General features: G+C 46.9%; 1 protein-coding gene across 1 annotated transcript; it reads right to left on the bottom strand.

Annotated features, from left to right (window-relative positions):
• Positions 1-8,674: 8,674 nt before the first annotated feature.
• LOC309342750 (tumor protein 63-like) lies at positions 8,675-51,142 on the bottom strand (the record flags this gene model as incomplete). The annotated part of the gene is made up of 4 exons (XM_081863576.1): positions 50,882-51,142; positions 25,681-25,812; positions 25,107-25,239; positions 8,675-8,791 (listed from the first exon to the last, which is right to left on the bottom strand). The coding sequence occupies exons 1-4, from the start codon at positions 50,941-50,943 to the stop codon at positions 8,675-8,677; spliced, it is 444 nt and encodes a 147-aa protein (XP_081719702.1). The 5' UTR covers positions 50,944-51,142.
• Positions 51,143-68,736: the final 17,594 nt, after the last annotated feature.

The following is a 68,736-nucleotide window of genomic DNA, read 5'->3' as shown; positions in this document are numbered from 1 at the left end:
TTAGATTTGCAAGTCATATACAGTGATACCTTGGGTTACAGGCGCTTCAGGTTGTGGGTTTTTTGGGGGGTTATAGACCGCTGAAACGCGGAAGTACCAGAAAAGGTTACTTCCGGGTTTTGGCGGTCGCACATGCGCAGAAGCATTAAATTGTGCTTTGCGCATGAGCAGAATCGCAGAATCGCAGAATCGCAACCCGCACGTGCACAGATGCACTACTGCAGGTTGAGAATGCTGCGGGTTGTGAACGTGCCTCCCACATGGATCACATTTGCAACCCTAGTGACCACTGTATAGCCTTTCTTTTTAAGAAAGAAAAGAAAAGAGAAGAGAAGAGAAGAGAAGAAAAAAGAGAAAAAAAGAAAAGAGAAAAAAAGAAAAGAAAAGATTTTTCTTTCACACGGCCCATGCACACCAAATGTCTGCAAACCATCAAGGTATCTCTATATTTAAAACAAGAAGTTCCACCCATAATAACTATCAGCACCCCTGACTCCAGGATCACAAGCAATGCTGAAATTCACCCCAGGGCTGAAGCATACCCAGAGGAATACATTTCCAAGACCAAAAAAATGCAGCAGCAAACTCTCTCTCTCTAATCTCAAATAGACGGGCAATGCTGGCTTCCCAGTGCAGGAAAGGCACTCTGCACGTGCTCTAAGACACACCATAAGATCCCTGCTGCTGGGGCTGCCCAGTATAGCTTCCTTTCTCGCGGTGGCCAGCCAGAGGGAAGAATGCAAGCAAAAGGTCCGCAGCACCTGGTGGTCCTTGTCTCAGCAGCCGAAGGTTTAGCCCCAGAACTGAATAGCAAGCTTTGGCTGCAAGGACTAATAACCCCCCGGGGCAAGAAGATCTGCCTTCCTTTCATGTCTACAGAGAAGTCACTCAACCTGAGCCCTTGGGGTAGGTCAGGATACCATAAAGCCAAACCACACAGTGTAGGAAGGTTACAGGAAGGAGCTTCTGCTAGGGATTGATTTTTCAAAACAACAAAGAAAATATTTTTTTTTCCATCAGGAAGAGCAGCTTTGGGCAGCATCCATTCTCCTTGTGGCCGCACAATTGGATAACGCCTCTCTCTCTCTTTCAGAAGTTGGGGGAACCAGAAACAGTCACAGGGAGGGAACATAACCCACTGGAACATAAAGCAACGGGGGCCTTTCATTTTCTTTTCTTTTCTTTTCATTTTTATGCAGTGATTTCATGTTGTCCACGTCTGGGACTGCACGCTCCGAAATATAATTACAGCATTAATAATTGCAGCATTAGCAATTTAGGGATCGGCAGGTTTCCTTGCCTCTCTGAGCACATGCTGAACCCAGGAGTCCAGAGCAGGAACAGAAAGGCAAGTCTAAAACCTGTGCCTTCCTCTAGCAGGAGACTGCAAAACGTTTACAAGAGGGAGGCAAGGAAAAATACCCCTTGGCATTGCATACACCTGAAAATGATGCAATTAATTGGTACAGGATGTGGCTCTGTCGGCTTTCAAGGGGGACTGGACAAAAATTAGCACTGAATGGGTTTACCAGTGGCTATTTAGGTGGACATGGGGACTCCATATTCACAAGCAGTCTACCTGTGAAAACTGGAGAGCCACAGCGGAAAAGCACCGCTGCCTTCACATCCTACTTGAAGCTTCCCCAGGCATCTGCCTGATCACTATCAGGGTGTGCAGTTAAAGGGATTAAATCTCTTTCGGATCTAGGATCCCAAGGAGCGCCCGTCTGCCAGATGGCTCCCTCCATTTTAAACTGTGGTCGGTTTTGCGGAACTTTCAACATTGCCTTTTTTTGCACTGCAATGATTTCTTACGCTCGCTTCTAATTTTGCAAGCCACCTTCTGAGAGTTTGACCCTAAAAAGGGGGCTGTGAATAATAAAAACCTACGAGGACAGCCACTGGGCCCATCACCTCCTGGCAAATAGAAGGGGAAGAAATGGAATCAGTGAGATATTTTACTTTCTTGGGCTCCATGATCACTGCAGATGGTGACAGCAGCCACAAAATTAAAAGACACCTGCTTCTTGGGAGAAAAGCAATGACAAACCTAGACAGCATCATAAAAAGCAGAGACATCACCTTGCCAACAAAGGTCCGTATAGTTAAAGCTCTGGTTTTCCCAGTCATGATGTATGGAAGTGAGAGCTGGACCATCAAGAAGGCTGATCACTGAAGAATTGAGGCTTTTGAATTATGGTGCTGGAGGAGACTCTTGAGAGTCCCATGGATTGCAAGAAGATCCAACCTCTCCATTCTGAAGGAAATCAGCCCTGAGTGCTCACTGGAAGGACAGATCCTGAAGCTGAGGCTCCCAGACTTTGGCCACCTCATGAGAAGAGAAGACTCCCTGGAATAGACCCTGATGTTGGGAAAGATGGAGGGCACAAGGAGAAGGGGACGACGGAGGATGAGGTGGTGGGACAGTGTTCTCGAAGCTACCAGCATGAATTTGACCAAACTGCAGGAGGCAGTGGAAGACAGGAGTGCCTGGCGTGCTCTGGTCCAGGGGGCCATGAAGAGTCCGACACGACTAAACGACTAAACAACAACAATGAGGACAGCAGTGGGGGGGTCAAGTGAGGGGGGGAGAGGAAGCTGAAAATGGCAACGCCACCAGTACAGAGCCTGCCTCCCCCCCCCCACAAAATAGACAATACCCAGTCAAAGAAACACTGAACCATAGAATTGTGAAGTTGCAAGGGAACCTAGGGGTCTTCTAGTCCAGCCCTCCGCAGTGTAGGACTCACAGCTAAAGATTCACTAGGAAGATGGCCCTCAAACCTCTGCTTAAATACTGCCAAGGAAGGAGAGTCCACCACTTTCTACAGAGTCCCTTCCACTGCTGAACGGCTCTTAAACTCAGGAAGTTCTTCCTGATGAGATTTAGTTGGAATTTCATTTTCCTATAATTGAAATCCATTGTTTCAGGTCCTGCCCTTCGGAGCAGGAGAAAGCAAACTTGCTCCATCCGACATGTGACAGGACTTCAGATATGGCTGTCTTATCGCCTCTCAGTCATTTCTTATCCAGGCTCAACATGCCCAACTCCATGGCCATCTGTCATGGGTGATTTCGCTGAGATTCCTGCATTGCAGGGGGTTGGTCCCTATGGCTCCATGATTCTATGACCTGTTCTTCACAAGGCTTGGTTCCCAAACCCTTTAAAAAAAATTATTCAAAATTAAAACAAAACATATTATCCAGAAACATATCATCCTTATTCCCCCCCCATTTTTCCTCACTCCCCCCTCCCACACAACCCCCCCACCCCCCAACTTCCCTCAGTTCCAGTCTTTGGTTTCTCTAAGAATGCTGTTTTCTGCATGTTACAAAGTTGTATAGATCCTCAAACTATTTAGCTGATTGTTATCAATAAAAAGTTTGTGAATGTTTATTCAAAACCTGCCAAGGAGTCCAGTTCGCTTTGTTGCGTCTTCAGATACTTTGTAAAGGGTTCCCATTCATCCTTAAAGTCACAGTTATCCTTGTCCCGTAGCTTATATGTCAGTTTTGCCAGTTCTGCATAGTCCATCATTTTTTCTTGCCATGAGTCTTTAGTTGGGGTTTCTTCAGTCTTTCAACCTTGTGCTATGAGAACTTTCGCAGCCGTTGTCGCATACATGAAGATGTTTTCCAGCTTTTTTGGCAGATCTTTCCCTAAACCATATTTTGATGATTTTTTTTAACCCCCCCTTTTTAAATTCGTCTTTAAGAACACTAGGAAAGCAACAGATGACAGTCCGAAATGGAACTTACATAACCAAGCAGAGGTGCAAAACCTGCCTTTTTTCCCCCCATTGCCAAATTTCCCTTATCTTGCATGCATTACAGATTACAGACAGGAAGTGCACGGCTGACAGATCAGAGGAGTTATTAGCAACTTTAACTTTAACTTGGCCCGATATCCGCAGACGACAGCTACTGGAAGAAGCCGCTCCACCTCTCATCTCTCCCCAGCCAACATCTTCTGCTCTTTGATTCCTTTATGCTCGTATCGCGCGTCTCATGCTAAGAGCTGCAACGTCCAATAAACCCATTTTGAAAAAGCAACAGCGCTTAGGCCAGGCTCCTAGGAGGGGTGTGGATTTGTAGGTGACATACCACACGAGCACCCCCAAAGTTTGCGCTGCTCTCTAGAGGTAGAGGAGAACTTTAATCCAATTCCTATTTGAAGGCAGGCCTACCTAATTTTCACTTTCTGAAACAATAAAACAAAGCAAAGCACAGCTACCCTTTGAAGTCTTCACTCCTCAGAATCTGGCAATACAGTTCTCCAGTCAAGCAACGTGTTCAAAAATGTACAGTGGTACCTCGGGTTACATACGCTTCAGGTTACATATGCTTCAGATTACAGACACTGCTAACCCAGAAATAGTGCTTCAGGTTAAGAACTTTGCTTCAGGATAAGAACAGAAATCGGGCTCCGGTGGCGCAGCGGCAGCAGGAGGCCCCATTAGCTAAAGGGATGCTTCAGGTTAAGAACAGTTTCAGGTTAAGAACGGACCTCCGGAACGAATTAAGTACTTAACCCAAGGTACCACTGTATATTAAAAGTATATATTCTTGAAAATAACACAAACAAAAATGTGACGGAAATCGCTTTGTGACAATGTGCATGTTAGGTAGGATTACATATGGAAATATGCATATTAGGAGAAATTCGCCTTAAAAGGCTGAATTTTCACGAGGCCTTCAAAAACGAAATATAAGTTTGGGGAAAGGTGGGGAGCTGAACTTCAGACTGAAAAAATGGGAAATGAAAAGAAACAAAAATGTCCAGGCCTGCCAGTTATTCTTTGAGTGCAGTACTAGCTGTAAAGAAAATAAATAAATGTGTATTTCTCTTTCTCGGCTCAATGCAGAGTTGGTCTGCCAATGGGCCTGGTCTCCATAGAGCACGTCCCTGGGGTTCCTGCCACCTTCCATGCTGTGGACATGATCTGCCCCAGCTGCAACAAAACATGTCTCTCCCCTCTCGGTCTCTATGGCCACAGCAGGTGCTGCAACTCTCCAATGGTTTGACTTCACCCCTGAAAGCAACCTCTTCCATTGCCTCCTGTGACAGATGGGTGCCAACCAAAGAACCAATAAAAATGGATGCCCTCTCGCAGTGCCTACCCCAGGGAGAGCCAACTTGTGGCCTTCAGAGGTTGCTGGGCATCATCTTCCATCATCCCTGACCACTGGTCATGGGGCCTGGGGTTGTGGGTATCTAGCACCATCTGAAGGGCCTCAGCTTTCCCATCCCTAGTCTTCAATTTACAGCATTGGGACTCATGACTGGGTCACAGTTGAGTCTTAACCGGGCCCCAAAAGCAACACCGCAAATCATAAAAAACGAGTGTTAAAATGTGACAGAGTGGGCTCCCAAATTGATTTTTATTTTACTTAGATTCATGTTCTTCAAACATTCATCTTTTCATCTTTTCCAAGCAAAAAAAGATACAGTGGAACCTTGGTTCCCGAACTAAATCTGTTCAGGGGGCCTGTTCGATTCCTAAAACAGTTTGGGAACCAGGGCGAGGCTTCTGATTGGCTGAAGTAGCTTCCTGCAGCCAATCAGAAGCTGTGGAAGCCGTGCTGGGTGTTCAGCTTCCAAAGAAAATTGGAAAAAGAAACGGTTTTTTTTCATTCGGAAGCCGGAACGCTCAGCCCCTAAGGCATTCAGGAGCTGAGGTTCCACTGTATTTGATAATAATATTTGTATAAGATATAATAAAATTTATTGGGGGGCGGGGAATAGAAAGGAGAGTCCATCACCTTTCAAAGGATCTGTTCCACAGCCGAGCAGCTCTTATGGCCACAAAGTTCTCCCCAACGTTTAAATAAAGACATTCAGTTTCTATATCCCGTCCCTCATCCTTCTTGGTCGGTATATATGAGGAAAAGAGGAAGCTGCCTAATGGATGTCAGACTATAGGCTCATGTAGCTCCATATGCGGCAGCTAGACTGGTGACTGGGAGCGGCCGCCGAGACCACAGAACACCAGTCTTGAAAGACCTACATTGGCTCCCAGTACGTTTCCAAGCACAATTCAAAGTGTTGGTGTTGACCTTTAAAGCCCTAAACGGCCTCGGTCCAGTATACTTGAAGGAGCGTCTCCACCCCCATCGTTCAGCCCGGACACTGAGGTCCAGCACCGAGGGCCTTCTAGCGGATCCCTCACTGCAAGAAGCAAAGCACAGGGAACCAGGAAGAGGGCCTTCTCAGTGGTGGCGCCCGCCCTGTGGAACGCCCTCCCGTCAGATGTCAAGGAAATAAACAACTACCTGACATTCAGAAGACCTCTGAAGGCAGCCCTGTTCAGGGAAGTTTTTAATGTATGACATATTAGTGTATTTTTGGTATTTGTGGAAGCCGCCCAGAGTGGCTGGGGAAACCCAGCCAGATGGGCAGGGTACAAATAATAAATTATTATTATTATTATTATTATTATTATTATTATCATCATCATCATCATCATCATCATCATCATCATCATCATATTGCTTGCACTGACTGGCAGCAGCTCTCCAAGGTTTCAGGCAGGGAGTGATCAGCAGCTTACTCAGGTGTGCATGGCCAGAAAGGGTAGAGTTGGCCATGGGAGCGGGCATGGAGAGAGAGACCCAGCCAACCTTTCACCCTTGGCAGCTGTGTGGTGTAGTGGTTAGAGTGCTGGCCAGCCCAGGGTTCACATCCACACTCGGCCAAGAAGTTCCCTGAGTGTGACCTTGGGGGCCAGTCACAACCTTCTCTCAGCCTTTACCTACCTCGCAGGGTTGTTGTAGTGGGGAATCATTGAGGAGGGGGACCGCCTTGAGTTCAGAAATGCAACAAATAAATAAATAAACAAACAAACAAACAAACACACACTTTTGGCAGATGAGTGACTTCCCTGCGTAGGGGGCGAGGGATTTGGTGCTTCCCATCCCCCCCCCAAAAAAAAATCCCCCAAGAAATCTGAAGTTACTACCGTAAGCAAACAGTTTTAATTAAGAGCTCATCTCGCCGATTTTCCCCTGCTTTTCTAAAAACAGAAAAGTAAAGAAAGCTTCCCACCCCTAATTAGGTTAATTTAACAAATTCTGGTCCCCCACCCACGGCTGAGATACTTTAATCTCCTTTGGCTTGGGAGCTGAATTTTCTACCACTTCAGCATCACACACATCAAAGGTCTGGCCGTGGGAGCCCCCTTTCTTGTGCTCTCCCCGAACCCGGGGCTTTCCCAGTGGGGGCAAATGGAGGCAAACCCTGTTAGCAGAAAAGGCAGCACTTATCGGGGTGAGCCCAGGAAGCTCTAAGATGGAGCCTGGTGGGCTGTGCCGGGGGCGGAACCAATGGAGCTGACGGTGGGCTTGTCAGGAGCTCGTCCTACACTCGAGTAGGACCCTGGCAGAGACACATGCCCGACTGGCATGTTCTGTCCCTCTTGGTCGATCGTTCGGGAGCTTCAGAAGCTTTCTTCAGCCCGAACATCGCAGTGACCGATGCCAATCGATGCCGGCACACTTAGGGATCCGCAGAGCCTTTGCAGCTTGGGACCTCAGCAACTCAGCATTTTGGCTAATCTACTTTATTTACATCTAAACACACACGGAGCACTGCAAGATGGCTCCCCCTCTTATTTATACAGTGGTACCTCGCTTCTCAAACGCCTTGGTACTCAAACAGCTTGGAATCCAAACACTGCAAACCTGGAAGTCAGTGTTCCAGTTTGCGATCCTTTTTCAGAAGCTGAATATGCTCCGTTTTGAGTGTTACACTTCCAACTTGAGTGTTACGCTGAGGTCTGTCTGTTTTAGTTATTTATTTTGCATTTTTGTTTTTGCGGCTTTTTTGTTTCGTTTTTGTGACTGTGTGGAACCCGGTTCAGCTACTGACAGATTGAGTGTGTGACTGCAGTATATTGTTTATTGCTTTCATTTTATGGATCAGTGGTCCCGTTAGATAGTAAAATTCATGTTCAATTGCTGTTTTAGGGGTTGTTTTCAAAAGTCTGGAACGGATTAATCCATTTTGCATTACTTTCTATGGGAAAGCATGCCTTGGTTTTGGAACGCTTTGGTTTTGGAACGGACTTCCGGGAATGGATTAAGTTTGAGAACCAAGGTACCACTGTAAGGGTTGGGGTATTGGAAGTCCGATACCTTGTCCTGCAAGAGATGAATTTCATCCCAGGCCACAGCTATGCTGGAATAAGTGTTGCGCAATGCTCATGAGTGCAGCGAGACATCACAGGGTGTCAATAGCAGGCAAGTTTGGAAGCAATAAACATGCGCTTCCTCAAGTCCATGGCCTTTCCCTGGCACCGTTAAGCATGGGGCACTCCTGCTAGCAGATTTTGTAGGTGCCAAAACAAAAACACAGCTTGATGCGTCACTAAACCAGACCCTGGAAATAACAGGCACCCAATGGATGCCAACCAACCACAAATAGGACAGGCCTCCGCTCAAGGGTAGGGCATATGCTGGGCATACAGAATGTCCCAAGAGACTGCGACTGGCCTAGGGTCACACCCAGCGAGCTTCATAGCTGAGTGGAGATTCGAACCCAGGTTCCCCAGGCCATAGTACGACCCTGGAACCACTATGCCATACTGCCTATCAGTTCAGACCACAGGTCAGGGGAGGATTTCCAGGCCAAATTGCTGCTGTGTTCCCAATAATTCCTTTGCAGCGAGACTTGGATTCAGGGCTGTTTCGATTTGGTGTTGAAAGCAAGCGTCTCTGCTGCAATCAGGCTTGCTTTCGGCACTGCATTTGGCACTGTTCCTCTGCAGCCGGTCTGGGTGGGGCTGGTGGGTGTCTGTAGTGCAAAAGATATGGAGGGCACCAGGTTGGCAAGGGACTGGAGTAGTGCAACATCTGAGATCATGGAGCTGCTGCAAAGTGACCCCTTCTGCCTCGGCCTGCAAACACCTGCCCCTCAAATAATTTGGGGAGATATTAAATTTTGCCCTTCCTTTTCTCTGCAGCTCCCGGTCGCTTGCTTTTTAGAAGTCTTGCTTTCCTGCAAATTGCCAGGCTGCTGGTGGTTTATGTCAGCTTTTTTCTTTTCTTTTCCATTTCTCAAAATCCCTCAGCACTTTCCTTTTTGCTCCCCCTACCGCCAAACTCCCAAGACCACCCACATCAAAAATTCTGTTCGCTTCCAGAAAATACTTGAATTCCACACCTGTATGACATGCAAGAATCACCACATAATATCGCTGTGTTTGCTATGGAAGAGCCAGCTGACGGAGAGGTGAGCAATTTCTCATTCCTGCAAGATCTTACGGGGCATTGATTGAACGAGGCTGAAACAGAGAAATTGCAAGGAAGAACTGCAACCTTCCACAGCAAAGAACTGCAACATAAATGAACCAGAGATGGCAACTTGTTGGCTATAGCACAGAGAGATATCAACACACTAGCAGCCTCAAACCTGAGGTCTTCCTTGAGAATCCTAATTCCACCCTGCCCCGCAAAAAATATCAATATAGCACTGAAATTAGTGGAGAAATTAGCATGGTATCCAAACAGAGACAAAAAAAACTGGCTTGGTCTGAGGAGCCATTATGCACAATTTGGTTATGGTTCCTCCCCTTTTTTCTTTACGAAAACTTAAAAGAACAAAGACAATATACAGAAATAAACATCAAATATCAAGCATGTTTTTAGCATAAAAATTAAAGAAGAGAAGAAAAAAGAAAAGGAGAAAAACTTCTGATTCTCCATCTATCCATGTGTAAAATTCTTACTTCATAATAATATTCAACTTTTCTGCTTTCCACAAACCAACCTTCCCCCCGCCCCCAGTCTTCAAACCCACATGCCACAATTTCATTTTCCTTATTGTGCAGAAAGTCCAAAAGCGGTTTCCAATCATTAACAAATGCCAACACTGATTTTTCTCTAATTAAGCACGTCAACTTTGCCACCTCAGCCAAATATCAATAGCCATCCTTCCATAGTAGGCAAGAATAACTCATCACAATTTGCTTATGATTTCTTAAGATGTGTCAGAATGTAAGCAAACAAACTTCCTTCCAGCTTGTATAGTAGATTCGTGGCGGGTGTCCAGCGCTGCCCTGGAATTTTTAGAAACTAAAAAATTTTGTCATTTTTTAAAATGGATAGAGTAATTCTTGAGTTGGGACCCAACACCCCAAAATTGGGCGAAGCAACGCTAAAGTGCTCCACCACCAACCTGTGACCTCAACCTGGATGGACTTTCCTCTCCCATTGTATTCTTCTGCTTACATTTAAACACCACTATAGCTCAGTCGGTAGAGCATGAGACTCTTAATCTCAAGGTACTGGGTTCGAGTCCCATGTTGGGCGAAAGATTCCTGCACTGCAGAGGGTTGGACTAGATGTCTCTTGTGGTCCCATCCAACTCTATTTGTTCTATGATTTCATCCAACATAAAACCCAGGGCATAAAACCACAAATATGTATGTGGTTGCCAGACAGTCTCTCATCCAGAAATTGACCCGACCCGAACCTGCTTAGCTCCAGGAAGGTGAAGGTCTTCTGCACCTTCAGACCACACCCTGGAAACCTAGCTGTGGTCTTCTCGCGCTTATATGGAAAATTGGACTGGTCATGTTGTGCAGATGCCTGATGGTCATCTTCCAAAGCAAGTACAGCGGTACCTCAGGTTACAGACGCTTCAGGTTACAGACTCCGCGAACCCAGAAATAGTACCTTGGGTTAAGAACTTTGCTTCAGGATGAGAACAGAAATCGGGCTCCGGCGGCGCAGCAGCAGCAGGAGTCCCCATTAGCTAAAGTGGTACCTCAGGTTCAGAACAGTTTCAGGTTAAGAACGGACCTCCAGAACAAATTAAGTTCTTAACCTGAGGTACCACTGTACTCTATTCCCAACTTAAAAATGGAAAGCATAATGCTGGTGGTCAACAAAAGAGGTTTAAATACTCTCTCAAGGCAAATCTAAGAAAATGTAGTATAAACACCGACAACTGGGAAACACAGGCCTGCGAGCGCTCCAGTTGGAGAACAGCCTTGACCAAAGGTGTCCTGGGCTTTGAAGACACTCAAACTCAGGACGCAAGGGAGAAAGGTGCTAAGAGGAAGGCAGGCTTGGCAAACCCTCACCGGGATCAACTCCCACGCAGAAACCAATGTCCCCACTGTGGAAGGACGTGTGGATCCAGAATTGGCCTCCACAGTCACTTACGGACTCATTGTTAAAACTGTGTTTATGGAAAACAATCTTACTCGGCTAGGAGGAATTGCCAAAGAAGAAGAAGATATGGCAAATTGCATTGAACACAGCAGGATCAATCCTGCAAACTGAGTTCTGCGGATGTGATGGATCTGGCATGCTGACAACTCTCGTGGGTTTTGCCCCCGGGACCACTTAACCCACATGCTGTCTTTGTGTAGCATTGATTGGTGGGCTCCCCTTCACTGAAGATTTCTAAGCAGAGTTTGGGTGGCCATCTGTCAGGGATACTTCAGCATTGCAGGGGGTTGAGCTAGATGGCCCTTGGGGGTTCCCATCCAGTTCTACAACTCCACAGTTCCATGACTGCAGCATTGGAGAGGCAGTCGTTCCTTCTGGGCTCCTACGCCTAGGAGCTCTCCACAGGCAGCCACACAGAGCTGGAGGGGTTTCCTCGCCAAGGCTCAGCCTCAGAGAGCTCTCAGAGCAAATTAAGCAGGGGAAGAGAAACTGTTTTGAGCACTTGGGACTCTGCGGGGGTGCAACAGAGGCTTCCTGCGCGGCCGTTGCGCACCTAAGACTTTGCTCTCCTTCCAACCACCAGAGGCCAAAAGTGCCCGGAGCGTGTTGCTTGAAGATCAAGATCATTTTTAATTAAATGTTTATGCAGCACTTTGAAGATGTGGAGCCAAGTGCTAAGTAGCATCGCGGGGAAGGTTGCTTCATATCCCAAGCTGTGAGCTGCGGGATCGGACGGAGAAAGGGGGAGAAAGCAGCTCTATTTACACGCCCCTGTTTCATTCTGCAGGGGTGGGTTTCTGCGCTGTGGGAAAGCTGGTCGGAAAGAGACAAGGACTCAGTGGTAGAGTGCTAGAGGAGGTCTCCAGGAAGGGCTGGGAGAGACAGCTTGCTCAAAACCCTGGAGAGCCTCTGCCAGTCAGTGTGGACAATATTGAGCTGCTGCTGTTGTTGTTGTTGTTGTTGTTGTTGTTGTTTAGTCGCTTAGTCGTGTCCGCCTTTTCCTGACCCCCTGGACCAGAGCATGCCAGGCACTCTTGTCTTCCACTGCCTCCCGCAGTTTGGTCAAACTCATGCTGGTAGCTTTGAGAACACTGTCCCACCATCTCGTCCTCTGTCGGTCCCTTCTCCTTGTGCCCTCCATCTTTCCCAACATCAGGGTCTTTTCCAGGGAGTCTTCTCTTCTCCTGAGGTGGGTTGGATGGCTATCTGTCAAGGTTGCCTTGCTGTGATTCCAGGTGGCTGAACTAAATGGCCCTTGCCATCTCCTCCAGATCTACAGTTCTATGATTTTATATTGCAGACTGCCTTCTGATCTTCAGAAGAAGGGCAGAATATCCCCCCTTTATTTCCCCCTCTTACACAGTTTCTATTTCTCTTTCTCTCTCTTTTATTTATGTCTCACCATGTTTAGTGCACATATAATTATGTACCTTTTGAACTTACAATAAAGGTTTTTTTTAAGTTAAAGAAGAAGGGCAGTATAGAAATTAATTAATTAAGTAATTAACTAAAGATGATATGATTTTTATATAATTAAAGATTATATTATATAAAGATTACATCATATAGAACTGTAGAGCTGGAAGGGACAATCTAGTCCAACAACTTGCAATGCGGGAATCTCAACTAAAAGCATCCCTGACAGCTGGCCATCCAACCTCTGCTTTAAAACCTCCAAAGGAGGAGAGTCCACAAAGCATCTTCTCTACCACCCACCAACAGATCCTCTTTTAGGGACATGGATCAGCTGTACAGAGATCATTTTGTTGTTGTTGGTTAGTCGTTTAGTCGTGTCTGACTCTTCGTGACCCCCTGGACCAGAGCACACCAGGCACTTCTGTCTTCCACTGCCTCCCGCAGTTTGGTCAAACTCATGCTGGTAGCTTCGAGAACACTGTCCCACCATCTCGTCCTCTGTCGTCCCCTTCTCCTTGTGCCCTCCATCTTTCCCAACATCAGGGTCTTTTCCAGGGAGTCTTCTCTTCTCATGAGGTGGTCAAAGTCTTGGAGCCTCAGCTTCAAGATCTGTCCTTCCAGTGAGCACTCAGGGCTGGTTTCCTTCAGAATGGAGAGGTTGGATCTTCTTGCAGTCCATGGGACTCTCAAGAGTCTCCTCCAGCACCAGAATTCAAAAGCATCCATTCTTCGGCGGTCAGCTTCTCCTTTACCCAATGACTTACCATCCAGTTTCCCTGGAGGGAAGAAGTCTGCCTCAAAGCCAGCATTTGCTACCAGACATTTTCTCCCATACGTTCTGGGCACCCCAGTTTAAGAAAGAGATTGGAATGTGTGCAGAGGAGGGTGACCGTGAAGATTATGGATCATGGAAACCCAGAAGCCTTATGGGGAACAGTTGAGGGAATTGAGTATATTTCACCTGGAAAAGAGGAGAGAGATGGGATGCCCACCTTCATGGGACAGCCATTCCTATAACTGGAGCAAGGTAGTTTTCCGCTGCTCCGGAGGGTGAAATCCAAACCAATGGATTCAAATGGACATCCCAGCTAAACACCAGGAAGAGCTTTCTGACAGTAAGAGCTGTTCCTCTGCGGAAAGGTGGTGGACCTCCTTCCTTGGAAGTTTTCAAGCAGAGTCTGGGTGGCCATCTGCCAGGGACGCTTTAGGTGGGAACTGCAGCTGGACTGGACCAGATGACCCTCAAGGTCCCTTCCAACTCTATGTTTCTATGGTTCTATGCAGGTGGCGCTGTGGGTTAAACCACAGAGCCTAGGACTTGCCAATCGGAAGGTCAGCGGTTCGAATCCCCGCAATGATGGGGTGAGCTCCCATTGCTCCGTCCCAGCTCCTGTCAATCTAGCAGTTCAAAAGCACGTCAAAGTGCAAGTAGATAAATACTTCCAGCGGGAAGGTAAACGGCGTTTCCGTGCGCTGCTCTGGTTCACCAGAAGCGGCTTAGTCCTGCTGGCCACATGACCCGGAAGCTGTACGCCGGCTCCCTCAGCCAATAAAGCGAGATGAGCAGCGCAACCCCAGAGTCGGTCACGACTGGACCTAATGGTCAGGGGTCCCTTTACCTTTACGACATCTGGGGACCCCAGGTTCAAGAAAGCTCAGCTGGGTGGACCAAATTCCAGCCTTGCTGTAACCCCACCTTCTACGCTTCTTGTTGAAGGCTGGTCCACATGTGTCATGGGAAACTGCCTGTTGACTTGCAGCTTAATGGCTTGCACGTGTGAATGAGTCATTGCAGATTAACTGCCAGGGAGAGGTGTACCTCCTGACATCAGCTCCAAGGGAGTTTTTTCTTTTTCTTTTTTTTTACCGTGGGAATAGTGAACAAAGTCAACTGGAAAGTGATCAAGTGGAGAGTGATCCAGCGGTGCGCGTGAATCATTTCCCAGGTTTTTCTGTTTCGGGACCCAAGAAGAGCCCATCGTACCGGGCAACCCAGTCAGATGGGTGGGGTGCAAATTCAAAATATATTATTGATTATTGTTAATAATAATAATAATAATAATAATAATAATAATAATAATAATTTATATCCTGCCCTCCCCAGCCAAAGCTGGGCTCAGGGCGGCTAACAACAATCAAAATAATCCAGCATTCTAAAAAAATTCTGTGCAGATTGCCGGGGGGGGGGGAGGGTCAGGCTGCGCCCATCTAGTCCAACTTCCCATCCTCACAGTGGCAAAACAGATGCCCCAACGGGATGCAAGCCCAAGTGCAAGAGGGGTATAATCATCATCATCATCATCATCATCATCATCATCATCATCAACTCCCTTCGGGAAGTTTCCAGCAACTGGGATTCAGAAGCATGGCTGCAATAGCCATCTTGGCTAGCAGCTGTCAATAGCTTTCTCTCCTCAAATGAATTTGTCCAATCTTCTTTAGAAGCCATCCATAGTTTACTATTTGAAGAAGGACGTCTTGCATGCAAAACATGCAACTCAAACGTCATTTGAGTCTGCGTTTCCTTTCCTTCGGACCTGTTTCACCCACCCAATCATGTGTTTGTGCATAGATATGTATCTCCACGGAGGTTGCGCCACAGTTGCAAGTCTTGCTGCTTCAGTAATAATAATAATAATAATAATAATAATAATAATAATGTATTATTTATGCCCGCCCACCTGGCTGGGTTCCCCCAACCACTCTGGGCAGCTTCCAGCAAAATATCAAAATACAATAATTCATCAAATATTAGAAGCTTTCCTGAACAGGGCTGCCTTAAGATCTCTGAATGTCAGGTAGTTGTTTATCGGTTTGACATCTGATGGGAGGGCATTTCACAGGGCGGGTGCCACCACCGAGAAGGCCCTCTGCCTGGTTCCCTGTAACCTCGCTTCTCGCAGTGAGGGAACCGCCAGAAGACCCTCGGTGCTGGACCTCAGTGTCCGGGCAGAATGATGGAGGTGGAGATGCTCCTTCAGGTCTACTGGGCTGAGGCCGTTTAGGGCTTTCAAGGTCAGCACCAACACTTTGAATTGTGCTTGGAAACGTACTACCAAGCACCAGGCTCCCAGATGTGGAAAACTGCATGAGGAATCCCAATTCCCCCCAGAGGACTTCAGTACCAAAGCTGAAACTACAGCAGCACCTCGGACTTGGATTGTATTGCAAACATTAATGCTGAACTATTGGATTCTATTGCGAACATTAATGCATGTTCAATGCCCTTCAGACACTGCTCTGCATGCAATTGCGAGGAGGAGGAAAGTCAAAAGATGATAAGTGACTGTGTCGCAGGGGGCTGGATTAGATGACACGGGTTCCCTTCCAACTCTTCAATTCCACGGCTCTCTCTAAAATGAAGCTGTTTATCACTGTTTATGGCTTGAGAGCAGTACATGTGAAAAGGATCTAGGAGTCTTGGTTGACCACAAACTTGACATGAGCCAACAGTGTGACGCGGCAGCTAAAAAAGCCAATGCAATTCTGGGCTGCATCAATAGGAGTATAGCATCTAGATCAAGGGAAGTAATAGTGCCACTGTATTCTGCTCTGGTCAGACCTCACCTGGAGTACTGTGTCCAGTTCTGGGCACCACAGTTCAAGAAGGACACGGACAAACTGGAACGGGTCCAGAGGAGGGCAACCAAAATGGTCAAAGGCCTGGAAACGATGCCTTATGAGGAACGGCTAAGGGAGCTGGGCATGTTTAGCCTGGAGAAGAGGAGGTTAAGAGGTGATATGATAGCCATGTTCAAATATATAAAAGGATGTCACATAGAGGAGGGAGAAAGGTTGTTTTCTGCTGCTCCAGAGAAGCGGACACGGAGCAATGGTTCCAAACTACAAGAAAGAAGATTCCACCTAAACGTTAGGAAGAACTTCCTGACAGTGAGAGCTGTTTGACAGTGGAATTTGCTGCCAAGGAGTGTGGTGGAGTCTCCTTCTTTGGAGGTCTTTAAGCAGAGGCTTGACAACCATATGTCAGGAGTGCTCTGATGGTGTTTCCTGCTTGGCAGGGGGTTGGACTCGATGGCCCTTGTGGTCTCTTCCAACTCTAGGATTCAATGATTCTATGATCACAGACCCCAGAAACAAGCTTAATGTATTGAGTGGCTTTACACTATCTTTTGCTCAGGTTGGTGGACTCATTGAAGTTAATGGTGCCCTATCCATTCACTTCAATGGATTCCTCCTCCTCTTTCTCCTTATGAATTCCACCCTAGGAGTCTTTGCTGAGGAGTGAGGGGGGGGGGGAATGGAGTTAAGCAAGAGTGAGAATAATAATAATAATAATAATAATAATAATAATAATAATAAAATATTTATACCCAGCTCTCCCCAGCCAGAGCCAGGCTCAGGGCAGCTAACATCAATAAAATTCCAGTAAAAGCATAATAAGAAAAAAAGAAGAAGAAAAAAATTAGGTTAAAATGCAATTTAAAATGGCAGGAAGCCCCCCTTCGCTCAGGATCCAGCCTTCCTCCCCATGACAGGACAAAGAGCTTTTAACAAATGAAGGGAAAGAAGTAGGGGGGGGGAAACCCATCTCCTTTTAAGGAGAAAAGCTTTCAAAATGCATATACTTGATTAAAACAGCAAAGCTACATCAGAAGGGATCTGGAGGAGGAGGAGGAGGCAGATTTTCGTTTTCTTTCTTTTTTTCCACCACAGGAAGGCATTTTGTCAAACTGGTTCAACCAGGCTAGACGCCCCAGGGCAGGAGGGAAGATGAGCAGGTAGGGAGAGGAAGGCCTCCCCCAACCTCCCCCCAAAAAATCCCTAGTGAAAGGATGGCTGGGGGAGAGACAGAATTGAGTTTCATTCCCTCTTGCTCCCAACTCAGAGACCTGAGTGCTTGGCTAACTTCTTCCTGGGAGCTCAGGGTTCAAGGGTAGTTTAGCAAGGGCTGCTCAAAGGCAGGCAGCCACGAACCCCTCACTTTGGGGCGTGCAGATGTTTTTTTCTTTCTCTCTCCTAATGTGAAAACTCCGGGGAATATGAACGTAGGAAGATCCAGGGGAGGTGAAAGGAAGGGCTTTTTCATATGCTGCAGAGTTAAAGGGCAAAGCAGAGCTTCCACTCCCTAAAAAAGCAGAATCATAAGAGTTGGGAGGGACCCCCAAAGGTCATCCAGTCCAACCCCCTGCAATGCAGGAATCTCAGCAAAAGCATCCCTGACAGATGGCCACCCAACCTCTGCTTGGAAGCCTCTAACACAGCCTTTCTCAACCTGTGGGTCCCCAGATGTGGTTGGACTATGAAATATACTCGGAGTCGAGAGTGGATTTCATGCTCTTTATTCAGCTCATAGTGGTGAGGAGGAATGGAAGTTCCCCCAGAATGTCTGCTTTATATACATTATTTACACAATGGGCCCCACGTGATTGGCTAATTCCGGGATTCTCCTGTAGGCCAATCAGGTTGCGGATTCACTTCCACCTGGAGCTGGATTAGGTGGCTCCTGTGGACCAAACAGACTGCTGCATTCTGGATCCTATTCTTCTAGGACCAATCAGATGGCTGCATTTTGGATCCTATTCAACTCAGTACATAACAGACTACAACTCCCATCACCCCTAGCTAGCCAGGCCAGAGCTCAGTGATGAAGGGAGTTGTGTCCAACAACATCTGGGGACCCACAGGTTGAGAACTGCTGCTCTAATGGAAGTGAGTCCACCATCTCCTGAGGGGATCTGTTCCACTATCATAAAAAGCTCTTCCTGTCAGAAAGGTTTTCCTAATGTTCCATCGGAATCTCCTTTCTTGTCCTTTGAGTTCACCGGGTCCTTCCCTTTGGAGCAGCAGGACGGGACAAGCCTTCAGATCTTAGAAGATGGCCTTCATTTCACTTCTCAGTGTAATCCGAAACTTCAGAGGGCGCCGGGTTGGGGGAGACTGTCTTGAAGGAATAAACTATTTTGCCAGACTTTGTAGCTGCAGTGCACATTTAAGCTTAGGACGCAATTTGGCAAGTCAAAAGACACTTCCTCTGCTGCAACACACTAAAGTGTTTGTTTTTATTATTCCGTGTCATTGTCCATATTTGTTTATGTCTCATAATATTTAAATACCGCTTGATTGAACAACAAAAAAGCACTTTATCCTTGCATTTCGGAGGGGAGTGAGGCTGGGCGTGCATGGCTTCCCTCAAGCCACTTTTTGGAGGAAGCGAGATTCGAATGCAGAACCCCCCAGTTTATAGCTGGAGGAGGGCAAGGTGAAAGCCACCAGCCAGTGGCAACAGAACATCTGCTTGGCATTCAGAAGGCTCAACTCCCCAGCACCCTCGAGCAGGGCTGGGAAGGAATGAGGAGGAGCGGCTGCCAGTCAGTGCAGACACCACTGGATCAGATGCACCAACTGTTCTATATTGGTATGAAGCATCTGGCAATGTTCCTTTTGTTGTTGTTTAGTTGTTTAGTGGTGTCTGCCTCTTCGTGACCCCCTGGACCAGAGGACGCCAGGCACTCCTGTCTTCCACTGCCTCCCGCAGTTTAGTCAAACTCATGCTAGTAGCTTCGAGAACCCTGTCCCACCATCTCGTCCTCTGTCGTCCCCTTCTCCTTGCGCCCTCCATCTTTCCCAACATCAGGGTCTTCTCCAGGGAGTCTTCTCTTCTCATGAGGTGGCCAAAGTCTTGGAGCCTCAGCTTCAGGATCTGTCCTTCCAGTGAGCCCTCAGGGCTGATTTCCTTCAGAATGGAGAGGTTTGATCTTCTTGCAGTCCATGGGACTCTCAAGAGTCTCCTCCAGCACCAGAATTCAAAAGCATCCATTCTTCAGCGATCAGCCTTAATGGTCCAGCTCTCGCTTCCATACATCACTACTGGGAAAACCATAGCTTTAACTATATGGACCTTTTTCCTTTTTACCTGGAAGGTAAAACTCTGCACATGCTCAGAGGCGCTCTGTTCGAAGCCACAACCTTGAGATTAGGAGTCCGATGCCATTAGCCCTTGTTGCAAAGCTGGCATTGGGCAGGATGATGGGAGCTTCCTGTGTCCCAGGGAGAGGAGAAGCTCAGCCTCCAGGGAAATGATCTCAGGTCACAGAACTGGGAGAGGCTTCAGACACCCACTGCTGTCAGGCAACACCAGGGAAGACGGAAGCAAGGGGAAAACACCTGCTTTGCATGCAGAGAGCTCCAGGTTCAATTCCCGGAACTTTCAGGTAGGGCTGGAAAGGTATCCTACCAAAAACACTCTGGGAAGCAATATGCAGGCAATATGGAACTGGGCAAAGCAATGGTCTCGGTCAGCAGAAGGCAGCTTGCGATGTCTCAGTCACCACCACCAACATGGTGGGCCACCAGAGAGAAAAGAAAAATGAAATGGGCAGGGGGAGAAATCCCCCCAAAGGATGTGACTTTTTTTATGTATGCCACAACAGCTGTGAGAATATTATTAGCAAAGAATTGGAAGAAACAAGATTTACCAACCATAGAAGAATGGCAGATGAAGATGATGGACTACAGTGGTACCTCGGGTTAAGTACTTAATTTGTTCTGGAGGTCTGTTCTTAACCTGAAGGACCACTTTAGCTAATGGGGCTTCCTGCTGCCGGAGCACAATTTCTGTTCTCATCCTGAAGCAAAGTTCTTAACCCGAGGTACTATTTCTGGGTTAGCGGAGTCTGTAACCTGAAGCGTATGTAACCTGAGGTGTATGTAACCCAAGGTACCACTGTACTTTTTTGAACACGTTGCTTGACTGGAGAACTGTATTGCCAGATTCTGAGGAGTGAAGACTTCGAAGGGTAGCTGTGCTTTGCTTTGTATTATTGTTTCAGAAAGTGATACCACTGTATACGGAACTTGCCGAACTGAGTGGGAGACTCCGAGACCAGAGAGAAGAGATGGTGGAAGAAGACTGGAAGAAATTTAAGGAATATCTGAAAAAATATGTTAATATTTAAACCTTAGAATAAGCTTTGGAAGTGGATAGTAGGCCGTAGGGTTAGAAGTAGAAGATAGGGTATTTTAAAATAGTATTATTCATAAGTGATAAAACGTGAAGTTATTTTAAGTGTGATTAAAAAAAGAAAAGATGGTTAGAAATTATGATATATGAAATCTGCTAAAGAGGAAGTAAAATGAAAATCAGAAAGGTGGGACTTGGGGAAGCCCACTTAACAAATAAGGATATGGCAATAATTTGTTCGTATTGGATGTCTTTTCTGATTGTGTTTTTTATTTGTGTTATAAAATGAATAAAAAAAAATTTTTTTGGGGGGGGGGACAACAACAACATGGTGGGCCACCTGGGACATCCAAGAACATCAGAAGAGCCTAATGGATCCAGCCAACATCCAAGTTGCCCAGCCAGATGCCCCAATGGGAAGGCTGCAAGCACAAGCCTGCAAGCAACTGGTGGTCAAAAGCATTGCTGCCTGGATGTCTTTCAAAGAGGATTGGACAAATTCCTGGAGAAGGAGAGGGCTATTGGTGGCTGTCGCCTGGCCAGGATGGCATAGCTGTAAACTTACAGATTTGAAAATAAGGGACCAGCAGCCTCGAAAATAAGGGATCAGTGGCCAAAATAAGGGATTTTCTAAGCACAGGTATGTTCAACTTCTGAGCCCCTCCGAGCCAAAGGCAGAAAGCCCAGCCAGCAGCCAAACGAAGCCTCAAGTGGTGGTTCCCACAGCGCAGCAACCCGGCAAAGGGGATGCAGCAAGGAAAACCACTGTCCCCTCTCCGCTGGGAAGCGCTGAGCAAAGGCAAGTCCCCAGGCAACGCAGCCGATTTGATTGGTGCAAGGCATGCAAGCTCCACCCCCCAGTCATTCTTAGACTCCTTATTGGGTGAGCAACGCAGCCAAGCAACACAGTTGGAGCCTCCCTCCTTCCTGGCTGCTTCCTTTGAAACCCGGGAAATTTAAGGGACATCATCAATAAGGGACAACAGCGGGACACGGCGCTAGGATAAGGGACTGTCCCGCCAAATAAGGGATGGTTGACAGCTATGCAGGATGGTCCTGCTCCATGGCTGGAGGCAGCGATGCTTCTGAATGCCTTGCTGCTGGAAACTGCAGGAGGGGAGAGTTGCTCCTGTATTCGAATCCTGCTTGCAGGTTTCCCACTGGCAACTGCTTGGCCATTGGCTGGACTAGATGGGTCATTGGCCTAGGCCAGCAGGTTCTTCTTATGTTAACCAACATGGGAGCAAAGCCATCGTGGCTGGTTGCCTTCGACAGGCCTCTCTTCCATGGAATCATAGCACAGTATACCTGAAGGAGTGTCTCCACCCCCATTGCTCAGTCCGGACACTGAGGTCCAGCTCCGAGGGCCTTCTGGCAGTTCCCTCATTGCGAGAAGTGAGGTTACAGGGAACCAGGCAGAGGGCCTTCTCAGTGGTGGCGCCTGCCCTGTGGAACACGCTCCCATCAGATGTTAAGGAGATAAAGAACTACAGTGGTACCCTGGATTAAGTATTTAATTCGTTCTGGAGGTCCATACTTAACCTGAAACTATTCTTAACCTGAAGCACCACTTTAGCTAATGGGGCCTCCCGCTGCCGCCATGCCGCCAGAGCACAATTTCTGTTCTCATCCTGAAGCAAAGTTCTTGAAGCACTATTTCTGGATTAGCGGAGTCTGTAACCTGAAGTGTATGTAACCTGAGGTACCACTGTATCTGACTTTTAGAAGACATCTGAAGGCAGACCTGTTTAGGGAAGTTTTTAATGTCTGATGTTTTCTCGTTTTATCATCATCATTATCATCAATTCTGTTGGGAGCCACCCAGAGTGGCTGTGGAAACCTGGACAGATGGGCCGGGATTAAACAATAAATCATCATCATCATCATCATCATCATCATCAACATCATAGAAGGGACCTTGAGGGTCATCTAGGCCAACTCCCTGTAATGCAGGAATCTTTTTGCCCAATGCAGGGCTCGAACCCTTGACGCTGCAATTAAGAGTCTCGATCTCCTACCTACTGAGCTATCGCATTGTTTTCTTACTGCCAGCTCTGTCCCTGAAGGTTTTGCACCTCCACATTCCTTTATATATTTACCTGCCCCCATTTCCCAACCCTCCCTTGCCCTGGCAGAGAGTTTTAGGCAGAGAGAGAGAGGGAGGGAGAGGGAGAGAGAGGCCGCTGCCTCTTCTGAAGTGGCACCGCAGGGTGAGACCAGTGGCAGGTGCTGGGCGTCCGCCTAGCCTGGGGCGACGCAGAAGGAAAGCAGGCGGGGGAGAAAGGGCCGAGGCGAGGGCTGCATTTCTGATTAAACGCAGCAAAACACCTCGCCTGGGGCGACAGGTTCCTCTCGCTGCCTTCCTGGGGAATTGCAAAGCAAACAGCCGACTCCTCCGCCAGGCTGGGCTGCCACCTGTCAAGCGATGTTTGACAATTTATTAAATAAATAAAAAAGAGGGGAGTGGGAGCGGGGGCAGAGAGACAAACTTTCCCCTGTTTCCAGAACAAACTGTTTGCACAGAGTCCCGGGAGGAGGAACGAGACCGTGGTGGCCGCCCAAAGCCTTTTGTGAATGAATGAGCGACTGAATGAATTGGATGGATGGGTGTAGGGGGCGTGAGCCAGAGGGCCGGGAGAGCAGCATATTTCTGCAGGGAAGACGGGGGGCAGAGAGCACTTAGCGGCGGGCCTTGAGTCAACAGCAGATTAGAGCCACACGCCAGAGTTGCTCTGAATCGCAAGAGCGGCATGCCTCGGAGGCAGCAGCCTGGAAGGAGCAGGCCCCACGCTCCCAGGAGGACGGCGGCAGCAGCAGCAGGCAGCCCGCCCGGGGCACAGAGCTCGGGAAGAGCACGTCTCCCAGCAGCTGAGCAAACGCTCACGAAGAATAATAATAATAATAATAATAATAATAATAATAATAATAATAATAATTTATTTATATCCCCCCCTCCCCAGCCGAAGCCGGGCTCGGAGCGGCTGACAGCACTAAAATAATACAGCATTCTAAAACCAGTTCATTATAAAATCATTTCAAATCAAATTAATGGCAACCACTGGGCTAGAGTTCTATGAGGATCACCTAAGGAGGGGGTCAAACTGTGCCTTGGCCAAAGGCCTGGTGGAACAGCGCCGTCTTGCAAGCCCTACAGAAAGATGTCAAGTCCTGCAGGGCCCTAGGCTCTTTTGAGAGAGCTTTTCACCAGATTGGGGCCACGACCGAAAAAGCCCTGGCTCTGGTTGAGGCCAGCCTAACCTCCCTGTGGCCTGGGACCTCCAAAATGTTTTTGTTTGAAGACCGTAAGGTCCTCCTTGGGGCATACCTGGAGAGGCGGTCCCCTAGGTACGAGGGTCCTAGGCCGTATAGGGCTTTAAAGTTTAAAACCAGCACCTTAAACTTGATCCTGTACTCCACCGGGAGCCAGTGCAGCTGGTATAGCACCGGATGAATGTGATCTCTAAGTGAAGACCCCGTAAGGAGTCTCGCCGCGGCATTCTGCACCCGCTGGAGTTTCTGGGTCAGTCTCAAGGGCAGCCCCACGTAGAGCGAGTTACAATAATCCAGTTTGGAGGTGACCGTCGCGTGGATCACAGTGGCAGGGTCAGGGCGAGAGAGGTGAGGAGCCAACTGCTTAGCTTGGCGGAGATGAAAAAATTCCGCCTTTGTTATAGCTGCAATCTGCGCCTCCATGGAAAGGGAGGTGTCGAAGATTACACCCAAACTCTTAATGGACAGTGCTGGCACTAATTGCGCCCCCGCAAGAGATGGGAATTGACCCCCCAATCCCATATCGTCCCAACCCAGCCAGAGGACCTCTGTCTTCAAAGGATTTAACTTCAACCAAAAAGGAGAGGAAAGGAGTCGGAAGGGACCCAAGGGTCATCTAGTCCAACCCACAGCAATGTGGGGGAGGGGGAGGGGGAGGGGGAGGGAAAAGGTCGTTCTCTCCTGCAAGCCTGAGCAGGACTTTGTGTTTGGGGCAACAAGACAGCTGTCCTGAGGTTGGTGGGGTCCTCTTGATTAGGACCCGAGTTCGAAAGGACGCGTGCAAGCTTCTGCACTGCACAGAACTCCGCCACGGGGTTTCTCTCGCTTTATTACATTTAAGAATCACTTTTTCACCAAGGGAACTTGTCGTGACTTACAACCAAGAAACATATATGTTAAAACCAGCATGAAAGAAAACGAAGGAAGATCTAAAGCGCGATCCTATTTTTGAGAGGCAAGATAAGAACATTCCTCCCATTCAAAGTGGCCGCAGATAATTAAAAGCCAAAAAATAATGATCAAGTACAGCTTGCCAAAACATTTGGCAGGGAGCAAGCATTGCACATCCACACATACGATATTTTTCATGCAACCACCACTTTGGACCTGGTTTGCCTTCTATGATAAACTGGTACTTTAAAAAAACCCAACCTTTCTTTCCACATATGCCCTGGACTACGGTTTATTTATATCCCCCCTTTTGTCCCACTCATTTTCACAACATCCCTGCGAGGCGGGTTAAGATAAGCGTCCCTGATTGACCCAAGCGCCCTGGGTCCTAGCCCAGCATCCTAACCGCAGCATCCTGACATTGGCTACTCACCCACATTGGGTCTCTGATCTCCGAATCCTGCATCCGAATGCAGTCCATGCTGATCTCAATTTTGTTCGCAGGGCCATTTTCCGTTTGCTCCTCCAGGAAATTCAAGTCAATGGGCTGGACCGAGCAGATCGGCCTGCAAAATAGGAGAGGGGTCTGAAAAGTGTTTCACTGGACATCAAAGATGGAAGCCCACACAAGGAGAGTCTGGTTGCTGGATCAGGCCAAAGGCCAAAGGCCCATCTCGCCCAGCGTCCTCAAACCAGAAACCGAGATGCCATCGGTAAATCCAGGACTGTTCCTGGAAAATAGGGACACTTGGAGAGTCTGCTACTTGGAGACGCAAGGCAGGTGTGTTCCACCACTGAGTTACGATCCAAGCATCTTCAGTTAAGGTGCTTCCAGTCAGAGTAGACACTATTAGGCTAGATGGAGAAATCGACTGGCTGTCTCTGACATTTGGCATATTGAGCAACTGTTGGGTGGGACTCCAAGGCCCTTTCAGTTCAAGAAGTTGAACATAACACACCCCCACACCAGACAATCCCCCGTCCAATTCATCTATCTTGCTACTCACTGATGATCGAGGATATCCCAGATTTGCTGGAAAACTTCCGGACGGCCATATTCTCTCGCCTGCGGGCCTTGAGGCATGGTAGAGCGGTAATAACTCTCCGTCCAGGAGAAGTGGCCTGGAGTGTCCACAAACCTACACAAAAGGTCCAAATCACATTTTTAAATATATATGTAGATTTTACCACCTTTTCCCCAAAGTGGATGGCGAAAGAAAAGGCAATCAGTAAAGTATTTTAAACAAAAAATGATTGAATTGTTATTTAAAAGTTTTAAAATCTAAGACACAGTGGTAGGATTAAAAACATGCAGTCACAAATCTAGCAGTGCAGTCTTAAACATATTTGCTCAGAAGTAAGTCCATGACAAACCTAGACAGCATCTTAAAAGCAGAGACATCACCTTGCCGACAAAGGTCTGTATAGTTAAAGCCATGGTTTTCCCAGTAGTGATGTATGGAAGTGAGAGCTGGACCATAAAGAAGGCTGATCACTGAAGAATTGACGCTTTTGAATTCTGGTCTGGAGGAGACTCTTGAGAGTCCCATGGACTGCAATAAGATCTACCCTCTCCATTCTGAAGGAAATCAGCCCTGAGTGCTCACTGGAAGGACAGATCCTGAAGCTGAGGCTCCAGGACTTTGGCCACCTCATGAGAAGAGAAGACTCCCTGGAAAAGACCCTGATGTTGGGAAAGATGGAGGGCGCAAGGAGAAGGGGATGACAGGGGATGAGATGGTTGGACTGTGTTCTCGAAGCTAGCAGCATGAGTTTCACCAAACTGCAGGAGGCAGTGGAAGACAGGAGTGCCTGGCGTGCTGTGGTCCAGGGGGTCACAAAGAGGCGGACACGACTAAACGACTAAACAACAACAACAACAATAAAGCTACAATCACACCATTCACTTAGAGCACTATCATACCACTTTAAGCAGCAATGCCTTCTTCCTTTTCCCTTTTTGGGGGGTATAATTCTTTATTAAACTTTTCTGTTTTACATTTTAGAATATTCATTTAAACAACCTTAAAATATCAATGACTTCCCTTATTCTTCTCTTTCCATTTTGCATAACATAAATCCCTGCATATTTTACATAAACTAAACAATTCATTATTCCATCATTTCATCCATCAAAACCTATTTACAATGTTGAATTGATCTTAATGCTGCCAGTGTTTTCAAGGGTACACAATTGCCCCCCCCCCATATATTCAATAAACATTTTCCCAATCTTCTTTAAATGTATGTTCTTCCCATTCTCTTAGTCTATGACAGGGGTCGGCAACCCACGGCTCCGGAGCCGCATGTGGCTCTTTTACACCTTTGCCGCGGCTCCGGGGCGGATACTAGCGAGGGGAGGAGGCGCATCGTGCGCCCCGACACTCCCCACTGTGGCGGGCGCTGTACTGGCTGTGACGTCACATGGGGGCAGTGCGTGCGTTAGTCACGCACCGTCCTGACGTCCCCTTCCCGCCCGCCCGCCCGCCTGCTACATTGTAAGGGGCATGTACGCTGGTCACTGCATTGGAAGGGGGCATGTACGCTGGTCACTGTTTTGAAGGGGAGTGAAGAACACACACACACAAAAAGGTAACTTGTTAATTTAACGTTTATTTCTATGAGGGGGAGTAATTCTGAGGGGTCAAACAAAGAAATAATAAAAAGTGACAAAAAAGTTATTTTTATAATGACGAGTTTTGCAGCTCCCATTTTTTTTTTTCTTTCAAAACGGGTCCAAGTGGCTCTTTTCATCTTAAAGCTTGCAGACCCCTGGTCTATGAGTTAGGTCTGCAATCTGTGCTTATTCCATCATTTTTAGTTGCCATTGTTCTTTGGTTGGGACCTCGCTTGTTTTCCATTTGGGGGCAAACAAAACACGGGCCATGGTAGTGGCATACATAAATAACCTTTTTTGACACCTGGGGATTTCCATCTGAATTATCCCCAAGGAAAAGGACTCTTTTTTTGGAAAAGAACTTTTAAACATTTTTTTCAATTCATTACAAATTATTTCCCAATACTCTTTTACCCTTTTACAAGTCCACCACATATCACATGTGGAGCAATGTCTTCTTACAGATTATCCCGGGAACTGTAGTTTGCTAAGGGTGATGAGAGTTGTGAGGAACCACCTATTCTCCTCTGAGGGTTGCAGTTTCCACAGTGGTTTAACAACCAGTCCCTCTTTGCAGAGATTGAGAGTAGCTATGGTACGACCAACCTTACTGTATGCTTGTGAAACATGGAGCACTTATAAACGCCACCTCCAACTCCTCAAAAGATTCCATCAACGGGGTCTCTGAAAATTTCCACACATGACTTGGGAAGACAGGACAACTAACACCAGTGTACAGGAAGAAGCAAAGACCACCATTGTTGAAGCAATGATTCTCCAACATCAACTTCTTTGAACTGGTCTTATTGTACTGATGCCTGATTATCATCTTCCAAAGCAACTACTCTATTTTCAACATAAAAATGGAAAGCGTAATGCTGGTCAACAAAAACGGTTTAAAGACTAAAGGCAAATATAAAAAAAATGTAGTATAAACATCAATAATTGGGAAACACTGGCCTGCGAGGGCTCCAGTTGGAGAACAGCCTTGACCAAAGGTGTCATGGGCTTTGAAGACACTCGAACTCAGGACGCAAGGGAGAAAGGTGCTAAGAGGAAGGCACGCTTGGCAAACCCTCACCGGGATCAACTCCCACCCAGAAACCAATGTCCCCGCTGTGGAAGGACGTGTGGATCCAGAATCGGCCTCCACAGTCACTTACGGACTCACTGTTAAAACCGTGTTCATGGAAGACAATATTACTCGGCTACGAGGGATCACCAAAGAAGATAAATGAAATCAATCCATCAATTTCATTCTCCCCCTGGCCACTGACTAGCACTGAAGGCCACACAACTTAAGCAAGCAAGCAAGCAAATGTCATTCTGGGAGTTGCATTGAGATCCAATGACCTCTAGCAGGATTGGGGTGCTGGAGCCTGCAGGGAGGCACTGACCTGTAGATGAACCGAAGAGAGGTTGCAAAGGGGGTGGCTTAAATCACTGAGGGTCCTCCTTATTTCTGCATGGTGCCGGGAGTTGCATGCCCTCCCCTTACTCTGGGCCCGTTAGCCTATTTGCGAAATTTGAGATGCTCCTGCAAAACAGGAACTGTTGGGGAACTGAGAGAAAAGAGCTGCGCTTCGTTGTTGCGGTGGGAAGTGGTGATTAAACAGGTTTATTAGTAGGAGAGAGAAGCCTGTTGCCTGTGCAGAATGGGCATTGTTTTAACTATGGAAAGGCGGCATACAAGTTGCCGTATTTTTTGCTCTATAAGACTCACTTTCTCCCTCCTAAAAAGTAAGGGGAAATGTGTGTGCGTCTTATGGAACGAATGCAGGCTGCACAGCTATCCCAGGAGCCAGAACAGCAAGAGGGATCAATGCTTTCACTGCGCAGCGATCCCTCTTGCTGTTCTGGCTTCTGAAATTCAGATTTTTCTTGTTTTCCTCCTCCAAAAACTAGGTGCGTCTTGTGGTCTGGTGCATCTTATAGAGCGAAAACTATGGTAAATGATGCTCATTTATCAGCTGTCATTCCAGCTGTAGACGGCATTGCAGAGATGCTGTGCTGTGAGTATCATGGGAAGAAGGCCCTTGATGGAGTTTGGAGGCAAAGTTGATTTTCTTTTTTGTGTGTATAATATTTATTAAATTTTCTGTTTTACTTGTTAAAATATTCATTTAGTAAAGCCCCCTGACCATTAGGTCCAGTTGTGCTCATCTCGCTTTATTGGCCAAGGGAGCTGGTGTACAGCTTCCGGGTCATGTGGCCAGCATGACTTCCAGCTCTCTCTTCCATACATCACTACTGGGAAAACTATAGCTTTTACTATACGGACCTTTGTTGGCAAGGTGATATCTCTGCTTTTTAAGATGGGTCTAGGTTTGTCATTGCTTTTCTCCCAAGAAGCAGGCGTCTTTTAATTTCGTGACTTCTCTCACCATCCGCAGTGATCATGGAGCCCAAGCTTTATTAGTTTATGGAAAAAACCCAAACTCTCTTTCCTCAGGGCTGCGTCTTCCTTCTCCTTCCTTCTCCAACTCTTCCCAGACAGATTCCCAGACCGACTGAGGCCACAACCATTATGATAAGTTTGACGAGCCCTAGCAGCCCTCTCCCCATGCCTCCCCACCCCAAACATTCCTGGGAAGTGTAGTTGGAGAACCTGAAGGAGCGTCTCCACCCCCATTGTCCATCCCGGACACTGAGGTCCAGCTCCGAGGGTCTCCTTGCAGTTCCCTTCTTGCGAGAAGTGAAGCTACAAGGAACCAGGCAGAGGGCCTTCTCGGTGGTGGCGCCTGCCCTGTGGAATGCCCTCCCACCAGATGTCAAGGAAATGAAGAACTATATGACATTTAGAAGACATCTGAAGGCAGACCTGTTCAGGGAAGCTTTTAATGTCTGATGTTTTATTCTGTTTTCAATCTGTTGGGAGCTGCCCAGAGTGGCTGGGGAAATGGTTTGGCAGATGATACTACTAGACTATGCAGAGATGGCTAGACTGACGGGGAAAATCAGGAATCAGGAGGACCAAAACCTCAGCAGAGAATGGGATAAATACAGATTGTATTTGAAAGAAGACTGTAAACACTTGAAGTCTTTGGCAGGCTTTGAATAACTCTTGTGATGTTACAAGGACTTTGGACATTTTGGATGACTATAATTGGGACGAACTACAATATGCAGTTGATTAAAATATTCAAAGGACCCACGGAGGGGAGAATAGATATTGAGTATTTTGTTGGAAGCAGCCCAGAGTGGCTGGGGAAAGCCAGCCAGATGGGTGATGTATAAATAATAAACTGTTACTGTTACTGTTACTGTTACTGTTACTGTTACTGTTACTGTTACTGTTACTGTTACTGTTACTGTTACTGTTACTGTTACTGTTACTGTTACTGTTACCACATTGGAGAATGCTGACCTAAGCTATTGGGGAATGCAGATGTGTTCATGGAAAGTCTTGCACAATAGGCACCATGAAGCTTGTTCAGGGTTTCTTCTTGCAGGGAGGAAGTTTTCAGGATCTATTAGCTACAGGAAAGGAGATTCCAGCTAAATATTGGGAAGAGCTTTTTCCGAGGGCAACAGCCACTCGACAGTGGAATGCATGACCTCAAAAGGTGGTGGAATCTCCTTACCTGGAGGTTTTTATGCAGAGGTTGGATGGCCATCTGTTAGAGTTGCTTTAGCTGAAATTCTTGCATTGCTGGAGGGTGAATTTTTATTTGTATTTTTTATTATTACTATCCCACTTTTTCTCCAGACAGGGACTCAAGGAGGCTTTACAAATAAAGCAGAAGTAGCTAAACCATAGCAGGGAAAAATCACTAGAAAGCAATTAAACACAATTTTTTTATTAATGAATTTGTACACCACCCTTCATCTGTAGATCTCAGGGCAGTTCGTGATATAAAAATGTAAAATAACAACCTCAAAATAGATAACAAAAAGAAAAGACACAAACCAATAAACCCCTCTTCCCTAATAATTATTAAATTAGAATTAAAACTATATATGAACTGCTGTATCTATCACTGTGTGAGAACTACTAAAACATACAGCTAAATACATTAAAAAACATTATATAGAGAAGGTGTGCCAAAGGCCTACTCAACGCAACAAGAGGGTAGGAGGCGATTGCAAACGTGTTCCAAATAATAAGCACTGCAGGTATTATTATTATTATTATTATTATTATTATTAAACAGCAAACAAACCTTGTCTAAACAGCTGCTTAAAAATATGTAAAATGCCTTGCTTCCTTTTCTACCCCCCCCCAAAACCCCCCCCCCAGATGCAACCATTTATAAACTGACCTCAGTTTTTCCACATGTATAATGGAAATAAACTTACTAAACGGACTTTCCTATCTACTTGCTGGGGCAATAGATTTACTGCCTTCACGTTTTGTCATCTCTTCCATTGGAGTTTATTTACATATGCCAAATTCATTTAAAGTGTTTGCAGACTTAGAATTTCCCATTAGCTTCCTCGCCCAAACTCTGCTCTGGGAGGTGGTACAAAATTGGCTCCTTCCACACATAATCGGTCACCTGACCAATTTGAATGGCAATGTCCATCAACTTGGGGGTGGGCCTGGCCCCCTCAAATATTTTATTTTGGGGTGGGGACAAAGATCCCTCGGCCCCTAGGAGTTGGCTCCTAGGAGTTGGAAGGGATCCCAATCTGAACATATTGCCAGTTATGCAGATCTATAGGTTTATGAAATCGGAACACAACATACTAGTCTTTGTGACTGTATCATTTTATTGCAAAAGAGTTCTGTGTTGGCAGGTGTGCTGCACCAACAAGTACAAAATAACCCCTCTGCAGCGCCACAAATCCAACTCAATAGTGTAACGCTGGGAAATGTTGATCACTTCTTCTACCTAGGCAGTTATCTTTCCACACGGGCCAACACTGATGCTGAAATCCAGCATCGCCTGAGCTCTGCGAGTGCAGCTTTCTCCCAATTGAAGTGCAGAGTGTTTGAGGACTGGGACATTCGCAGGGAAACCAAAATGCTTGTTTACAAAGCTATTGTATTACCATTTTTACTGTATGCTTGTGAAACATGGACCACTTATAAAGGCCATCTCCAACTCCTCGAAAGATTCCATCAACGGTGTCTCTGATAAATTTTACACATCACTTGGGAAGACAGGTGAACTAATATCAGTGTCCTGGAAGGAGCAAAGACCGCCAGTGTTGAAGCAATGATTCTTCAACATCAACTTTGTTGGACTGGTCATGTTATGCGGATGCCTGATTATTGTCTTCCAAAGCAACTACTCTATTCCCAACTTAAAAATGGAAAACGTAATGCTGGTGGTCAACAAAAGAGGTTTAAATACTCTCTCAAGGCAAATCTAAAGAAATGTAGTATAAGCACCTACAATTGGGAAACACTGGCCTGCGAGCACTCCAGTTGGAGAACAGCCTTGACCAAAGGTGTCATGGGCTTTGAAGACGCTCAAACTCAGGATGCAAGGGAGAAACGTGCTGAGAGGAAGGCACGCTTGGCAAATCCACACCGTGATCAACTCTCGGCCAGAAACCAACGTCCTCACTGTGGAAGGACTTGTGGGTCCAGAATTGGCCTCCTCAGTCACTTATGGGCTCATTGTTAAAACCGTGTTTATGGAAGACAATCTTACTCGGCTACGAGTGACGGCTGAAGAAGAGAAGAAAATTGCAAGAGAGTTCAGGGGACTTCCGGGTTGGCGCCATCGCCGAATGGCGGACTCCCTCCGAGCTCCGGAGGGAGTCTGCTCGGCAGGGGCTGGGTCCTACCGCACCGGCGATGCGGGGACCCTTAAAAACCACGGCCAGAGGAGGCCGTGGACATGGAGACTCGGCTGGCACCGTTAGCGCCCTCCCGACTCGTGAAGGAGCCTTTTTAAAGGCTCCGGATCGGGTGCCGGGGAGAAGCGTGGTGCTTGAGTTCTCTGCTATCCCTGCCGAGCGCAGCCGCATGCCATCCGGCGGAGAGCGCTGACTTCTTCTATTGAAAATTTGGATCTAAAAGAAGAACCCGTGAGTAATTGGAATATGGACTAAAAAAAGGGGACAAATTTTTAAAATTTGGAGCGAACGGGGGAGGTGGAAAAAAGGAAGTCAGCCCCCCCCGAAATTGTAGAAGAGCCAAAACAAAGGAATGGATAACTAAGATCGAGAGTAACCTTATTTCACCGAATTAGCAACTTCGCGAGGGAAATTTATAAGATTGAGCCGGAGGAGAAAAGTGGAATTTGTATTAAAAAGCAACACCCCCCCCCCCCCGGAATCCCTGGAGCGATTCGTGAAAATGCCTGGAGAAGAGTAATGGAGGTTTTGACAGGTTTTGACAGCTGTCAAGGAGCTGTCAAAACGGAAGAATGTAACAGAGACTTGGTTATGGACTTTGCCGGTTACATTTGATATAAGTTTGGGTATAAATTGTTTCAAATTGTTCAAATAAGGATAAACAAGCTATTTGGACTGGTGGATGGGCTTTGGAAGGGAACTTTGTTACGGGAATCCACCTAGAGGAGCTGAGGGATATTGCATGTGTTTTTGACAGGAAACTTGTGCAGTTGAATAGAACTTTTAATCTCCTGGGAAACTGCAGAAATGGAACACTATTTTGTCTACAGAGGTCTACACACTATAGGAAACAATGGAACTATCTGTTGGAAAATGAAAGGATCATGATGTAATGTTTTGTTCCTGAACAACAAGCCTCTGCAGGGATATTAGAAACTTTTGGAGAAAGAACATTTCTGTGGGAGAACAGAGAAACAAAAAGGAGGAGAATGGCCGACAAGAACAAGGAAATAACAAGAACTGGACAGAAATGGGAAAGGGGATATTTGGGATATCCAGATTTGACAAGCTTATGGATTTAAAATTGGAGTTTCTACTCCTGGATATAAAAATCTGGATAGAAGAAATGGACCCTCTTCTCGTTAGACTTCTTTTAGGATTGGACATTCGTAATTTAATGATTGGACATTCGCAATTAATAAGACTGGCAAAGAATCAGAGGGATGTGGGTTTAACGCAATGTGGGAACTCCAGGAAGATATTAGAGATGGAGGGTTAGGAGGAACGTAACAGGGAAAAAGGGGAGGGAAAGTTGGAATCCAAAGGTTGTAAAATTATTATTTAATTCTATGTGTGTTTTTTTTGTATTATGTTTGAAAGGGGGAAACTCGTGGAAGGGAATAGATCGATCTTAGGGGGATGGGAATTACGCTAAACTGGGTAATGGAGGATGATTGCAATTTGGGGATAAGAATTTGTTGAACCTAATTGTTTATTTGGAAGATTTGGAATACATGAGGGGGTGGGGAGGGGAAGTCCTAGTTATTGGAAAAAGTTTATAAATTGGATTTAATTTGTTTTAATTTGGAAAACCTTAATAAAAATTATTTTAAAAAAAAAGAAAATTGCAAGAGAGTTCTGTGTTGGAAGGACTGCAGTTGGGAATGGCAGTACAGGGTTATAGGTAGAGGATAGCAATAAGGCTGGACTTGAACCAAGGGCTTCAAGTTACAAAGGAGATTCTGACTCAACATCGGGAAGAACGTCTTGACAGTAAGAACCGGACTGTCTTGGAAGGTGGTGGACTTTCCTTCCTTGTAGGTTTTTAAGCAGAGGCTGGATGGCCATCTGCCATGGACTCTTCAGTTGTGATTCCTGCGTCTCCACCCCCATCATTCTGCCCGGACGCTGAGGTCCAGTGCCGAGGGCCTTCTGGCGGTTCCCTCATTGCGAGAAGCAAAGCTACAGGGAACCAGGCAGAGGGCCTTCTTGGTAGTGGCACCCACCCTGTGGAACGCCCTCCCATCAGATGTCAAAGCGATAAATAACTACCTGACATTCAGAAGACATCTTAAGGCAGCCCTGTTCAGGGAAGTTTTTAATCTGTGATATTTTAGTGTGTTTTTGGTTTTTATGGAAGCCGCCGAGATCTGGGGAAACCCAGCCAGATGGGCGGGGTACAAATAATAAATTATTATTATTATTATTATTATTGCAGGGGGTTGGACTGGATGACCCTCAGGGTCCCTTCCAACTCAACAATTCCATCATTCTATGGCTGTTCTTTTTTTTTTTAATAAATAATATTTATTAAGAGTTTAGAAAATACAAAAAGAAAAAATGAAATTTAAACATAACAATATAATAAAAAACAAAAACAAAAACACTACATAACACATTGAATTAATAAAGCAAAACAAAAACAATTAAAAACACTTCCAATATTTTCAAACTTAACTTTCATTCGCTTGTTTCATTGACTTCCTCACGCCTCCCTTTTTGCATTCTATGGCTGTTCCTAGCACCCCAGTTAGGGGCTGCAGACTTGGGGAGAGCAATCTAAGCCCCTGCTTGCTAGCTGCAGTTCGAGCAGCTCAGCCACAGGATTTCCGAAGCCTTCAGGACCCCCCCCCCTGGGCAAAATGGTTGTAATGATTATTTATTGCATTTTTCTACCTTCCTCATTGAACCCCCACAAGAATCCTATGAGGTAGGTTAGCATAGCTGTCAATTTACAGATTTGAAAATAAGGGACCAGCAGCCTCAAAAATAAGGGATCAGCAGCCAAAATAAGGGATTTTGCTTAGCTTATACATAAATTCAGCACTGATGGAGCCATTCTGCTTTGGCTGCGACTGACTGTGTTTTGCAAGGGGTTGGACTAGATGGTCCTAAGGCTCCACAACTCCGACCAAAGAAGAGTGGCGACAAAACTGATGAACGACGTCCAGATGGCAAAGCTTACAGGCAGAATTAGAAACCAGGAAGAGGACCTCTTTAATAAAGAATGGGGGAAGTTTATAATTTATTTGAAAAGCTATTGTAAAGAGTTACATACATTGGTAGGATTGACAGAAAACTTGTAGTAAACATTTGAACTATGGATGGACAAATGATTTATAAAAAATAGAGTTATGAAAGGGGTGCAGAGGGGGAAATCACTACATTAAGATGCTGCACTGGTTGGAGGGGATGCTAAGCAGCACGTCGGGGCTACCGTCGTCCTGGCGCAAGGAGTTCCATCGGCCCTTCCCTGCCCAAGAGAGAGGGGGGAGAGAGACTCTCGCCCACGCCACCCACGAGCCCGGCATGAGGCGGTTGTGGTCCCGTGGCGGCCGCTGAAGCGCCGCCCTTCTACATCCCTCCCCATCCCCTCCTTTTCCTCCTCCCTCAGGCCGCCTCCTCAGCCGCTGCCGCCACTGCCGCCTCCGGCTTCCCCTGGCAGCGCGGCGGAAGTCTCGGAAGAGAGGGGCGGCCTACCCGCCCGCCACCACCCATCTCCTCACAATGCGCCCCTGAGGGGGAAAAGGGAGAGACGGAGACGTAGCAGCTCGTGCGCTCTCTCTCTCTCGAGGCGGAAGACCCCCAGCCGCTGCTTTCCTCCCGAACCGGGTGAGCATGAAACCCGGGAAATTTAAGGGACATCATCAATAAGGGACAGCAGCGGGACACAGCACTGGGATAAGGGAGTTTCCTGCCAAATAAGGGACGGTTGACAGCTATGTAGGTTAGGCTGAGAGATGACTGGCCCAAGGCCACCCAGTGAGAGCTTTGAGGCCGAGCGGCGATTCGAACCCGGTTCTCTCTCCCAGGTCTGAGTCCCAACATTCTGTTTTATCGTGTTTTTTTAATATTCTGTTGGGAGCCGCCCAGAGTGGCTGGGGGGAAACAGCCAGATGGGTGAGGTATAAATAAATTATGGATGGGGTATAAATAAATTATTATTATTATTATTATTATTATTATTATTATTATTATTACCACTGCACGGCATTGCTCCCAGTGTGAAGCTGGCCTCTTGTTCCATTGATGCTCCAGGCAGGACCAGGGTCAGGAAAGCTGCTTAGGGAGATGGAGGGTGTCCATTCAGCCACGATTGCCAGCCAGGCCCTGGACTCTGTCCCTGTATTTTTAGCCCTTGACAGGGGGTGGGGAAGGGGGGGCGAAGGCACGTCAGAGCTTGAGGGTCTTGGCAGCGCCCAGTGTGCTGGAATTCCCCTCTGCCGCATTTTAACACGTGGGTGATTTGTAGACAGCAGGCAGGCTATGAAATGGAGCGCGCAGCTGTGCGAGGGGAGGAGGAGGGAGGGAGAGAGAGAGGATTTTTCTGGATGGGCCAACCAGTTTCAAGCAAGGCATCCCGTCATCTGGAATTCCCCTAATTCTGCAGGGTCCCATTTATTCCCCACATACTCCTGACTCTGCCATCGTATCGCCATCCGGGACAACCGAGTCAGGGACTTAAAAGCTGGCTGGGAGCCTACTCACCCTCCCATATCTGCCCTGGGAGGAAACAGATTTTAATTTGATTTCGTATTTGCATTCTGCTCTCCCATCGACAAAGGGACTTGCAATAATTGCAATAATGGCATGGGGGACAACGACAATATTTTCCACTTTAATCTTTTCCATTGCTAGAATCCCCAGGAAGGGAGAGCGCTCTTTTATTTGAACTCTTGGGAATACCATGGAAGCAAAAGTTTGAAGATTCAGGGCAGGTGACATGAAGGGACTGCTCAGCGTGTCGGACTATGACCTGGGAGATCAGGGTTCGAATTTCCCCACTCAGCCACTGAGTGACCTTGGGGGGGGGGGCAGTCACTCCCTCTCAGCCTAAGCTACCTCAAAGGGTTGTTGTTCCAAGGACTAAATGCAGAGGGAGAAAAGAACCTTGAGCTCTTTGGAGAGAAAGGTAGCATATAAATGCAAAGAATAAATGTTATTGTTACTTACCCACCCCCCTCAGGCCCCAAGGCAGGTTACAACCTTTAAATCACATAATTAAAATCACTTTTAAACAGCTTTCCATCACAGCGATACGGTGGGGCCGAAAAATATGCATTTCAGTTGTCAAAAGAGCTGCGTCTTCGACATCCTCTGAAAGCTGGACAATACAGTGGCCAAGACAACTCTGTCCAAAAGAGGCCCTGGTTTGAAAGTGGCAAGATCACACGCATGGGAAAATTTGCAGTGTAATCCTGTATAGTTCTACTTGGAAGAAAGCCCCATTGAGCTCAGTGGCGCTTACTCCCAGGGAAAGGGGTGCAGATTCGCAGGCACAGTCTTAGCTCCTAAAGACCCTGGGAAAGGGCTGAAACTTGAGGGATGGAAACATTTTTACAGGGCATCCCCCAAACCCCCAAACCCTGAGTGTGATGTTACAGGGACTGTCCCTGGTAAATGGAGAATAGTTTGTGCTGGATACTGTTCTGATATCTGTTTCTGAATGTGTTTGTGTGTGTGTGTAGTGGGGGAGAGAAGAGTTGCTGCGGTTTGCATGGGGAATCTGCACCTCGAAGTGTGAACCTTTTTTTAATTAAAAAAAATCTATATTTCTTTTAAATGGTGAGTGGATTTTGTGTGCGCCAGGCTTTCACTTTGAGGGGATCTCTCTTTCTGACTGTGTTTAAGGCGACTCAATTTGTCAGCAGAGTCTTGGCACCAGAACATGAATTCTGAACTTCAAATATCAAACTTGCAAAATGGTCCCCGGAAATATCCTTGTGCAATACTTTACATTCTTCTGTCTGGTAGTTTGTAATTTTCTTTTTTTCCCCTGGTCTGCTTTGCAACATACCCCAAGAAGTGAAGCGCATTTGCCAGGGAGAAATTCTGAAGCACCTATTTGCACTTTGCAACTGCATCTCAAATACCTGGACTCTGATCTGTATTGGAGACAATATACTGAGATTCCAATAAACTGATATCCTGCATTCATAATTTGGAGTTAAAGCAAGTGATTGCAGCTGCCCTACACTGCCTGGTACTGGTGGGAGGTGTAGTTCAGCAGCACCTGGAGGTGCCAAGATGCCAAAGGCTGAGACGGGCCTTTGGTTTGATTTAGCAGGACATCTTATACAAGGGGACATGTAACATAACTGAGTAGAGAAGAAGAGTTTGGATTTGATATCCCACTTTATCACTACCCAGAGGAGTCTCAAAGCGGCTCACAATCTCCTTTTCCCTTCTTCCCCCACAACATACACTCTGTGAGGTGAGTGGGGCTGAGAGACTTCAAAGAAGTGTGACTGGCCCAAGGTCACACAGTAGCTGCATGTGGAGGAGCGGAGACGCGAACCCAGTTCCCCAGATTACGAGTCCACTGCTCTTAACCACTACACCACACTGGCACTCAGAGTATTTATTTCTCACCACACTGGCTCTCGGAGTATTTATTTCTCATCATGCTTCTAAGCCAGCCTTCAACTCAACAAATCCTGGAGCAAATATATTTGTTGTTGTTTAGTCGTTTAGTCGTGTCCGACTCTTCGTGACCCCCTGGACCAGAGCACGCCAGCACTTCTATCTTCCACTGCCTCCCGCAGTTTGGTCAAACTCATGCTAGTAAGCTTCGAGAACACTATGCAACCATCTCGTCTTGAAGATCCTGAAGCTGAGGCTCCAAGACTTTGGCCACCTCATGAGAAGAGAAGACTCCCTGGAAAAGACCCTTATGTTGGGAAAGATGGAGGGCACAAGGAGAAGCGGACAACAGAGGATGAGATGGTTGGATAGTGTTCTGGAAGCTACCAGCATGAGTTTGACCAAACTGCGGGAGGCAGTGGAAGACAGGAGTGCCTGGAGTGCTCTGGTCCAGGGGGTCATGGAGAATCGGACTAAACGACTAAACAACAACAATGTCCTGTCCTTTATCCAGATGTAGAGATGGGTCTCTGGCCCACTTGGCAGGCATAGCGCAACACCAAGATCAAATGCATAATAACTACCTCTTACAGGAGTCACAGACCGGACCTTTTCAATTGGCCGAGGTCAGGCCCAGGAGTCGGGACCTCGACGAAAAGTGCCGGCATCAGGCTGATCTCGAAACATTTGACAGACCCATGTCTCTATTTCTCCCCCTTTCCCCCCTTGCAACAAATCTCAAGGTCCTGGAGGTGGTCAGCCTGGTGAGAGTACAGTGGATGCTCGGGTTGCAAACATGATTCATGCGGGAAGCACGTTCGCTACCCGCAGCATCCGCAACCTGCAGTGCTGCGTCTGCGTGCGAGCGGGTTGCGATTTGGTGCTTCTGCACATGTGCAAAGTGTGATTTAGTGCTTCTGTGCATGCGAGAGCATCAAAACCCAGAAGTAACCCGGTTCGGTACTTCCGGGTTTCGGTGCGTCCGTAACCCAAAAACGCACGACCTGAAGCCTCTGTAACCCGAGGTATGACTGCACTAAGGGTTGCAGTGCTTTGGAGAGAGCAGGTGCCGAAGGGTTGCTATCACAGGTCAGGCAAGGCAGACATTTCCCAGATTCAGGCGCGGTGAGAGAAGCAAGAGTGACGGCTGGCCGAGGTGACATCATTCCCTGGGGGGGGGAATTAAAGAGGGGACCCCCCCCCCCATCTCAGAGAGAGAGAGAAAGGCTGTCGCAGAAACTGACGCCTCCTGGACGAAATGACAGGGAGCTCAAATTTAGAAGGCTAGCCTCAGAGCAGTGGGATTGTGACCACGCAACCCAGGCGTGAAATCGAGGAGGCTGTTGAAAACATAATAAAAACAACCCCCGGCAGGATTTGCACTGGTGCCCTCGGACGCCCAAGACCAAAGGGAGGTAACTAAAGGAAAGTCACCTTGCTCCTCTGGGCTCACCAGACCGCTTTGACTCCAAAACCAGCTCCTTTGCAAGTGCCACATAGTTTTTGTTCTGCTCTTGCGAGAAATCGATATTTTAGTTTTGCAGGTCTTGCTCTTCGGGCAGACATCTTCATTGTACTGCTTTTGATGCCTCCTAAAAGATTTCTTTCCCTTCAGGCAAGCCTACAGAGGCATTTCACTATAGAATAATAGAATTATATATATTATTCACTATCGAATAATAGAATTATAGAAATGTTGCTAGCCAATTAAATGCTTTTCATGACATTATTATTATTATTATTATTATTATTATTATTATTATTCAAATTTATATACCACCCTGTACCCACAAGGGCTCAGTTAGGTTCACAAGCCTGAAGATTAATATTATTATCCATCTCCAAAAAAGATTCTGATATCTCCTGATATTAATTAATATATAGACAAAATAAACCAATGATAAAGAGCATAAAGAAATACCACAGAGCAGGCTGAAAACAGCCTATGTTTGGACATTATCACAGATCAGGTTCAAACTATTACAAAAAGCATACATTTCCCCATAAACCTGTTAGGCTGATTTATATGCATTCTTTTGTAATAAATTAGCCAAGTCCTAATTAGTTTGGGCCAATTCCCCCCCCCCCATCCATTCAGATATAGTAGGAAATACACTCCAATTTTTAGCCATTATAATCTTAGCAGAAGTTGTCAACTTGAACACTGTTTCTTGAGCTGAATTTTGCTGGATCTGAATTTTGCGGATCTGAATATTCTGATTTCTCTGTGTGGAAGTCCTCCCATCATTTCCAAGTGAATCCAAGGTGACCTGGACGAATTCACCCACCTTTAAGATAAACTGAAATGTCTAGATGTTTGACAGGTAGGACTCGAACCAATGGATTCAAGTTGCAAGAAAGGAGATTCCGTCTAAATGTTAGGGGAAACTTTCTGATGGTAAAAGTCATTCGACAGTAGAGCAAACTCCCTCAGGTGGTGGCAGACTCTCCTTCCTTGGAGGTTTGTAAACAGAGGTTGGGTGGTTATCTGCCATCTGCCTATGCAGCCTAGGACCCACATACCTACGGGGCCGCCTCTCCTGGTATGCCCCGCGGAGAGGTCCTCAAATGACAACATTTTGGAGGTCCCGAGCCTCAAGGAGGTTAGATTGGTCTCAACTAGGGCCAGGGCCTTTTCAGTACTGGCCCCGACTTAGTGGAACGCTCTGTCCCAAGAGACTAGGGCCCTGCGGGACTTGACATCTTTCCGCAGGGCCTGCAAGACAGAGCTTTTCCGCCTGGCCTTTGGTTTGGACTCAGTCTGACCCTTATGTTTCTCTCCCCTTACGGTTTTGATCTATGGGCTACTTTTAAAATGAGGCTGCATTTTAAATTGCATTTTAACCTGTATTTTAAATTGGGTTTGTTTTTTTAAATGTAATTTTACTGGTGTTAGCCACCTTGAGCCTGGCTCTGGCCAGGGAGGGCAGGGTATAAATAGAATTATGATGATGATGATGGATACTTTAGCTGAGATTCCTGCAATACAGGGGGTTGGACTAGATGACTTTTGGGGGTCCCTTCCAACTCTACAATTCTATAACAGATGCTCAGGGCTGGCAATGGCACCCTCTGGCTTCTCCTCCTGAGTCCTCAGACATGCTGCTGTGCTGTCACAAGGACTCTTAGCATCCTGTCTCCAATGCTGAAGTAAGATTCATTTTGGGACCACCTTGTCGTTTGCCTCAGCCATCCAAATATCTCACGCCAGCCCTGTTTCTCTCCATCGGTAATTTGCCACCTTGCTCCAAACTTTTCCATGTGAAGCAGACCTCATCTCTTTACATATAGTCGTGCCTTGGAAGTCGAACGGAATCCATTCCAGAGGTCCGTTCGACTTCCAAAACGTTCGACTTCCGAAGCGCAGCTTCTGATTGGTTGCAGGAAGCTCCCGGAGCCAATCGGAAGACCCATAGGACGTGCGGCTTCCAAAAGAACATTCAGAAACCAGAACACTCACTTCTGGGTTTACAATGTTTGGGAGCCAAAACGTTCGGGAACTAAGTTGTTCGACTTCCAAGGCACTTGGAGCCATAATTGTGGCGATCCGTGGGGAAATCCCTCCTGGCAAATAGAAGAGGTAGAAATGGAGGCAGTGAGAGATTTTACTTTCTTGGGCTCCATGATCACTGCCGATGGTGACAGCAGCCACGAAATTAAAAGACGCCTGCTTCTTGGGAGAAAAGCAATGACAAATCTAGACAGCATCTTAAAAAGCAGAGACATCACCTTGCCAACATAGGTTTGTATAGTTAAAGCCATGGTTTTCCCAGTAGTGATGAATGGAAGTGAGAGCTGGACCATAAAGAAGGCTGATCATTAAAGAATGGATGCTTTTGAATTCTGGTGCTGGAGGAGACTCTTGAGAGTCCCATGGACTGCAAGAAGATCAAACCTCTCCATTCTGAAGGAAATCAGCCCTGAGTGCTCACTGGAAGGACAGATCGTGAAGCTGAGGCTCCAAGACTTTGGCCACCTCAGGAGAAGAGAAGACTCCCTGGAAAAGACCCTGATGTTGGGAAAGATGGAGGGCACAAGGAGAAGGGGACGACAGAGGACGAGATGGCTGGACAGTGTTCTCGAAGCTACTAATATGAGTTTGACCAAGCTGTGGGAGGCAGTGGAAGACAGGAGTGCCTGGCGTGCTGTGGTCCATGGTCACGAAGAGTCAGACACAACTAAACGACTAAACAACAACAACATGGGGAAATCTGCTGTTGTTGCTTTTTGACAAACAAACAAACAAACAAACAAACAAACAAACAAACAAACAGAACCCAACCAAATCCTGCAGAGGCATACCAAATGGGCACAGCAATTTCACTTTTAAGGAAGGAACCTGTAGGCTGATACAGCAGAAATCCATTTTAGAGCGTTTCCCGCAAACACAAAGCACATCTGAAGAACCTGGCTATTGAGCCCTTAATTCCCATTCCCAGCTTTCTCCAAGGCAGGGACCACATGAAAGATCAGGAATATTTAGCTTGCCTCCCCCTTTAGGGCTTAGGTGGGGGTTGTTTTTTTGGAGGGGGGGAGAAAAAAGAAGACAGAGCAGTAATGGGGGAATCAGCTCCTGTGTAATCCTTTAAAAGACTCGATCTGGGCTTCTCTCAGACAGGCAGCTTAGGAGCCTATTCTCCTTCCAAATCTCCTTTAGAACATCTAAAGCCCCCTGGATAGCTCAAAGAGGAGGCAGGTGAGATCCCCGCGAGGAAGGAGGAAGGAAGAACAGGGCAAGGCAGCAGAAAGAGGGGGCAATGCTCTTCCCAGTGCCGACCGCTGCAGGCTGCCTGCTGGAGCCTGGGGGATCTGTGTGTTTGATTCATTGCATCCATGCCACACCTTTTCTCCAGGGGGCTCAAGGTGGCGTACATGGCTTCTCTCCCTCCCCATTTTATCATCACAACAATCCTGTGAGGTAGGCGATGCTGAGAGTCAGAGGCCGGCCCAAATTCGCCGGATGAGGGGGGGATTCAAACTCTGGCCTTTCCTAAACGGCTTCAGCCCAGTATATCTGAAGGTGCGTCTCCACCCCCATCGTTCTGCCCGGACACTGAGGTCCAGCTCCGAGGGCCTTCTGGTGATTCCCTACCTGCGAGAAGCGAAGTCACAGGGAACAAGGCAGAGGGCCTTCTCGGTGGTGGCGCCCGCCCTGTGGAACACCCTCCCACCAGATGTCAAAGAGAAAAACAACTACCAGACATTTGGAAGATATTTGGAAGGCAGCCCTGTTTAGGGGAAGCTTTTAATGTTTAACAGACTACTGTATTTTAATATTCTGTTGGAAGCCGCCCAGAGTGGCTGGGGGCACCCAGCCAGATGGGCAGGGTATAAATAAATTATTATTATTATTATTATTATTATTATTATTATTATTATTATTATTATTACTGCTACTACTACTACTACTACACCACACAGGCTTGTTCACATGTTGCACTGAACATAAGGACAAAGCTGTGTACATACATTGGCTATACATTGATTGATTGATTGACTGACTGACTGACTGACTGATTGATTGATTGATTGATTGATTGGTGTTGACTCTCAGAAGTTTTGAACCAGAGATTGGATGACTATCTGTCCTGGCTGCCTTCGTTGAGATTCCTGCATTGCAGGGGGTTGGACTAGATGACCACCGGGATCCCTTTCAACTCTATGTTTGTATGGTTTTACGGTTGTTTAAGATCCAACCTATCCATTCTGAAGGAAATCAGCCCTGAGTGCTCACTGGAAGGACAGATCCTGAAACTGAGGCTCCAAGACTTTGGCCACCTCAGGAGAAGAGAAGACTCCCTGGAAAAGACCCTGATCCTGGGAAAGATGGAGGGCACAAGGAAAAGGAGACGGCAGAGGACCAGATGGTTGGATAGTGTTCTCGAAGCGACCAGCATGAGTTTGACCAAACTGTGGGAGGCAGGGGAAGACAGGAGTGCCTGGCGTGCTCTGGTCCAGGGGGTCACGAAGAGTTGGACATGACTAAACGACTAAACAACAACAACAACAATCCTCAAAGTGGTGTGTTTTTATTGTTTTGTTTTTAAAGAAACCCAAAGAATAAGCAGAATTACAAAAAAGAGAGATTTCTTTTTCTTTTCTTTTTTTTCTTTTTTTGAAATATCAGTAGTCTGGGTAGGCAAAATATTTTTAGGAAGCACCGAAAAGAGTGCAGCAAAAACTACCTGATGTCAGTAGGCAGGGAGTTCCAAAGTTTAGGTGCTGTTGCCCTAAAATATTGATTTCTTACAAATATGGAATGGGCATTATGGGGTATCTGTAACTTTGCCAGTTCTGCTGATCAATGGGGTCGAATAGGCGTCAACAGGGATGGCGATTTCACAGGGATGCTGGTTGCAAGTTGTTAAGAGCTATAACATACTAATAGGAAAGCCTTGAACTCAGAGCCTGCTCCCGCTTTCTGTTGCCCTGCAGCCAGGCTCGCTCACTCGAGCCACCTGCTGCCAGCGGTTCTACAGGCCTCTTCACATGACCCACTTAGCAACCAATGTGGTGGGAAGAATTATACAGATGTTCGCGGCTGATGGCGGTTTTGTGTCGAGGACTTTTAGCACCGGGTGAAGGCGCTGGGGGCAGGGAGGGTTGGAGCAGAAAGCGCCGTGTTTTAGAGGGAACAGGTGCAAAAATTTCAAAGCCGCCCTTAATCCGAGCCCCTACACCTCGGAGTTCCAGCATCGTCTGGCTGTCATTTCCGAAATGGGAGTGGCTGGTCTGCAAACAACCCTCCCCCTGTCTAATCTCTGGGCGGGGGGCAGGGGGTGTAATTGCATAGCTGGGAGCATCGAGCCTTTGATCGCAATTACAGAGCCATCGTGGACTTGGCTGTAGTTGCTTTCCGTCTCAGCGGTGGGAAAGAGACATTTCTGGGAAGGCACATAATTCCGCCTCCCGGTAACATGTCACAGAATCGTAGCATTGGAAGGGATCCCAGGGGTCATCTGGCCCAACCCCCTGCGATGCAGGAATCTCAACTGCCCCCCTCTCCATTTCCCATCACTGTCCAAACCCAGAGAGCCCCCTTCAGTCGTGCAGCTGCGCAGCTGAGATTTCCTTACGACCAGAAGCTGGTAAGACACTGTCTGTTGCGTGGATGATTTCAGAAGGAAAACAGACCTGCCTTCTACTCCCATCTTATCTCCTCCATGCTACCCTTTTCCTGGGCTGGATTCCACATTCCCCAAGCCTTGCCAGTTGAAGTACAAGAGATGGTTCCAATTTCACACCGCAAGTTCCCTGCTAGATGGAGCTTGGGCCCTCTCCTTTTTGCACAGGCCTGCCAAATGGGGCAGCGAAGAGGAACACAGCAAAGAGAGCAGAGCAGATTAAAGAAGACCTCCATGCAAGAACAAATCCCATTAAGCTAAAGAAAGAGGGGGCTCACCTACACTTTTTTATGTCAATTCCTGTACATCCATTAATTCTCCATTGTCCGTATTTATCTTATTTATTTTGCATTTCGTTTCCACTTTACTCTCCAAGGAGCTCAAGGTGGCACACGTGGTTTTCTCCCCCGTCCTCATTTAATCCCCCAAACAACAACCCTGTGAGGTAGGTTCGGCTGAGAGGCAGTGAGTGGCCCAAGGTCACCCAGAGAGCTTTATGGCGGAGTGGAGGATTTGAACCCCGGTCCGCCAGTCTGATACTCTAACCACAACACCACACTGGCTCTCCTCCAAATCAGTGCCTTCCCACAATTCCCCCTCTCTCAGTCCAACATTTTCAGAGCAAAGGAACTCCAAAAGGGAGAAACTGTATGGAAAAAAACTCAGATTGAGGGAGGGGAAAGTGTGGAAACAGAGAGATTTGGAGGATAATATCACATGGACAACAGAGATTTGGTGCAGGTACAGTGGTACCTTGGGTTACATACACTTCAGGTTATGTAAGCTTCAGGTTACAGACTCCGCTAACCCAGAAATAGTACCTCAGGTTAAGAAGTTTTTTCAGGATGAGAACAGAAATCGAGCTCCAGCGGCGCGGCAGCAGCAGGAGGCCCCATTAGCTAAAGTGGTGCTTCAGGTTAAGAACAGTTTCAGGTTAAGAAAGGACCTCCGGAACGAATTAAGTACTTAACCCGAGGTACCACTGTATCTTGAATCTTCCTATCTACCTTAAACAGCATGACCACCCTACCCAGTCAAATGCTATATGTCTGTACAGCCCTGTGATATTTGCACCAGCGATGAAAGAGACCCAGGCACAATGATGTGCCCCAGACTGCAGTCGTAACCACACTGAGAATCACAGAATTGTAGAGTTGGTAGGGACCCCCAAAGGTCATTTAGGCTAACCCCCTGCAATGCAGGAATCACAGTTCAAGAATTCCGGACATATGACCACCTAACCTCTACTTGAAAACCTCCACTGAAAGGCAGTCCACCACCTAACCTGGCAGCGAGCCTCTCTGATTTCAGTAGGACTTATTTCTGGTTCAACGTGGTTAGGATTTCAGCCTCAGTCCATTTCTTAGGCAATGCAAGAGGTCTTGAAAGGAAACCTGACTTTGCCATGGATGGGTGAAATTCCAAAAACCAGCTTTAACATCACATTTCATCTAACTGGGAGGCTCTGCTCATTAATGACACATAGGTAAAGGTAAAGGGACCCCTGACCATTAGGTCCAGTCGTGGCCGACTCTAGGGTTGCGGTGCTCCTCTCGCTTTATTGGCCGAGGGAGCCAGCGTACAGCTTCCGGGTCATGTGGCCAGCATGACTAAGCTGCTTCTGGCGAACCAGAGCAGTGCACGGAAATGCCATTTACCTTCCCACCGGAGCGGTACCTATTTATCTACTTGCACTTTGACATGCTTTCGAACCGCTAGGTTGGCAGGAGCAGAGACTGAGCAATGGGAGCTCACCCTGTCACGGGGATTCAAACCGCCGACCTTCTGATCGGCAAGTTCTAGGATCTGTGGTTTAACCCACAGCGCCACCCATGTCCACATACCAAATAGCAAAAAAGAATATACACTGCACATACTCAGAGGCACACTTTCTTTAGTAGTATTAACTCTATAGCAGAGCTCGTCTTGGCTCTGCATGGAAATTTTGTTCCCAAACCATTTTCCCCTCCTAATGTCAGACTAAAGCTTTGCAACAAGGGTAGCACAGAACAGCCCACCTCTGAGCATATGCAGAGTCCTTTTCTTCCTCATGCTTCCCAGCCTCTGCACACATTAGACTGGGGGGAATGCCTTCCGGGTCAAAACAAACATTGGAAGCTGCCTTATAGTAAATCAGCTCCATCTTGTCTAAATGGGCTGGTAGCAGCTCTCTGAGATTTCAGGCAGGGTTGTCTTCCAGCCGTGTCTTGAGATGCCATCGGAGGCTGAACCTGAGATCTTCTGCATGTAGTGCAAACACTCGATCACTGAACCACAGTCTCTGAAGATCAGATTTCCAAGCAAATCAGAACCCAATAACTTCTTTTAGAAACTGAGAGCTTGACACAACCAGACATCCGTCAGAAATGGCAAGGACCAATATATAGATCCAGAAGCAGGTGGTTCCCTAGGAACTGAGACCTAGAACAAATCCAGGGCAGGATAATAGGGACTGCAATCCTAGCCACGTGAACTCAAAGGTAAAACCCACAGAATTCAATGGGGCTTCCTCCCAGGTAAGTGGGATTTCAGTCATTATAAGTATGAGCACATGCAAAGTGTCTTCCGTCATCCCCAGCTCACCACAACCTGGAAAAACCATCACAACATCTGGAAAAGCCAAAACCAAGTCTATGTCTATCCAACTGTCCTCGTGTTGATGTGATTAAGCTAAAACACTGAAAGCTGAGCAACCGACTGTTCAAGCAGCGGGCCATTAACTTCTGCAACCCCCAGGCATGAGATGTGGGGGACAGAGGCAGTGGCGTAGCGTGGGTTGTCAGCACCCGGGGCAAGGCAAGTAATTTGCACCCCCTAACCCGTGGATTTGCGCCCCCTAACCCGTGGATTTGCCCTAACCCCAGATGTTGCGCCCGGTGCGGCCAGCCCCCCCTGCACCCCCCACGCTACGCCACTGGACAGAGGTGACTAGATGGTTTGAAAATAGGATAGCGGGCAAGGTGGAGCATGCAGACAATGGCCATTGGAGCAAAATGGTACCCATGCAACATATCTCTGAATGCCAGGTATGTGAAACAAAGAAGAGAAGAAGGATTACCAGCATTTAGCATGCTCTGCTTGTAAACCACCCCTCCTTGGAAACAAAATTCTGCACAGATGATGGGAGGTGGCAGACCTACATTTGGGGGGCCCTGAAGCTTGAACTGTTATGGGGGCTCCTTCACAACCAGCAAAGAGGTCCAGGTAACCACTGTTATCTTCTTTTCTAGAAAGCCCTCCCCCCAATAGTGATTCTCTGCCCATCATTGCTTTTTCCATCGCGTTGCCATATACCTGAGTTTTCCCTTAAAGGTAAAGGGACCCCTGACCATTAGGTCCAGTTGTGGCTGACTCTGGGGTTATGACGCTCATCTCGCTTTACTGGCCGAGGGAGGTGGTGTACAGCTTCCGGGTTGTGTGGCCAGCATGACTAAGCCGCTTCTGGTGAACCAGAGCACTGCACGGAAATGCCGTTTACCTTCCCACTGGAGCGGTACCTATTTATCTACTTGCACTTTGACGTGCTTTCGAACTGCTAAGTTCTGGGACTCTCCCTGGAAAATAGGGACTCTTGGAGGGTCTGCAATGTGGATAAAAGACACTTTTGGGGTCCCTCTGGGATTAGGGCCCCCAAAGGTTAAGCTCCATTAGTTTCATAGTAGTTTAACCCTGGGGGCTGTTCTGATGCAGCCCAGCAACCCTGAGGTTCTTAGGAACTATCCACAGCATTCAAGTGTCTCGGATGTTGGGACCTGCCCTGATCATTCTGATGCACACACATTCCTTTGCATCCAAAGATTGCCTTTTTCTCCCCTGAATGAGATGCTCAGGCGCTCTCTCTCAGTGTACGCCCATGCTGGAATGCACATGGAATTCTGGAACTATTTATTTAGCTAGGAACACACTCAGCTACACTTGCTCGCTGTATCTTCTCTGGGTCTCCTGCAGATGTCAACATACAGATTGACACAGATATAGATATTATTATATTTTTCTCTGCTGGCAGGACCCAAGGTCCTTTCTCATCTTCAGTCACTCTGTGTGACACTTGTCAAGCGATCTGTCCTCCGGGCAGGCTTTTCTGCCTATCCTCCCCTCTTTATTTACTGGGAAGGAGTTGCCAAAACGGAGGGTTGCCTCTGATGGAACAATAACTAACCGGGCGGCCAAAAATAATAATCAGCCTTGCAGAGCGTGAAGCAAGTGGTATATTTCTTCGGAGACACACAGAACAGACAGGCGTGCAGGGAGCCCGTCCCAGCCAGCTGCCATCATCTGATAGCAGAAGAGATTAAAACAAAAAAAATTCACAGCAAATGCAGGCTGACAAGAAGAAGAAAGAAGGAGACTCACCGCTGGAGGTAGGCGTCAGGGCAGCATGGCAAGGTGGGATATGGGGCAGCTTCAAAAGTCATTTCCTCCCAGGATGTCCTCTCTGGGTGTCAACCAAGCCAAATAAATAAATATCTCTGGGCGTATAATAAGGTCAGCCGGCAAAGCGCGATGGGGTCAAGAGGCATTTGGAGATAGGACTTTCCGAAGGTTTCTTTTACACTTGCAGAGGGGTGGGGCCGTCCGGGGGGCTGGCCAATGGGATCTGTCCAGTGGCAACCCCCCCCCCCGCACCAGCCTTGCAAAGTGTCTCTCCCCCCAAACCAAGCATCTCTCCTCTCTCTCTCTCTGCAAAAGTTCCTCACCCTCCCTCCCTCCCTTCTGCCTGCAGGACACAGAATAGCCACTGGCAGCCCTGAAGACCGGGATTTTGGGAAGTGGTCCAGGCCATCGCTGAACTTCTGATCTCGACGTAGGTTGGCTGTTTCCGACACATGATATCAGGGCGTAATCCTGGAAATACGGAGCAACTGCACCTCAAATCAGTCCCCCGCAGAGGTAAGGCCGCTTTGCAGCTTTCATAGAATCATAGAATCCTAGAGTTGGAAGAGACCCCAAGGGCCATCGAGTCTAACCCCCTGCCAAGCAGGAAACACCATCAGAGCACTCCTGACATATGGTTGTCAAGCCTCTGCTTAAAGACCTCCAAAGAAGGAGACTCCACCACACTCCTGGGCAGCAAATTCCACTGTCGAACAGGTTCAGGTTCAGCTGCCTCTGCAGGAAACTCTGAGCTAAAGGATCTTTCTTTCTAATATCGCTGGCCCGTTATTTTGCAGTTACAGGCAGTGGTTTTAAAAGCAAACTTAGGGAAATCCCACTGGGTAGTTCCTCTCTCTCTCTCTCTCTCTCTCTCTCTCTCTCTCTCTCTCTCTCTCTCTCTCTCTTATAAAAAGCCCAGGGACTCAGGCACCACCAGTCTGCCATAGAACCATAGACTCAAAGAATCGTACAGTTGGAAGGAAACCCAAAGGTCATCTAGTCCAACCCGCTGCAATGCAGGAATCTCAGCTAAAGCAGCCATGGCAGATGGCCACCCAACCTCTGTTTACAAACCTCCAAGGAAGGAGAGTCCGCCACCTCCCGCGGGAGTTTGTTCCACTGTCATAAAGCTCTCACTGTCAGAAAGTCCTTCCTGATGTTGAGTCAGAATCTCCTGTCTTGTAACTTGAAGCCATGAGTTCGAGTCCTATCCTCCAGAGCAGGGTCCATCTTAATCACCTATTAGACCCAAGCACCTCTTAGAAAGATCTCAAGGAGGTTTCTATAGCCTGTTTTTTTCTGCTCACCCTTCACAGCAAAATGGAACCTCCAGCCACCTAAGCACTATACCTCTGAATATGAGATAAGGGGAAGGAAGGAGAGAAGGAGGGTTTGGCACCACCTTGCAGTCTCTGCTTGTGAATCAGCCCTTGCTGGAAACATGATTCCACTTTGGATACACAGATATTTTTAAAGCAATTCCCAAGGAGAGAACTGTGAGTGTAGAGGGGAACCAGTCCCTCAGAGGACCTGATCTCCCTCGTTATCAGAGGGGCGGCTGAGACGCCACCAACCTCTGCAGTAGAAAACTGAGCCTTGTCATAGAGAGGAGAGAGATATATATAAATAGATCCGATCAACATCAAGAAGAAAACAAGTTTTACAATGCCCCTTTCTCAGGGCAGACGTAACTGATTAAGTTCCTCCTCGTCTCGCTCAGTAGGGCAGGCTGCAAACCTAGACTACTTTGTGGTTTTGGGGAATGAACGGGGTATTAATCAGGAGCTAAATTAAAATGGATTCCGGGGGGTGGGGGTAGCCAGACGGTGACTACGTGCCTATGCTCCACAGAAGACAATACCATGCAGGCCTGCAAGTGCTTTGCTCACACCCTCATGTGCCACCCGAGAAATTTTATACACCGCTAGGTTATAGGCAAATGAAAAATATACCCCAAAGCAGTTTGCAAAGGAATAGCATTATAAAATTATCAGCTGGTATGGTTAAAGGAAGCACGCGGGTGGCACTGTGGGTTAAACCACAGAGCCTAGGACTTGCTGACCAGAAGGTCAGCAGTTCGAATCCCCGTGACGGGGTGAGCTCCCGTTGCTCGGTCCCTGCTCCTGCCAACCTAGCAGTTCGAAAGCACGTCAAAGTGCAAGTAGATAAATAGGTACTGCTCTGGCGGGAAGGTAAACGGCGTTTCCGTGCGCTGCTCTGGTTCACCAGAAGCGGCTTAGTCATGCTGGCCACATGACCCGGAAGCTGTACGCCAGCTCCCTTGGCCAATAAAGCGAGATGAGCGCCGAACCCCAGAGTCGGTCGCGATGGACCTAATGGTCAGGGGTCCCTTTACCTTTTTACCTATGGTTGAAGGTTGAAAAATAAAATCAGCAATCAACTGAAAACAGATTAAAGCCTATGTCAACACGCCACATGATGTTTCCAGCAACTCATCATCCGTCTACTCTCTCTTTCTGTGGAAGCGCCGAGAGAGGAGGTGTCTGCCCAGTTCCTTGCTTGGAAGGCCGTGGCGTGGAATAAAATACCCTCTGCCGCTTGCGCCTGAGTGACAGGAGGAAGCTATTTAAAAACTTGACATTCTCCACCGCCCACCCCTGTCTCTGATGAGTCCTCAGCATCTGTGAATTGTGGACTCAAGGAAGGCGAGGGGAGGGGGAGAGAATTGCTCTCTTTTGGTCCGGGTCCAAGAAACAAGGAAGACTTGGCTGCAGTTACAGATGGGTAGCCGTGTTGGTCTGCCATAGTCAAAATAAAAAAATTCCTTCCAGTAGCACCTTAAAGACCAACTAAGTTAGTTCTAGGTATGAGCTTTCGTGTGCATGCACACTTCTTCAGATACACTGAAACAGAAGTCACCAGACCCTTCTATATAGTGAGAAGGTGGGGAGGGATATTACTCAGAAGGGTGGTGGGAATGGGTGATTGGCAGATAGCTGTGATGAGCCTGTTGACGACTCTTAACGACTGCAATAGGTCTTACAGGAAAAAGCAAGGGGTGAGAAGGTGAAAAATGGCTTTGTCGTGTATAATGAGATAAGAATCCAATGTCTTTGTTCAGACCAGGTCTCTCCATGGTTTTAAGTTTGGTAATAAGTTGCAATTCAGCAGCTTCTCTTTCCAGTCTATTTCTGAAATTCCTTTGTAATAGAACAGCTACTTTGAGATCTTGTATAGAATGTCCTGGGAGATTTAAGTGTTCTCCTACTGGTTTCTCTGTCTTGTGATTCCTGATGTCAGATTTATGTCCGTTTATCCTTTGGCGTAAGGTTTGGCCTGTTTGTCCAATATAGAGAGCTGAAGGACACTGTTGGCATTTGATGGCATACACAATGTTAGACGATGAGCAATTAAATAGTCCCGAGATGGTATGTGTGATGTTGTTGGGGCCAGTAATGGTGTTGTCCGGGTGTATGTGGCAGCAAAGTTGGCATCTGGGTTTATTGCAGGCTCTGGTGCCAGTGTCCGTGTTAAGTCTGGTAGTAGTATTATTGAGGGTTAGGAGTTGTTTAAGATTGGGTGGCTGTCTGTAGGCAATGAAAGGTCTTCCTCCCAGAGCTTGAGAAAGAGAACTGTCATTGTCCAGGAGAGGTTGTAGATCTCTGATGATGCGTTGTACTGTTTTAACTTGGGAGCTGTATGTGATGACTAGAGGTGTTCTGCTATTTTCTTTTTTGGGTCGTCAACAGGCTCATCACAGCTATCTGCCAATCATGTTAGCATTTTGTTCCATATCTTGGTCCAAAGTGTGGTTTTGAATTACTATTACAGTGGTACCTCGGTTTACAAACTTAATCCGTTCCAGAAGTCTGTTCTTAAACCAAGAAGCGAAGCGCTTTCCCGAATGAGGCCTCCCTCCGCCGGTGTCCTTCCACCGTTCGGATTCCGTTCTTAGACCGAGATAAAGTTTGCAAACCGGGACACTACTTCCAGTTTTGTGGAGTTCATAAACCGAATCGTTCGCAAACAGGGCTGTTCTTAAACCGAGGTACCACTGTATAGAGTGACTGGGGGAACCCAGCCAGATGGGCGGAGTATAAATTATATATATATATATATATATATATATATATATATATATATATATATGCAGGTTTTGGTGTCCTCGGGTGTCTTCCCGTGTAAAAGTTGGGGTGTCTAGGCGACGTTTCGACGAGGTCTCACTCGTCATCTTCGTCGAAACGTCGAGACCTCGTCGAAACCTCGCCGAGGTTTCGTCGAGACCTCGTCGAAACGTCGCCTAGACACCCCAACTTTTACACGGGAAGACACCCGAGGACACCAAAACCTGCATTCCTGTACCCGTGAAAATCTACGAAAGCATATATATATATATATATATATATATTATTTATCCCATTTCTGTATTGCCCTTCATCCAAGGATCACAGGGTGGCTCAGAATATAAAAACACAAGAACACATACCATTGCAACAAACAAAAACCAAATCCAGAACAATCTCTTTTAAGAGTCCAGCTAGATATACAGTGGTACCTCGGGTTAAGAACTTAATTCGATCCGGAGGTCTGTTCTTAACCTGAAACTGTGCTTAACCTGAAGCACCACTTTAGCTAATGGGGCCTCCTGCTGCTGCTGCGCCGCTGGAGCACGATTTCTGTTCTCATCCTGAAGCAAAGTTCTTAACCTGAGGTAATATTTCTGGGTTAGCGGAGTCTGTAACCTGAAGCGTATGTAACCCGAGGTACCACTGTATATGAACATTTGTTTTAAGAAGTAGTAATTAGGAGGGGGCAAAGGGAATCAGGAGAGTGCATTGTTAAACTATGGAACTCACTTCTGCAGGAAGGAATCTTGGCCACCAGCTTAGATAGCTTTAGAAGAAGAAGAAGAAGAGTTTGGATTTGATATCCCGCCTTTCACTCCCTTTCAGGAGTCTCAAAGCGGCTAACATTCTCCTTTCCCTTCCTCCCCCACAACAAACACTCTGTGAGGTGAGTGGGGCTGAGAGACTTCAAGGAAGTGTGACTGGCCCAAGGTCACCCAGCAGCTGCATGTGGAGGAGCGGGGACGCGAACCCGGTTCCCCAGATTAGGAGACTACCGCTCTTAACCACTACACTCCCACTGGCTTTAAAAGAGGATTGGACAAATTCATGGAACCTGCTGGTGAAGAAAGGCAGGTAATAAGTTCATATCATCATCATTAACCACAAGAAGGGAGGGCAGGAGCCTTGAAGATGACCACCCACAGGGAGCAGGTACAAACATTGGTCAACTTGGTCTCAGCCTCAATGATGAGACGGACTGCATAGCTATCTTTTGAATCCTTTCTTATTGCTATTTTCCAGCAGCCCAGGACCTACAGCCTCTTGCATGCTGTTTGAACAGAGATTTTTCACAACGAAACATCCCCTTCAACTTCAGCTTTGGAGACCCTATGGCAGGAAACATAACACAAAAACAACAAGCAAATTACTATTTGTTACTCAAATCCACAAGTTGGCACTTACCTCTGGGGCTAACCTTTCATTTCCTCAGATGCTGGTGCACATTATAAAGTTCCACCCATGCTCCGTCAAAAGTGTCCTCGTGTTTTCGTTCCTTTTGCTCATTTCAGTTTTGCTGTTATTTTCCTCAGGAGAGCGATTATCCCTGAAAACCTGGGTGAATAAAAATGACTATATCCGACACCAGAAGACCAACCATGTCGGAGACTGAAATATGCTCAGAGTTGAGAGTGGATTTCATGCTCTTTATTCAGCTCATAGTGGTGAGGAGGAATGGAAGTTCCCCCAGAATGTCTGCTTTATATACATTATTTACACAATGGGCCCCATGTGATTGGCTAATTCCGGGATTCTCCTGTAGGCCAATCAGGCTGCAGATTCACTTCCACCTGGAGCTGGATTGAGTGGCTCCTGTGAACCAATCAGACTGCTGCATTCTGGATCCTATTGTTCTAGGACCAATCAGACTGCTGCATTCTGAATCCTATTGTTCTAGGACCAATCAAACTGCTGCATTCTGGATCCTATTGTTCTAGGACCAATCAGACTGCTGCATTCTGGATCCTATTGTTCTAGGACCAATCAGACTGCTGCATTCTGGATCCTATTGTTCTAGTACCAATCAGACTGCTGCATTCTGAATCATATCGTTCTAGGACCAATCAGACTGCTGCATTTTGGATCCCATTCAACTCAGTACATAACAGAGAGAGATGCACCTCTAAAGGAGGAGGCGGTCCCTTGGGTTCCCTCCCCGCAAATCCTCACAAGGACCTCACCGCGTGCATTTTTCAGAGCCACAAACAGTATCACAAAATTCAGATAAAGCACGAACACTGATGGATAATTCTTCTCCAGCTGGTCTATTAGGCTGGGTGGTGTAAACAAAAAAAGTTTTTAAAAGTAGGTTTTGCTTCAATAGGTAGATCAGATGAAAATTTTCCTCCATCCCTCCCAATGTTAACCAGAGTAAGGCAAGATTCCCTGGGAGTGACAACAGGCCCAGCCAATCAGGACACTTTATCCTACCCGCCAGTCACAGGGGCTGATGTCACACAACCTTCTTCAATCTTTGACCACGCTGAGGTTAGCTTAGGTCCTTGTGTGCAGAAAGACAATTTGTTTTATTGTTTATTTATTTCATTTCATTTTGTGCAATTTATATTCAGCTTGATTTTAACAAACAAACAAACAAATAAAATAGCAGACTACATGAAAGATGAAACAATAAAATTATCACTAAGAAGAATTAGCAACAATGATTGAATACATTTGAAAGGTTAAAACAGCAATAGACTAAAAACAGATTGAAACTCTCAAGTCTCAGCTAGAGCCAGGGCCTTTTCAGCACTGGCCCCGACTTGGGGGAATGCTCTGTCACAAGAGACCAGGGCCCTGTGGGATTTAACATCTTTCCACAGGGCCTGCAAGATGGAGCTGTTCTGCCTGCCTTTGGCTTGGACTCAGTCTGACCCCTTATACAGGATTTGGTATATAGATTTTCCCTTGGCTTTTTTGCTGGCCCATGTAGGACCAGCATGAATCGCTGACTCGGATGAATATCTGATGTTTCCTCCCTTTATGGTCTTGATTTATGGGCTACTACTAGAATGAGGGAAGTGAGAGCTGGACCATAAAGAAGGCTGATTGCCGAAGAATGGATGCTTTTGAATTCTGGTGCTGGAGGAGACTCTTGAGAGTCCCATGGACTGCAAGAAGATTAAACCTCTCCATTCTGAAGGAAATCAGCCCTGAGTGCTCACCGGAAGGACAGATCCTGAAGCTGAGGCTCCAAGACTTTGGCCACCTCCTGAGAAGAGAAGACTCCCTGGAAAAGACCCTGATGCTGGGAAAGATGGAGGGCACAAGGAGAAGGGGACGACAGAGGATGAGATGGTGGGACAGTGTTCTCAAAGCTACCAGCATGAGTTTGACCAAACTGCAGGAGGCAGTGGAAGACAGGAGTGCCTGGCGTGCTCTGGTCCAGGGGGTCACGAAGAGTCGGACACGACTAAACGACTAAACGACTAAACAACAACAACAACACTAGAATGAGACTGCATTTTAAGTTGTATTTTAAACCATATTTTAAGCCATATTTTAAGCAACTGTTTTTTCTTTCTTTCTGTTACGTTTTATTGTAATTTATATTTGGTGTTATCCGCCCTGAGCCCGGCCCTGGCCAGGGAGGGCAGGGCATAAATAAAATTATTATTATTATTATTATTATTATTATTATTATTATTATTATTATTAAACTCAACTTTCTTAAGTCCCTGGACAGGCTTGTCTAAACAAAGATGTTTTGATCATGCACCGGACAGAGCGCAGTGAAGCTGCCTGGTTGATGGGAGTCCCACAGTTCTTTAAAATGTGCTATGGGTATTACCTGGCACATCTATGGGTGCCCATTCCACCGATCAAAGTGGAATTGCAATCCTTATACGACGCGAGAGCTATTCAGTGAGGCTTCAGCCTCTCTGCTTGGCTGTGGGGTTTGGGGATCCCCCTGACAGCTGAGGGCAGAGATGTGCTGGCCACAAACATCTGAGCAGGAGGATTTAGAGCTCAGAGACTCTGGGGACCCACAATATTCAGGTGGCTCCAGCAGCTATGTCGGGAGAATGTGTGTAGGTGGACTCAAAATGCAGTGACTCATTTGCCGTTGCCGTTTTTAAGTCCGAGGGAAGCAGACAAAAGCAGGACGGCAAGTTGGAAGGGGCGTTATGGCAGCCCAACTGTTCCCACGCAGTGCCGTCCCCATCTTTGCGGTGAATTTTTCCTGGAAGGGGAATCTGGGTGATTGAAAATATCCCCCCCCCCCAATGCTCAGTGCATTCGATTCTCTAGTTGTGCTAGAGAAAGAGGAGAGAGAGGTGACAGAACTGGGCCAGAGAAGAGTGTGCGTAAAAAGAGGCAGCGGTGGTGTAGTGGTTAGAGCGTCGCACCAGGAGCTGGGAGAGGCCACAGTTTGAATCTCCCCACTCGGCCACAGCTGAGCTCACTGGGTGACCTTGGGTGACATGCGCAGCCCTCACAGCCTAACCTACCTGGCAGGGTTGTTGTGTAGGGATTAAATGGGGAGCTCCTTTGGGACGTGGGTGGCACCGTGGGTTAAACCACAGAGCCTAGGACTTGCCAATCAGAAGGTCAGCTGTTTGAATCCCCGCGATGGGGTGAGCTCCTGTTGCTCGGTCCCTGCTCCTGACAACCTAGCAGTTCAAAAGCACGTCAAAGTGCTAGTAGATAAATAGGTACTGCTCTGGCGGGAAGGTAAACGGTGTTTCTGTGCGCTGCTCTGGTTTGCCAGAAGCAGCTTAGTCCTGCTGGCCACGTGACCCGGAAGCTGTACGCCGGCTCCCTCAGCCAATAAAGCGAGATGAGCGCCGCAACCCCAGAGTCGGCCACGACTGGACCTAACGGTCAGGGATTCCTTTACCTTTGCCTTACCTTTGGGGGGAAAGGTGGAATAGAAATATGATATAAACCAATGTCAATTCACAGTAAATGGTTAGAAAAATTGAACTGTAGACCTGGCAGGGATCCAGAGGATCTTCTAGAACCAACCCCCTGCAATGCAAGGATCTCGACTACATCACACATGACAGAGGGAAGTCCAATCTCTGATTAATGGCTGGTTCCCATCCTAGCTGCCAGGAGTAAAGAGATAATAATTTCTTTACCATTCTCCAAGGCTGCCTGTTTTAATATCACTGAACAGAACAGCTAATAGATCAAGCGTCAAATTATATACCTCACTGTGTTCCTTTGAAAACAAAACCAGAAAAACTGAAATGTTCCTGCTCTGGGCTTCTGTGTCCTGTTGGTGACACCACTCGCCATGCATCAAAGAACCTAATGAAAGATCTGCAGCAGAATCAGGCCCACAGGGATGCCGAGAACAGATTCAAGTCCCAGTGGAGAAAGCAGGGCCTTCCCCCAGCAAGCACGGAGCAGCGAAAATTATTTACTCGGGATTTAAAATAGATGTGTGATCTCACTTTTATGTTAATGAGAAATATGGTAAAGTTAGGTCCTTTGAGAGAAGGTTAAGATCCTAATGGCTAATTTTGATAATATAAGCAGCCCCACGAAGGCTACTGAACTAAGCATACATTTTGGTGAACTAAAACCAGGGTACTGGAAGAAGCAAAGATCCCCAGTGTCGAAGCAATGATTCTTCAACATCAACTTCGTTGGACTGGTCATGTTGTGTGGATGCCTGATGATCATCTTCCAAAGCAACTACTCTGCTCCGAATGTAAAAATGGAAAGCGTAATGCTGGTGGTCAACAAAAGAGGTTTAAAGACTATCTCAAGGCAACCCCCCCAAAAAAGATAGTATATACACCAACAGCTGGGAAACACTGGCCTGCGAGCGCTCCAGTTGGAGAACAGCCTTGACCAAAGGTGTCATGGGCTTTGAAGACACTTGAACTCAGGACGAAAGGGAGAAACATGCTAAGAGGAAGTCACACTTGGCAAATCCACAACGTGATTGACTCGCCCCACCCCGGAAACCAATGTCCCCACTGTGGAAGGATGTGTGGATCCAGATTTGGTCTCCAGAGTCACTTATGGACTCACTGTTAAAACAGTGTTAATGGAAGACAATCTTACTTGGCTATGAGGGATCACGAAAGAAGAAGAAGAAGAGGACATTTTGAATGTTGAACTTGTCTGTGTAACACAAAGGAATGGGCACCGCACAACCACTGGGGAAACCCAGCCAGATGGGCAGGGTATAAATAATAAATTATTATTATTATTATTATTATTGTTGTTATTATTATTATTATTAGTTGTTGTTGTTGTTGTTGTTGTTGTTGTTGTTTTCGCACGGTGTTCACAATTGCAGCCATGCTTCAAAAGAGGAGATGGCCGTGTCTCAGAAGACTGCCTTATTCAACATGTGCCCACTTGACCACTTCAACTGGCAGAATTGCCACTGCTACAGGTGCCACACAGGGTACCCATTCTACATTTCATAGAATCATAAAACTGTAGAGTTGGAAGGGACCCTGAGGGTCATCCAGTCCAACCCCCTGCTATGCAGGAATCTTTTGCCCAACCTGGATTTCGAAAACACAGCCCTGAGCTTAAGAGTCTCATGCTCTACTGGCTGAGCTAATGTGTAAGAAACCAGTCTTCTAGTGCGGCAGCACCTGCACTTTGGAACTCCCTGCCTATTATATCAGTCAAGCACTTTCCATGTATTCTTTGCAGCACCCGCTAAAATCATTCCTTTCTGCCCCGTTCAGGTACTTTGAAAATGGACGTGAATTTTAACCTGTATTACTATGTTGAGTTCTTGTATGCTTTAAACTATTCTTGTATGTTTTTTTCTCAGTTTTCCCATTTTATATTGTTGTAAAGCACTTTGAGGTGCTGGTTATTTTTACAACCAAACAGTGCATAACTTTTATGAAATAGCTTTTGCATGGAGTCAGAAACACTGGGTGGAATTTGCTGACTTTTACAATAGAGAAGTAATTGTAGTACTAAGAAAGATGAAAACATACGCAATATAATTGGGGCCCGGGGCCCCTTCCAGACTGGGGCCCCCAGCTTCCCCCCACCCCGCCCTCATCAGTCCTGAGGCCCAATGGCCCATTTAGTCCAGAATCCTGACCTCAGTGGCTTGCCAGATGCCCCCAGTGGGAAACCCCCATAGAATCAGGAGTCCAGGTCGCATTGAGCATGGCTATGTCTCCTGGCTGAGATTCTTTTTTCCTTTTTTCTTTACCTGCTGGGGGGGGGGAGCGCATGATTGCACCCCTGATGAATGCTGGGCTACAGCCAGAAGCTTTATAAGATTTTAACTGAAGTGAATGTGATTACTGACGCCTTCTTAAAACTTTGGGGTAGATGGACAAAATAGAGGTTCGGATTAATCACGGATGGTGCAAAGGAGGGGAAGTTCAGCTGTTGAAGAGGCAGGTGTGAACCATCTTATACAAAACCAGCAGAACCAGTACTGGGTGTTCAGATCGCAAGGAGATAGAGCAAAAGCAAGAGTACAAAACAGCTACGGCAGCAAATCAATTAGTTCCAAAAACACTTGTGAAATAAGATGCAAACGAGGACGGGATCGAGCGTCACAGCCGCTCCTTCGGTCTTTAAGTCTCTTCAGCCAAAAATACTCTGCAAAGCAATTGACGGCAGGCCTTAGATAGTAACACACACTTGGCCTTAAACTGAACGGGATTGTTTTAGGCTGTTTCGGCAAAATATCGAGAGCTGTTTGGTGTTCTTATTGCCTTTAGGGCTGCAGTTCTGTTCAGTGGTTGGCTCAGAGCCCGGGGATTGGTAGTGGGACAACGATGAGCGGTCACAGGCAGAAGAGGAGGCGACAGAGGTTGAAGAGGTAACAGGGTTTAGTGAGCGGGGAGAGTCTGTGGCAGAGAGAAGTCCGGAAGCAAGAGCTGGAGCTGATGCAGGATAGGAGGGTGGCCAAGAGGCAGAGATCAGTCAAGCTGGTGATGGAGCCAGGGGGTCTTCTGCTCCTTCTGCCACCAGCAACCCCTCCCCACTGGCCTTCCAGAACAAGAAGAGATATGAAGAGGGTGGGGCAAAGACAGACAAGGAGACAACGCCTCAGATTGCTTGAGGAAGACCTTGGGGAGGAGGAAATTTACGCAGCTGTAGGAAGGTGGGGACCTTTGGTCTCCACAACTGCCTCAAAGGGGCAAGACCTACTGTGAAGATTGTTGTGACTCCTCTGGCCAGACCTTGTTTCTACTAATAAAGAGTTCCTGTACTCTATGTGATTTGTTTCTGGTTAGCTCCCTGATATCCACTCCCCAGCTGAAATTGCCACCCCCCACTGCCTTTGCCGGGATGCGGGTGGCACTGTGGGTTAAACCACAAAGCCTAGGATTTGCCAATCAGAAGGTCGGCGGTTCAAATCCCCCCGACGGGGTGAGCTCCTGTTGCTTGGTCCCTGCTCCTGCCAACCTAGCAGTTCAAAAGCACGTCAAAGTGCAAGTAGATAAATAGGTACCGCTCTGGTGGGAAGGTAAACGGTGTTTCCATGTGCTGCTCTGGTTCGCCAGAAGTGGCTTAGTCATGCTGGCCACATGACCCGGAAGTTGTACGCCGGCTCCCTCGGCCAATAAAGTGAGATGAGCGCCGCAACCCCAGAGTCGGTCACGACAGGACCTAATGGCCAGGGGTCCCTTTAACTTTACCTTTACTGCCTTTGCCACCCTACCCACTAGACTTCCGCCTTCCCCCTGCCCCATGGCTCAACCTCTGAAATCTTCTCGCAGGGCCAAGCAGCTGTCCTCCTCTTCCTTGTTAGCCTAAACATCCCTGTCATCCAAAGTCAGTTTGGGCAGTGACCCCATTCCACAGTCTCTCCCCACCCTTTGGGGGGAAATAATGGCAATCTGCGGATTACGCCTCTCTGAGATCTCAGCAGACCTTGACACCTCCGCTGCTAACTTGCATGGAATTGAGGAGAGGTCTGAGCTTTGGCAAGCAGGAGAGGCTATGGCTCGCTCCACCTTGTTGCTGACGGAAAACATTTAGTCTTCCCAGTTCTGAAGAAGCTTCCATACCAAACCACAGATTTGTAGTTGGGTGGGACCCCAGGGGTCATCAAAGCCAGCTCCTCATGGCAGGAATCACAGCAGACAGATGACCATCCAAATCGGTTTGAAAATCTCCCATGAAGGAGAGTCCATCACCTCCTGAGATGGTCTGTTCTGCTGTCGAACAGCTCTCACCCTCAGAAAATTCTCCCTAGTTGGAATCTCCTTTCCTGAAATTTGAATCCATTGGTTCGAGTCCTCCCATCTGAAGAAGTTTGAGGGGTGTGTGACAAAGTGGGGCCTGATAAGGAACCCCAAAGGGGTCTGATAAATCCCCCTCCTGGAATTGTGTCAATATATTTTGCAGAAATTTGAACTACACACATGAAATGGAGGGGATATCCAGTGCAAATGTTTTGCCACTGAAAAACAACAACAATAAAAAATTCTCATGGTTGAAGGTGTCACCCCATCAGACTCCAGCTTTTGCAAAGCAAAACAATCTGCAAGACTCTCTCGCTTCAAAATGGGCATTGCAAAACTGGAGTTGCTAGGAGAGGTCAGAGGGTTGCATGGAGTCCTCCATTCCTTTGCAAGTTCATAAAATGAACAATGTAAAACCTCAACTGCTGGTTTGCGCAGACCAGATGTCTTACAAATGGCATTCACAATCATGGTCAGTAAGCATACCTAAGCCTTTCCAAATTTGCCTAATTTCTTTTTAAAGCCACCCGAGCCGCTATTTATCACCACGTCTTGTGGCAGGGAGTTGAATAGGTTTCATTACATGCGAGGAAGTGGTTTATGTCTTTTGATCTGCACACTTGAAATGGGAAAGGGGACAAAAAGAAAGAAAAGTCATGACCTATTTCGTAGTGATGTATGGAACTGATGTAAAGAAGTAGTGATGTATGGAAGTGAGAGCTGGACCATAAAGAAGGCTGGTCGCCGAAGAATTGATGCTTTTGAATTCTGGTGCTGGAGGAGACTCTGGAGAGTCCCATGGACTGCAAGAAGATCAAACCTCTCCATTCTGAAGGAAATCAGCCCTGAGTGCTCACTGGAAGGACAGATCCTGAAGCTGAGGCTCCAAGACTTTGGCCACCTCATGAGATGAGAAGACTCCCTGATGCTGGGAAAGATGGAGGGCACAAGGAGAAGGGGACGATGGAGGACGAGATGGTGGGACAGTGTTCTCAAAGCTACCAGCATGAGTTTGACCAAACTGCGGGAGGCAGTGGAAGACAGGAGGGCCTGGCATGCTCTGGTCCAGGGGGTCACGAAGAGACGGACATGACTAAACAACATCAACAACATTTCATATCAATCCAGGCTGATGAAAGCCTGTTGAAATCAGGGCCACTGAAAGTGGGTTTGGGTCTCAGTTAAAAACACCCCCCCTTCCCATTCTGGGCTGGAGAAGGAGGCAAAGCCCTTTTCTCTATTCACACCACAAATATAATTGGATAGTGCTTTGTCCTATCTGCTTTTCCTCGCTGGATCTGGGCTGCGACCACTCATTTTAAGAACCCAGGGACCAAGAGGTTGCCCATGTGGTGCAAACCAGTGAGGGGTTTCTCTGCCTCGCACTGGCACACAGACAACTGTGAAAAGTTCGAAAGACGCCACCGAAACTTCTCTGTTCCTGCCCAGCACGCGTTGGGGCCCGAGGATCTTTGAGGAGGGCTCTCAGGAATTTCCCACTGACCTGTTGCTCTTGAAACTGCTGGGGGGAAATCCCAAGCGCCCAGCAGTGAAGCGGGTTGGGTTTAAAAATAAAAATAAATGACATACTCAAGAAGAGAATCGTAGAGCTGGAAGGGACCACGAGGGTCATCCAGACCAACTCCCTGCAACACAGGAATCTTTTACCCAACGTGGAACTCGAACCCACAACCTTGAGATGAAGAGTCTCATGCTTTGTTGGCTGAGCTATCCCACTAGTCAGTAGCCAAGCAAGAGAACAAGTTCTTAGAATGATGGGAGTTTTTCATAAGCTATTGGAATCAAAGAGTCAAATGGGGAACATCTACCCTTATAAACTATTTTCAATTATCTGGCTATCTCTCCTCTGCAAAATAAACACACACACAATTTTTTTCTGTCCCCCCCCCTTCCCCTCTTTTCCCATTTTCTCTTCTCCCCCCCCTTTTTTTCCCTTTCCACCCCCTTTTTCCTTCTATGTGACTCCTGCATTGAAGGCATTTGGACTAAATGACCCTTCCAATTCATTTTTTTTTAAATGATTAAAAAATTAAGTATCTGCAAGTTATTTTTAACTGGGCTGAGAGGTAGTGCTGGTTATAGAAAGAGAGACAGGATTTTTTTCTTTTTTTTTCTTTTCTTTCTTTTTTTTTTTTGAGATCCGGACACTCTGCAATAGTAAACAGCAACAAATTGCTTCCGTTAACCAGCGTCACCTCAATGGTCCTAGAGATCTTCCATCTCAAGCTGTATCTCTTTGCTCGTTTTTCTTTTCCCTCCCCAACCCTATTTCCTTTCCTGCTGCACATTTGGGACTGTAAGTCTGAGGGTAGGGAGGAACTGCCTCATTTTTGTTGCTCTGTATGATGCTCCACGCGGGACGCGGGTGGCGCTATGGTTTAAACCACAGAGCCTAGGACTTGCCAATCAGAAGGTTGGCGGTTCGAATCCCCGCGATGAGGTGAGCTCCCGTTGTTCGTGCTGGTAGCAGTTCGGTCCCAGCTCCTGCCAACCTAGCAGTTCGAAAGCACAAAATGTGCCAATCAGAAGGTCGGCTGTACAAATCCCCGCGATGGGGTGAGCTCCCATTGCTTGGTCCCTGCTCCTGCCAACCTAGCAGTTTGAAAGCACCTCAAAGTGCAAGTAGATAAATAGGTACCGCTCCGATGGGAAGGTAAACGGCGTTTCTGTGCGCTGCTCTGGTTCGCCAGAAGTGGCTTAGTCATGCTGGCCACATGACCCGGAAGCTGTGCGCTGGCTCCCTCGGCCAATAAAGCGAGATGAGCGCCGCAACCCCAGAGTCATCCGTGACTGGACTTAACGGTCAGGGGTCCCTTTACCTTTACGATGCTCTACAAACAATTTGTGCTGAAGAGCAGAGTAAAAACTGACCAAGCCTTCCTCAAACTTGGTAATTTCCAGATGTTGTGAACTACAAGTTCCATCAGCCATGGACAACACGTATTGACTTTGGCTGAAAAGCACCAAGCAAGAATGGCAGATGAAGATGTTGGACTTTTTGTTTTTTTTTTTTAAATAATTTTTATTAAGATTTTCCAAATTAAAACAAATTAAATCCAATTTATAAACTTTTTCCAATAACTAGGACTTCCCCTCCCCACCCCCTCATGTATTCCAAATCTTCCAAATAAACAATTAGGTTCAACAAATTCTTATCCCCAAATTGCAATCATCCTCCATTACCCAGTTTAGCGTAATTCCCATCCCCCTAAGCTCGATCTATTCCCTTCCACGAGTTTCCCCCTTTAATACAAATAAAAAACGACAACATAGAATTAAATAATAATTTTACAACCTTTGGATTCCAACTTTCCCTCCCCTTTTTCCCTGTTACGTTTCTCCTAGCCCTCCATCTCTAATATCTTCCTGGAGTTCCCACATTACATTAAACACACATCCCTCTGATTCTTTGCCAGTCTTATTAATTGCGAATGTCCAATCATTTAATTACGAATGTCCAATCCTAAAAAAAGTCTATCGAGAAGAGGGTCCATTTCTTCTATCCAGATTTTTATATCCAGGAGTAGAAACTCCAATTTTAATTCCATAAGCTTGTCAAATCTGGATATCCCAAATGTCCCCTTTCCCATTTCTGTCCAGTTCTTGTTGTTTCCTTATTCTTGTCGGCCATTCTCCTCCTTTTTGTTTCTCTGTTCTCCCACAGAAATGTTCTTTCTCCAAAAGTTTCTAATATCCCTGCAGAGGCTTGTTGTTCAGAAACAAAACATTACATCATGATCCTTTCATTTTCCAACAGATAGTTCCATTGTTTCCTATAGTGTGTAGACCTCTGTAGACAAAATAATGTTCCATTTCTGCAGTTTCCCAGGAGATTAAAAGTTCTATTCAACTGCACAAGTTTCCTGTCAAAAACACATGCAATATCCCTCAGCTCCTCTAGATGGATTCCCATAACAAAGTTCCCTTCCAAAGCCCATCCACCAGTCCAAATAGCTTGTTTATCCTTATTTAGACAATTTGAAACAATTTATACTCAACTTATATCAAATGTAACCGGCAAAGTCCATAACCAAGTCTCTGTTACATTCTTCCGTTTTGACAGCTCCTTGACGGCTGTCAAAACCTGTCAAAACCTCCGTTACTCTTCTCCAAGCATTTCCACGTGCTCTTCTCCAGGCATTTTCACGAATCGCTCCAGGGGTTCCGGGGGGGGTGTTGCTTTTTAATACAAATTCCACTTTTCTCCTCCGGCTCAATCTTATAAATTTCCCTCGCGAAGTTGCTAATTCGGTGAAATTAGGTTACTCTCGATCTTAGTTATCCATTCCTTTGTTTTGGCTCTTCTACAATTTAGGGGGGGCTGACTTCCTTTTTTCCACCTCCCCCGTTCGCTCCAAATTTTAAAAATTTGTCCCCTTTTTTTAGTCCATATTCCGATTTACTCACGGGTTCTTCTTTTAGATCCGAATTTTCAATAGAAGAAGTCAGCGCTCTCCGCCGGATGGCATGCGGCTGCGCTCGGCAGGGATAGCAGAGAACTCAAGCACCACGCTTCTCCCTGGCACCCGATCCGGAGCCTTTAAAAAGGCTCCTTCACGAGTCGGGAGGGCGCTAACGGTGCCAG

Source organism: Podarcis erhardii (assembly GCF_964252035.2).
Source record: "Podarcis erhardii genome assembly, chromosome: 5".
Lineage (NCBI taxonomy): Eukaryota > Metazoa > Chordata > Lepidosauria > Squamata > Lacertidae > Podarcis > Podarcis erhardii.
The sequence above is the reverse complement of the archived record's forward strand: the minus strand, read 5'-3'. Positions and strand labels throughout refer to the sequence as shown.